General features: G+C 42.0%; 1 protein-coding gene across 2 annotated transcripts; it reads right to left on the reverse strand.

The window, feature by feature from the left end:
* Positions 1-16228: 16228 nt before the first annotated feature.
* On the reverse strand, positions 16229-58616 carry LOC145342235 (uncharacterized). 2 transcript variants are annotated; one of them, XM_080187617.1, is made up of 8 exons: positions 58270-58616; positions 57839-58056; positions 46067-46241; positions 36896-37039; positions 29834-29959; positions 26444-26689; positions 23830-23955; positions 16229-20225 (listed from the first exon to the last, which is right to left on the reverse strand). In XM_080187617.1, the coding sequence occupies exons 2-8, from the start codon at positions 57970-57972 to the stop codon at positions 19971-19973; spliced, it is 1206 nt and encodes a 401-aa protein (XP_080043743.1). In that variant the 5' UTR covers positions 57973-58056; positions 58270-58616; the 3' UTR covers positions 16229-19970. The 2 variants fall into 2 exon arrangements, with proteins under 2 accessions (XP_080043743.1, XP_080043742.1); XM_080187616.1 differs by having other exon boundaries at positions 57839-58616.
* Between the last annotated feature and the right edge of the window lie 13473 nt (positions 58617-72089).

Raw genomic sequence — 72089 nt, forward strand, 5'->3', positions numbered from 1 at the left:
TCTAATGTTGGCACTGGGGAAGTTGCTAGAGCTATTATCAAGGATTTCATAACTTGGCATTTGGAAGGCAATGGTATTTTCAGACAAAGTCAGCATGGATTTACAAAAGGAAAATCATGCTTGACAAATCTATTGGAATTTTTTGAGGACGTAACTAGTACAGTTGATTGAGGAGAACCTGGATGTGGTTGATTGAGAATTTCAGAAAGCTTTCAACAAGGTCTCACATAACAGACTACTATGTAAAGTTAAAGCACGTGGGATTGCAGGTAATGTCTTGAGGTGGATAGAAAGCTGGTTAGCAGATAGGTAGCAAAGGGTCATTTTCTGGCTGGCAGTCAGCAACTAGTGGGATTCCAGAGGAATCTGTGCTAGGATTCCAATTGTTCACATTATATATTAATTATTTGGAAGAGGGAACTGAATATATTATCTCCAAATTTGTAGATGATATAAAGTTGGGTGAGAGGGTGAGCTGTGAGGAGGATGCAGAGATGCTTCAGCGTGATCGTGACAGGCTGAGTGTGTGGGCATATTCATGAAAGATGCAGTATAGTATGGATAAGTGTGAGGTTATCCACTTTGGTAGCAATAATAGGAAGACAGATTAAAAGATGGGGTGTAAATTGAGAGAGTGAATACTTACCAAGATCTTGAAGTCCTCATGCATCAGTCACTGAAAGTAAGTACATGGGCGCAGTAAGCAGTAAAGAAGGTAAATGGAATGTTGGCTTTCATAGCCAGAGGATTTGAGTATAGTGTTAGGGATGTTTTGCTCAATGGAGAATTGTATGCAGTTTTGGTATCCTTCTCTGGAGAAGGATGTACTTACTATAAAGGGAGTACAGCAAAGGTTTAGCAGGCTAATTCCTGTGATGGCAAGTTTGTGAGGGGAGACTAGGTTGGTTAGGATTATATTCACAGGAGTTTAGAAGAGTGAGAGGGGATCTCATCGAAGGTTTACGAATTCTAACAGAGTTTGACAGGATAAATTCAGGAAGAATGTCCCCAGTGATGGGGACATTAGGGGTTTGAGTTTTAGGATAAGGGGTAAAAATTTTAGCACTGAGCTGAGGAGAAATTTCTTTGCCCAGAGGTTGGCAAATGTGCAGAAAGTAGTTGAGGCCAAGAAGAGATTAGATATAGCTCTTGGGGCTAAAGGAATCAAGAGACATGGGGAGAAGGGGGGGTCACAATATTGAATTTGATGATCAGCCATGATCAAAATGAATGGCAGAGCAGGCTCGCAGGGCCAAATGGTCTACTCCTGTTTCAAGTTTCTATGTAATTGATGGATTTTGGGAGCATTGAGAAGGAAAGCGGTGACTAGGACTGAGAACATTGAGGTGGAAAATTGATTTTGGGAACACTGAAGGGCAACTGAGAACCCTGGGGCTATTGACCAGTGCAAGGGTGAAAGTCTGGAAGCTGTCTAAGACACAGAATGAATCCTAATAATGAAATTAAAGTCATCAGAATATCTCTTGAGGGGTAGGGGGATGAGGGGGAGGAAAGATTAATGTGATCATTGATCAAACCGAACCAGAAAGTTCAATGCTGCAGTGGAAGTTTCAGCCAAGGAGAAAACATAATCTCATTTCACAGACAAAAGGATTTCAGTGGAACTTCGATAGAGTTATTGGTGCATTTAGTTTTCATTGCAAGTTAGTTCTTTGATGTGCAATGGTAATAGATTGCATTTTGTTTTATATATTTGATTAGCTGAGGAAGTGACAGGTCTGCTGCCAATAATAGGCTCTAAATTAGATAAAGTCTACTCAGTAGACTGAGCTTTGAGTTTATGTGAGCCTTCTCAATATTGCACTGGCAACAAAATGTGCCTTTAAATTAACCTGGGTGGTAGTCAGATTGACAGTACCACCTAACTTGTGATGTAACTAGTATTTTCTTCAATTTCCCCATGTTCTTTTTTATTATTTCTTGGAATATGGGTGTCACTGGCTGGGCCAGCATTTATTGCCCATCCTTGATCACCCTTGAACTGAGTGGCTTGAGAGGCCATTTCAGAAGGGACTTAACAGTCAATCATGTTGCATGTAGGCTAGACCAGGAAAGGGCGGCAGATTTCCTTCTCGAAAGGAGAGTACTTTGTGTATATTGAATCTGAGCAATGAAAAATGGTGTACATATTATAAAATAGCGCAACAAAGTGAAGACTTTTATTTTTATTAAATGCACAGACATACTACACATAAACCTTCAGTGTATCAGAGCACATTCAATTCACTTCCATATTGCAAGTTTCTTGATGCATGTCAAATATTTAAGTACAAACTCATTCTGCATAAATAACGTGGTACCTAATGTCCTTTTACTGAATATCATTTAAGGGGCGACATCTGCTCAGCAATTCCTGAGTTATGCGTTGAGTTCAATAACCCACAAAATGATTAGCTTTCTAGTGAGAGCAGAAAAATTCCAGAAGTATCCAATCTTCTGCTGAGTGTTGTGCATTTGCTCAGCATTAAATTAGCCAAATTTTATAGAGTTCCAAGTTTTAGGTAGCATTTTGCTGTAAACTAAACGGGAGACACGCCTTGGGGCTTATAACAACCAAAACATAAATGTTCACCTTAATCACAGAATGAAAAGTAGGTCTCCAGAATAAAGGATGTGTTGTATTAAGCAGTCTAGATTTTGTATAAAAAGAAAACAAACACCCTTAAACAAATCAGTAACCTTTCTTTAAGCATCTTATTCACCTTCTTGTTCCTATTACGTTCCTTCTCTTCCCTCAGTCTTTCCAGTCTTCTTCGAATGGCACTGACTTTAATTTCTAAAGCTGATGCTAAACACCATGGATTGTTTCTGCTACAGACAATTCTCTTTCCAACATCACTATTACGTCCAAACCTAACCCCCATCTCCTGCAGCTCTTTTCCCAACTTTTACTCTGTATCTCTGTATTGTGGCATGGCGGCACAGTGGTTAGCATTGCTGCCTCACAGCACTGGGGAGCCGGGTTCAGTTTCCAACTTGGGTCACTGTCTTTGTGGAGTCTGCATGCTTTCCCCATGTCTGCATGGGTTTCCTCCGGTTCCAGTGTCCACCCCCCATCCAAGGATTTGCAGATTAGGTGGATTGGCCAGGCTAAATTGTCCCTTAGTGTTAAGGGGAGGGCTAGCTAGGGTAAATGCATGGGGTTATAGAGGTGGAGACTGGATGGAATTGTGGCCAGTGTAGACTCGATGGGCTGAATGGCCCCCTCCTGCATTGTGGGATTCTATGATCTTCCTTCATGAAGCACTCTGAATTTAATCACAAAAATGTAATGTGTATATATATATATATATATATTTCCACATTTGCTGCTATTATAATCTGCTATTAGACTCCTTTCTGAATTCAGCTGCTAATCTAACATTCAAAGATGGGCAGCACAGTGGCACAGTTGTTAGTACTGCTTTCTCACAGCGTCAGGGACCCGGATTCAATTTCCACCTCGGGTGACTGTGGAGTTTGCATGTTCTGTGTGAGTTTCCTCTCACACTCCAAACATGTGCAGGTCAGGTGGATTGGCCGTGCTAAATTGTCCCTTAGTGTTCAAAGATATATAGGTTAGGTGGATTAGCCGTGGTAATTTTGGGAAGTTCTGAATACTAATCTAGTTTGTAGCATAGGATTGTAACAGGTTCATAAAGTAAAAGGTTTGGATCTCTCTTATTTTTGAATACGCCACTGAATTAAGTGCTCACATCTGCCAGTATTGACAAACACAATTTCCAGAAATTGTTGTGTTGTGAACCTGTATTGTGCATCAGTAATTTCGCTAATGTAGAAAATGTATTGTTCTGCACAACATGACCTCAAGTCAGCAAATTAAATATTTTTGCAAATAGGCAAGACAAAATGTAGAGTTGTCAGCATAAACTCACTTCGGTTATGGTGGAAATCTGCCACAATTATCCTGCATGTTGGAACCTTTATTGTAGGAGAATTTTATGGAGTAATTATTTTGATCTCTCTGTAGGCTTTCAATTTTCCCACAAACTTATTTTGCGCATCCGTAAAGCCCATCACTGTGATCCAAATGTTAGTCAATGTTCCTTTTGTCACCTCTTTTGGATTTGTCTGTAGTCATAGAACCATAGAATCCTTACAGTCCAGAACGAGGCCATTTGGCCCATCAAGTCTGCACTGACCACAATCCCACCCAGGCACTATCCCCATAACCCCGTGCATTTACCCTAGTTAAGCTCCCTGATACCAAGGAGCAATCTGGCATAGCCAATCAACCTAAACCACACATCTTTAGACTGTGGAAGGAAACCAGAGCACCGGAGGAAACCCACACAGACACAAGGAGAATGTGCAAACTCCACACAGACAATGACCCAAGCCAGGAATCGAACCCAGGTCCCTGACGCCTTGAGGCAGTAGTGCTAACCGCTGTGCTGCACCCTGTGAAGTTTTCTGTGTCCTGAGAAGCATCTTAACATTTTACCTTGTTCATGGTACTGTATGAATGCAAATGATCATTTTATGTGTGGATCAAGAGAAACCTGAGTGCACTTGTGGAAGATTGGTGCACCACAAGACAAAAGAGATACAGTGGGATTATGTTGCACAATACTTCATGAATTTTTGACTTGCTTTGTCCTTGATCAATATTGAATAGCCTGGTAGGGGGTACAGTTTGAATTTCCTCAAAGTAATTTAAGCTGCTGTTATGTTAATGAGAAAAGGATTTATACGCTTCTGGCCCTAAGCAGCTATTTACACAGATGTCCGGGTTAAACTGATTTGTATATAAATTAGAGTAATTATTAGTGTAAATCTTGTGTAAAGCAGATTAAGGAAGGGCACAGAAATTGGAGTGCAGTTTTTCAAAAGGCAGTTCACAAGGCCAAGAAAGGGACAGGTCTGGACCTCATTCACTTTGATACATGCCTCATCGATTGTTCCAGCGTACTTTTCAAGAATTATATTCCTGTCAGGAATACATTCACTAAATAGCTGGGAGAGGCAGCAGGACTAGATTTGATTTGATTTATTATCGTCATATGTATTAGCAGACAGTGAAAAGTATTGTTATTTGTGCATTATACAGACAAAGCATACAATTCATAGAGAAGGAAATGAGAGAGTGCAGAATGTGGTGTTACAATTATAGCTAGGGTGTAGAGAAAGATCAACTTAATGCAAGGTAGGTCCATTCAAAGGTTTGATGGCAGCAGGAAAGAAGCTATTCTTGAGTCAATTGGTACGTGACCTCAGACTTTTGTATCTTTTTCCTAATGGAAGACGGTGGAAGAGAGAATGTCCAGGGTGTATGGGGTCCTTAATTATGCTGGCTGCTTTGTTGAGGTAGCAGGAGGTGCAGACAGAGTTAATGAATGGGAGGGTGATGGATTAGGCTGCGTTCATGACCTTTTGTACTTTCTTATGGTCTTGTGCAGAGCAGGAGCCGTACAAGCTGTGATATAGCCAGAAAGAATGCTTCCTGTGATGCACCTGTAAAAATTGGTGACAGTCGTAGCTGACATGCCAGATTTCCTTAGTCTTCTGAGAAAGTAGAGCCATTGATGGGCTATCTTAACTGTAGTGTCAGCACTGGGGGACCAGGACAGGTTGTTGGTGCTCTGGACACCCTAAAACTTGAAGCTCTCTACCCTTTCTACTTCATCCACATTGATATAGACAAAGGCATGTTCTCCTTTATGCTTCCTGAAGTGAAAGGAAAAGAATTTTACAACTGTTTTCCAAGCCCTCCAGGAGGAATCAAAGCATCCTGGTGTTTGTTAGCATCACTTGTGCTGTGTAGCAAGAGCTGGTGCTTAGTGCCAACTTCTTCACCTCCAGAATGTGAAACAGTGCTGAAAGAAGGTCAACAATAGTATCAGGGCTGGCGAGTTAACACACTGAACATTCTTTTCCTCTTTGTCCATTTGGACACGAATACACACTTCATTCTTCTAAAACACAACTCTAACAACCAGTTGTTCACAGTGTATCCTGGCTAATGGGAGCTTTAACTTGGCATTCTGTTCTATAGCTAACAGCACGCCCGATAACAATTGTTTATGTGCACAACTCTAAAATCCATTTCCCCCACTTTAACTAACTCTTAATCATTATCATTGCATCTCTTTATTTGGCTTTCCCATGTACATGCTCCTTAACTGTCAGCCATCAACTGAGGGAGAATGCCTAACAGACACTGCCCACCAGAGGGGGCATTTTCACTTTCATGAACAAAGAAGAGCCATTCTGACAACAAATGGTGAAGTCACTGACATGATGTTCGAGCTATGTCTGTGATTGAAGACCTCAGCATCACACTCAGTACCTTTAGCTTCCTTGCCCTGGCTCCTTAACATTAGGGAGTTGGAGTTCACCCATTCTTAGCCTCTGTCCTCCTCATAAGAACATAAGAACATAAGAAATAGGAGCAGGAGTAGGCCATCTAGCCCTTCGAGCCTGCCCCGCCATTCAATAAGATCATGGCTGATCTGTCGTGGCTCAGTTCCACATTCCCGCCCTCTCCCCATAACCCTACCAATAATGGAGGAACAGAGGATGAGACAGAAGAAGCAGCAGAAAAGACATTACTATTTTGTTAACTATAACATTGATAAGATTGGTAATGAAGATGATTACTAGGACACAATGAGAGGTGGTTTGGTAAATCACCTTGGCCAGTACATCTCTCTGCCAAAACCTTCATGAACCCTTTGGCACTGAGTGCTGCATACGTTCATTACTGCTTCATGCTTCATTGGAACCCAATTGGGCCGATGAATTTCCAAAGTGAAAGAATTAAAGGAGGCTGATTTTAGGGATCAGATTGTTAAATGGGTGTTGTTTAGGAATAATTATTTTTGTAGATGATTTAATCTAATTTAATTTAATCAAATGTAACATGTTAAGAGGCATCTCAATGGGTACATGAATAGGGAGGGAATAGAGAGATATGGACTGAGTAAGGGCAGAAGGGTCCTTTTTACTTAGGGCATCATGATTGGCACAGTCTTGGAGAGCCAATGAGCCTTGTCCTGTGTTGTACTTTTCTTTGTTCTTTGTGTACCTTGGCAGCAGATCAGATCATTCGGGTATCACTGGACATTGTTGGTGAGTGGATAGCATTTACAGAGCTTGAGATATGATAAGGATTAAAAGGTGAGTGAAGGTATGTCACCTTCCCAGCAGAGGCTGAAAAACAGGCGTCTGCAGTTTTGGAATTGGGTGATACAGAACCTATTGGTACTCACCTGACAAAAAGGATGTTGAAGGAAAGTTATATCTATCTACATGCTCTAAGGTCCAACTTTAAGGATGCACAGCATACAAGTGTGGTTCTTGCAAAAACATCTCAAAAGCATTATTTTTGTTGCAAGAGTCAACAGAGTGAATGCCAGTTGAGATGAAATGCTTGGCAGATGTCCTGCTGAGAAGAAATAGAAGAGTGAATGAAGAGCAGCCTGCAATAACAGCCTGCATGGTGTCCATGATGCATGCTATTGTCTTTCAAAGGTTCTCATGATCTGTTCACAGATGAACTATTCCATTACTAACAGGGGCCATAGATCCTGGAGCTGGTGGAATGCCAATGACTTTTGTCGACTAGCCTGAAACAGGTAACTCTCCTTACAGTAGCACATGATGGGCATGTCCCCAGAGGTCACCACAACAATGGAACATGCGAGGCCATATCAGGATGTCAAGACCAAGGCCCAGACCTGCAGGCAGCAATGGCTGCCTGAGGTGCTGACCGCTATGAGACAAGGCCCACATGAGAAACCAAGCATTTTGCACAATCCTGGTCCTCACGATTTGTCAAAATGAAGCAGTAAAATCAGTGAAAATAGGCATGTGTGGGCAACCTAGGGGAATTCTGGGGTTAAGAGAAAGCAGGTCGTGTTGTGATCCCTTTGCAATTATTGTATTGTCATTGATTCATGGAGTTTAATTGCCAAGTTTCTTGCCTTTTCAGCAGACTTTAATTCAGATTCCATACTAACTCAGATTTACTTTCTCTATACTGTCTGCTACAACCTTATATACTTTTATGAGCTTACCTCATACGCAATTCTTCAAAGTGAGAGCACCTTAATTTCCATGATAGACAATGAGTCAAATCTTGCTGGGGTATTAACATTGAGTTCACAATGCATTCATTTAATAACACACTTAATACTTTCTTCAGAAGAGTCTCCTTGTTCTTATTTCTAGATAGGTTCATAATTTTTTTTAATGAGAAAAGTTTATTATTCACAAGTAAAGTTTACTGTGAAATTCCCCTGGTCGGCACACCTGATAATTGTTACCAAAATGACAATTAATCTCCCCAGCCCAGAAAGGCACTAATTTAATCTGAGAAAAGTTTATTAATCCCAAGTAAAGTTTACTGTGAAATTCCCCTACGCGGCACGCCTGATAATTGTAAATTCTTACTGATTTTAAAATTACATTTTTTTATTTTTAATTTTCCTGATCATCTCTCGTTTCCGTCTCCCACAGTCTCTTAATCCAATCTTCCTGTTAGCTGCTTTGATTCTAATTCACTTTCCTTCTCCACTGTTCCTCTAGTTCTTTCCCGTTGATTAAGGAGATTGTTGAATCTGTCATTCATTAGGTTTCCATTGCCTTTGCTAATGTGCCATTTTTAACTTGCAAACTAAGCTGTCAAAATATTTGGATGCAGGAGAAACAGTACTAACACCAGGCATTGTGAGAAGCCCCACTGCGAGAAGATTTAACTCAACATTTGCTACTATACTTAATTAAGTATGAAGTCTCACACAACACCAGGCTAAAGTCATAAAGTCGTAGAGTCATAGAGGTTTACAACATGAAACAAGCCCTTCAGCCCAACTTGTCCATGCCACTCTTTTTTTTAAAACCCCTAAGCTAGCCCCAATTTCCTGCATTTGGCCCATATTCCTTTATACCCATTTTACCCATCTAACTGCCTTTTTTTGTCTTTTTTAAAAGACAAAATTGTACCCATCTCTACCAGTACCTCTGGCAGCTTATTCCAGACACTTACTACCCTCTCTGGACCCTTTTGTATCTCTCCCCTCTCATCTTAAACCTATGCCCTTCAGTTTTAGACTCCCCTACCTTTGGGAAAATATATTGGCCATCTAGCTGATCTATGCCCCTCATTATTTTATAGACCTCCATAAGATCATCCCTCAGCTTCCTACACTCCAGAGAAAAAAGTTCCAGACTATCCAGTCTCTCCTTATAACTCAAACCATCAAATCCCGGTAGCATCATAATAAATCTATTCTGCACTCTTTCTAGTTTAATAATATCCTTTCTATAATAGGTTGACTAGAACTGTACACAGTATTCCAAATGTGGCCTTACCAATGTCTTGTACAACTTCCCACCTCCTATACTCAATGTTCTGACCAATGAATGTTGAATGCTTTCTTCGCCACTCTGTCCACGCGTGATTCCATTTTCAAGGAGCTATGAACCTATAGCCCTAGATCTCTTTGTTCTGTAACTCTCCCTAATACCCACCATTAATTGAGTATGTCCTGCCGTGGTTCAATCTACCAGAAAGCATCATCTCGCATTTATCTAAATTAAACCCTCCCTGCCATTCTTCAGCACACTGGCAAAATTGCTCAAAGTCCCACTGCAAACCGAGATAGCCTTCTTCACTGTCCAGTATGCCACCAATCTTGATGTCATCTGCAAACTTACTAACCATGCCTCCTAAATTCTCATCCAAATCATTAATATAAATGACAAATAACAGTGGACCCAGCACTGATCGCTGAGGCACACTGCTGGTCATAGGTCTCCAGTTTGAAAAACAACCCTCTACAACCACCCTCTAGCTTCTGTCATCAAGCCAATTTTGTATCCGTTTAGCTACTTCATCCTGGATCCCATGAGATTTAACCTTATGCAATGACTTGGATCAGCAGTGCGACCAGGTAGATTGCAGTATGCAGGGATAATGGTGCATGTACCATCACATTAACCACAACATGTAGATAACACATGACCTAGCTGTCAAGAGCCTTGCTAAAGTCCATGTAGACAACACCAACTGCACTGTCCTCATCTACCATCTTGGTTACCTCCTTCAAAAAACCCCTTATAGGAAAATCACCTTGAAGGAGAAGGGCTCTGAAAGCTTGTGATTCCAAATAAATCTGTTGGACTTTAATTTGGTGCTGTGAGACTTCTTACTGTGCCCACCCGAGTCCAATGCCAGCATCTCCACATCATACTTAATTAAACCAAGGGTATTCTGAATGTTTTGTTTCATATATAATGATGCCTTTTTCTTCAATTGGTTTCTGATCTTACTGCCTTCCAGTCACAGAAACAGTAACATCTATTCTCAATCACTATTGTAATGACATTCAGCACCAAGAGGAACCAAAATGGCTTGAATCCATTTCCCACAAATCTGCTTGTCTTTGTTGAGGAATATCATAAAGCATGATATCATTGGCACATCACTCAAGTTTTGTGATGTTTACAGCTCTTAATTTCTCTGCCTTATAATACAAGCTAGGTCATGTGTTATCTATACGTTGTGGTTAATGTGATGGTACATGCACCATTATCCCTGCGTACTGCAATCTACCTGGTCGCACTGCTGATTCAAGTCATTTTCATCATAAAGGTTAAGCACTACAGCTCCATCCTGTGGAGCAAAGAAACACAACCTGAAAGTTAAAAAAGCAAAATTCAAATCCCAAATAGAAGCAGAAATGCTAAAATTACTCAGCACGTCAAACAGTACGTGTGGGAGAAGCAGCGTTCATGGGCTGGATTTTCATGTCGATGGGAAGACTCAGTGGACAAGTGAAAGTGACGGCCAGGATGCAATTCCAGAATTCCTGATTTCATTCTCAGTGTTTCTAATTTTCAGGGGTGCATTTTAAGGGAGACGGTTGGTTTGGATCATGAGCCCACATCCTGTACGTATTCCAAACCTGGCTGGCTCCATTGTAGTGATAGGCATGTTTGAGCCCTCCATAATTTTCACAAAATCAGGCCAGCTTTTCAAAGAGTCACGAGCCATAGCCTAAGGGGCCCTTTGGAAAAGTAAGTTCAAAAGGTCTTTATCATACTTCCTATGCAAAGGAATGACCCCTATCCATCCCATGTAACCTCTCATCCACTCTCTGTGGCTCTTCATGCCCCAGTGTCAAGTTATTGTTAAAGTCCAGACATCCATTAGAATACTGAAACACCTGAACCACAGGGGAAACATTGTTTGATTGACAGTTCTGTCTGTGATTTCTTCTATGCAGTATATAGTGGATGAACGAGCATGAAAGTGCTATAACTCGAAGTGGGGTGGGGGAAGGAAGAACAAAAGAGAAAATCTGTGATAGGCTGGAGGACACAGGAGATTAAGTAACAAAAGATTTCATGGTACAAAAGACAAAAGGGAATGCTAATCACTATAGTAAAAACCAAAACATTCCCAGATGAAGTGTGACTAGCCAGTCACCTCTGATGTGGTAGTCTCATTAATGCTTATCATTGTAGTTCCAATGGGATTAGCATTGTGTCCAGGGGCTGTGCTGGCCTTTTCAACATTGACTTGGGTGAGGAGCAGCAGGGGTCTTGTGCTTCCCCACCTCCCCCCCCTCCCCCACCTCCCCCCCCCCCCCACCCCCCCCACCTCCCCCACCTCCCCCCCACCCCCCACCCCCCCCACCTCCCCCCCACCCCCCCCCCCCCCCGTCCCACTCCACCTGACCCACTCCACCATATATTGGCTTCCTTCTCCACATTAAATGTCCCCTCTCAAGGTTGGGAATGGAATGGGTCCTGCAGTCCCTCCAGCTTCAGAAAGTCATGGATCGAGATTACCTGCTATTGAACAGGAAGCCAAGCTCGTCAATCAGCAATGATTTCCAGTTGAGAAGAAGATGCAGACTCCAAAGTTTAAACGTCATAGCATGTTGGGAAAACCCAGACTGCCAACTCGAAACTTCTCCCAGTCCTGTTAAAATCCAGGCTTTGTTTCTTAAATTTATCCTTCACACGGCCATACCTACGGTCACCTTGCCCCAAGTTATAGAGTTCCTTTTTTAAGCTTCTCCACCTTCCTCTCTTCCTTCAAACCTTCCTTGAAATCCACCTCTTTCACCAAGTTTCATTCACCAATTCTAATATATCTTTCTTCAGCTTGAAATCCAATTTTCTCTGATTCAAAGCTGTGAAGCACCTGGGATGTTCCTCTGTGTTATTGGGGCTTATTTCCTTTACCGACCAAGGTGATCTGTTACATTTAATAATCATTTCACCTCTTCTTGTTTGCATTTACCCCATCTCCTTCTTTCTTTGGGTCTACTAATGTGCTTTTCCAGCTTGTTCTTTTCAGCTGGAAGGAAAGCCAGAAGCCAAGCATATTAAATGTATTCCTCGATCTGCACAGATGTTGACCAGCTTGATATACTTCTCAATTTTTTTTCTTACTTTATTGCCAATATTTCACTCATAAATAATCACAAAATCCTAAATAGGTGGTTGTGTGCAAGAGTCATGTTTCACAGTAAGCAGAATTTCTTATTTATTGATGTGGATTTTTGTTTAATCTATTGTAGATACATTGTGTAACAGAGTGTTGTACAGATAGCATGAGCCAAAAAAGTCTGCAATTACTTAACGGCTTTTAGATTTTATTGTATCAATAATAGGCTTTTCGCTTTGTAAACAAAATAAATCATTTTGGGAGATCTTTAAATGGAGATTGTAATGCAGTCAACAGGAACAATTGTCACTGATTAGTTGTTTCTTTTTAGCAGGTTTATGCATGACTAGTAATTGGAAATAATTAATGACAATAGGGCAGCACAGTAGCGCAGTGGTTAGCACTGCTGCCTCATAGCACCCGGGTTCAATTCCTGGCTTGGATCACTATAAGAAGTCTCACTTGGCTATAGCCAAGTTCCATTCACATGAGAATGGCCTCAATCGGGATCTTGGGTTCACGTCACACTATCTGTAACCCTCACGACTTGCCTGGGCTTGCAAAGTCTCACTATATTCACTCTTGCAATACACACCTCTTTAACTTGTGCTTGGCCCTCTCTCCACTCACATTGTCTGTACTTTTAAGACTTGATTACCTGTAAAGATTCACATTCCAACCATTATCTTATAAATTGAGTTTGTGAACACAAGGCCTCACTCACCTGATGAAGGAGCTGGAGATTCTGAAAACTAGTGCTGCCAAATAAACCTGTTGGACTTTAACCTGGTGTTGTGAGACTTCTTATTGTGCTTACTTCAGTCCAATGCCAGCATCTCCACATCTTGGGTCACTATCTGTGTGAAGTTTACACATTCTACCCATGTCTATGTGAGTTTCCTGCAGCTGCTCCAGTTTCCTCCCACTCTCCAAAGATGTGTGGATTAGCTAGATTGGCCATACTAAGTTGCCACTTAGTGTCATTGGGACTAGCTAGGGTGAATGGGTAGCTAGGATTATGGGGATAGGCCCTTAGTGGGGTGTGGTCGGTGCAGACTCGATGGGCCGAATGGCCTCATTCTGCATTGTAGGATTCTGTCACAAAATGTAAGCAAAACCCTTTATCCATCAACTTCTGAAAACCAATCCGCCTGTTATCAACATTTTTTTGTTTAAAGAAATGTACTGGGACATTGACCTTATAATCAATGAATTTCTTAAAAAATGGTGTGGTGATTTCAGGTACCTATGTCTCCTTTTAACAAAAAATTATACTTGGTGCCGTGCAGGAGGGGAGCCTTTTTCTTTTGGGAACGATTAAGTCAGAGAGGACAAGTTGCAATAAATATAACAAACCCCCATCCACCCCAATTTGGTTGCGTGGACCTCCTCCCAATGGAAATGGTTGGATCATGCTGCTAGATAGTGCAGAAGGCTGTAAGCAATTAAGGAAGTATTATATTTATATAATGTTTTTCATTGCTCAGGATATCCTATAGTGTCTCCCAACTTCTAAATTATTCTGAAGTGTTATCAAAGCCAGAAACCAATTTATACAAGGTTCCATAAAAGAAATCAGTTAACTTGTTCCCCGGTTAATCTGACCTCATAGTCCTAATTGAGGAACAGCTGTTTGGGATAGCAGACCTTCCTTGCTCTTTTCCAAATTATTTCACAGGATCTTTTGTGTCCACCTGAATAGGTGAAAGTTGCAATTTAACCTGCTCGTCATAAGGTGGCATCTTACACTCCCTCACGATTGAGGTTTTGGACTAGATTTTGTGCTCATACCCTGGAGTGAACCTTGAACTACGTGGTTCAACAGTGAGAGCGCTATTACTAAGGTAAACTAACAGCCATGACAATCAAACCAGGTGGAAAGAATGGATTACAAAAAGAGATATTTTTCAGATATTGTGTAACAAGATCAATTCGTGGCACTGGGTGGCATGGTGACACAGTGGTTAGCACTGTTTCCCTCAGTGCCAGGGACCCTGATTCGATTCCCGGCTTGAGTCACTGTCTTTGCACATTCTCCCCCTGTCTGTGGTGGGTTTCCTTAGGGTGAGTCGGTTTCCTTTCACACTCCAAAGATGTGCAGGTTAGGTTGATTGGCCACGCTAAATTGCCTCTTAGTGTCAAGGGGTTAGTAGGGTAATTGGGTAAAGTTATGGTGATAGGGCCTGGGTGGGATTGTGGTTGGTCTAGACTCGATGTGCCGAATGGCCTCCTTCTGCCTTGTAGGGATTCTACGGGTTCTGTGGAAGACTGGTGCAGAATGGACATGGGCTTTTGCCCTTTCAGCCATCTATCCATTATCTGGTGAAGTGTAATAGCATGCAAACCAGGATTATCCGTATTTTTTTTGTCTTTGTTTGATTTATTATTATCACATGTATTAACATACGGTGGAAAGTATTGCTTCTTGCACACAATGTAAACAAAGCATGTCTTTCATAGAGAAGGAAACGAGAGAGTGCAGATCTAGTGCAATCATACCTAGAGTGTAGCGAAAGATCAACTTAATGCAAGTTAAGTCGATTCAAAAGTCTGACAGCAGCAGGGAAGAAGCTCTTACTTGAGTCGGTTGGTACGTGACCACAGACTTTTGTATCTTTTTCCCAATGGAAGAAGGTGGAAGAGAAAATGTCCGGGGTGTGTGGGGTCCTTAATTATGCTGGCTGCTTTGCCAAGGCAGCAGGAATTGTAGGCGGAGTCAATGGATGGGAGGCTGGTTTGCGTGATGGATTGGCTTACATTCACGAACTTTTGAAGTTCCTTGCGGTCTTGGGCACAGCAGCAGCCATACCAAGCTGTGATACAACCAGAAAGAATGCTTTCTATGGTGCATCTGTAAAAGTTGGTGACAGTCGTAGGTGGCATAAATTTCCTTAGCCTTCTGAGAAAGTAGAAGTGGGCTTTCTTAACTATAGTGTTGGCATGGGAGGACCAGGACAGGTTGTTGGTGATCTGGACACTCAAGAGCTCTTGACTCTTTCTACTTCATTCCCGTTGATGCGGACAGGGGCATGTCCTCCTTTATGCTTCCTGAAGTCAATGACAATCTCCTTCATTTTGTTGACATTAGGGGAGAAATTATTGTCGCTGCCCCAGTTCACCAGATTCTCTACCTCATTCCTGTACTCTGTCTCATCATTGTTTGAGATCCGATTCACCACAGTGGTGTCATCAGCAAACTTGAAAATTGAATTGGAGGGGACTATGTTGAGTGAATTGATCTCAGCTGGACCACCATTAAGAATGCTGTACTGGCCTCTGTGCCTATGAGAGGAAAATGTGTCCTGGCTTCTCATAACTCTCTAGTGACTGCCAGTGAAAAATGTGTACTCTTTGATTAAGGAAAGCAGCAGCAGGATCAGCTGTAATATAACTGACAGGCAAGTAGCTTGTTAACATTCAATATTGGCACTCACAGCTGAAGAATAAATTAAACCAGATGTCATTATGCATCAGTGTCTTTAATATAAATAAACAAAAGAAATTGAAAACTCTGACAAATACTTAAAAAATGGGATTAAACATCAAATGACAGATTCTGCGGCCTCCAAGCCGGGTGTTTCCCACTGGTGGGAGGTGGTGTGTTGTTTGCTAGTGGCGAGATTCTCTGTCCTGTCGCTGTCAATGGGAATTCCCATTGTGCTGCACTGCACTGCGGGCAGGATCGGAAAATCCCATAGCGTGAACGGCTGGAAAATTCTGGCCCTAATATTTGCTTTTCCATTTTAAATAAACAGTTCCAAAATCAGTGGCTCATTAAACAATAGCCATTTATTGTAACAAAACAGTAAAATCAGAATAATGACTTTATATTTCAATGGTCGTATTTGTAAGGTATAGAAACACATTAAGGCACAATTATTTTACAGAAAGATAAGGCATGGGACAATTATCCTATTTAACTAAATTGCAGTTCTCCCCACCTCCACTTTGATTGTGCCGAGACTAGGTTAGTGGAAACACACTAACGGTATAATACTTCCATGTCTCCTAACAGATAGTGAAAAGCCTCCTCCCTCATCCAGCAACACATTTTTTTGCACTATACTGAGACAGGAGAATGGGGAAGAATGAAATCAGACAGCCTCTGCCACTCAACAATAAGTACAATACCAGAAGCCAGAATTTTCTGACTGTTCATGCCCTCTCACGGCAATGAACAGATGTTTGGCTTGCTGCCAAATTCTCCGTCTTTGCTGCAGCGGGAGTATGGCTTGAATAGGAGACAAGATCGCGGTCCATAGTTCTTAAAATTTGACATTTTTTTGTAAAATACTATCTTTCAACATGTATGTGGTTTTGCACTGTCTCAGAATCTGTTAATGATCGAGATGCTTTTCGTTTTTATCTTGTCATGAGTGAAGGTGACATCAAGTTTTATGATATTGAACAGTGATATCATTGTCTGACCGCAACATGAACAGATAAGAGTGTAAGTTGATCCAATTGTAGAATTGAAATGAACCAAAGGTGATTTGCCCAAAGTATGTTGTATTCAAGATTTTTTTTCCAATACTTATCAGGTTTCAACATATTCTACTAGCTTATTGGATCCCTGGGGGCAGCTCAGTGACACTGTGATTAGCATTGCAGTCTCACAACGCCAGGGACTTGGGTTGGATTCCCGGCTTGGCTCGCTGTCTGTGTGGAGTTTGCACATTCTCCCTGTTTATGTGAGTTTCCTCTGGGTGCTCCAGTTTCCTCCCACAGTCCAAAGATGTGCAGGTTAGATGAATTGGCCATGCTGAATTCTCCCTCAGTGTACCCAAACAGGAGCCGGAGTGTGGTGACTAAAAGATTTTCACAGTACCTTCATGGCAGTGTGACTAATAAACTTCAAAAATCTTCTGTTCTGTTGCCAATTTAGAATGCCCATTTATCACCATTTACATCACAGGATGTTTGTTACAGCTAATGTTTACTGTGAAATCTTCATGCTGCAGATACACATACCTCAATTAGGGAGCAGAAGTTCAAGATATTTATCTGGAACAACTTACAAATGCCAAGATAGGTTTGCATGCTAAAGGCTGAATTCCTCATAACAGTTTATTTTAAACATGTGGCTGATTCAGCACTTGATATACAAAGCTCTGGTTTCAAAATTCTCTTGTTTGTTTTTCAAAGACAACAGATTAAGACAAAAATCTCAGTTCCTTACATGTGATACAATTTATTCCATAACAAATTAGCAATCATTTAAATTATCTAAAATAAACAATTTTCTTTATTAAATTATCTGGAAGACTTCTACATGGAGTTTTATTACTTACTAAGCTACAAACTTTACTTGGAGGACAACACAGTAACGCAAAAAATATGTTCTACACAACTTTGCCCTCCCTGACTATTAAGAACAATGGATGAGAAATTTTTCAGCACTATTCTCAAAGTTCTCATGCTCCATCTTAACCATCATTGAACTCTTCAGTCTAAAATGATGCACAAAAAGACTACTAAATAAACAAGACTTTATACAAACACAATTTAATTGCTTTACTTTTTAACCTTTCCTTCAAATGCAGATAATTTTAAAATAATCCATATATATGCAAATACATAAATGAAAAGTAAAAGTACACATCAATATTAGCAATGTAAGATATATAGCTTCATTTACACTGGAAAAAAAGCTGGTCACTTCTATACTGTATACCTCGTGCTATCAGGACATCCTAAAGCACTTTGTAACCAATGAAGTCAAGTTTTGTCACTGTCGTAATGTAGGAAACGTGGCATCTATTTGCTTGAAACCAGGTTCCACAAACGACATATGACAATGACCAGATAAGCTGTCCAGTTCATCTCGATATTGTAAGATAAGCATTGGCCCTATCATTTAGCACCTGGGCCATGAATTAGCTTCACAGCTGGCACAACTCTTTGCTAAAGCATTTCAGTCTGCAACTTGTCGGGCGGGACAAGTAAGCCTGAAATACAGAACAAGATTTAGAATATTGAGATGGATGGCAAGTCGTAAACTGGCTGTGTGTATCTCTTTGAAGGCAGATGTCTCGCATTTGATGGTGCGAAAATGTCTGGTGACAACTGTGGGGGAATTAGCTGAAAAGAATGCTCATGTATGCTGCACCCTGTGATTAGGTGAAAATTGCTACTGAACTTTACCTTCAATTGGCTGTACCCGTCCCCTCTCCACCTTATGCATTGGTTATTCTGACATCCTATTATCTGCTGTTTGCCTAGTAAAGCTCAACTCTTACTCATCAATTGTATAGTGACTAAAAAATGATGATCCTCTTCTGTGTCTTTTGGATAAAGTCTGGTGATGGGAGGAGGAACTGAGTGACCCACGATGGTAAACTCTGAAAATCAGATTAGCGAGCCAGGCAGGTCTGAAGTAGTCCAGATTGCTATTTTTATTCATTCATCAGTAGATCTATTAATGGAAGATAAAATCCTGCTCCAGTTAACACTGAAACGGATTATTTTAATAATCTGTTCTGAGAATACTGTTCTGAGCTAGTCAGCTCTGCAGCTTTAGCCAATTCAAATTCACAGTAGCCCAAAGCCCAATTTTTAGCAATCTGGCCAAAACTGGTGAATTCAATCCCATACAATGTCAGGGTGTGAGGGTCAGGCTTGGCACTCAAATTCTACATGTGTGTACAAAGTTACCATGCTGTAGTTCCCACAGGTTACTATTTGGCAGGCATATCATACAACATATTCTGAGAAAAAAAAGGATAAGTGCAATTCGCCAGGAATGATGTTCATTGTGGATGAGATTGTATCCAGACAGTCAGCTACTCAGTTCAGGTGTTGCAATTTTCTTGAATCAAGTCATGGATCTGTTCTCACTGAATTACAACAATTCATTGGGAAAATCTGATCCCAATACTTTTACTCTAAGAATGAATGATATCAGCAGCACTGTGATGCTGGCATTTTGTTGGGGGTGCAAATTAAATCACAAATCTTTTCACTGGTTCGAAATGAAATATGTTAATTTCCCTGTTATATTTATGTATACACAGTACCCATTTGAGAAAGAAAAATGTGTTTTCTTTTCCTTTTGACCTGTAGGGGACATGTGGCTGTATCCTGTACATTCAGAAATAGTTTCTGCTAACCTCTCTTATCCCATAAAAGACAGAACAACAAAATCCAAGTTTAAGTGATGTGTAAAAAAAAATTCACTACTGTTATCATATATTCTGTTTAAAAATACACAATTTTGAAGACATGCATTTTTGGATTGAAATTGCACTGAAGGAAATTAGTAACAAACATACTAATGTGTTCGTGTAACATACTTCTGTCTGCTATTTTAGCGAAAGCATTATATGAACCCATTTATAAAATGAAAGACAATGAAGTTTTAATGCGTTCACGTGTTTAAGTTGCTGCCCTACACTTATAGGGCATGAAATTCACACAAAGGTGTAAATTATACACTTTATGTTATGATCATAGATTTTCTTTATTTGTGAATAAAGATGTAAGTGGTAGGTCTTCCACAGTACTGATAGTGCTCCTGTTAGTGCCTGTCATCTCCCAAATGTTTGCTTTAATGATAATCTATGGAGTATGGTTGTGCCTGAATATCTGCACCTCTGTACCTATGATGATTTGAACACCCAGTATGTCGTTCAACGCAGTGCTTGCCACACTGTACACTCCTGATCTCTGAAGATTTCTGGTGAGTGTTGTTGCACCGATGAACCAGGACTGGCTCCTTATTTTCCGATTTACTCTTTAGGAGACGCTGTAGAATTTCTTTATCAGATCTTTCCCTTTTAAAGTCGTCCTCATAAATCTTGAGCTAAGAAAGCAGTGAAGTGGAGAGTTAGCATTTCAATACAGAGAAAATTCCACATTTTATTTCAGTGCCTGATCCAATTTATCCCCTCTGCCTCTGAAGGATTTGACTCTTACTGAGACAGATTGAAGCGATGCTGGCAGCCTTCCAGCATCCATGATTTTCACATAAGAAACAAACATTTGATCAGAAAAGGTGCCCATTGATATCATGGCCTTGTGTGAAGACAGTTCTCATCAAGTAAATATCCTGGAGCAATGATTAAAAGTATCCTTGACTAACTCTGATCCCTCTCCCCGTTCAGTACTCCATCCACATTGGCCAATTATTACTGACAACAAAGATATCCTTGGAAAATATTTTACTTGGCTGGGCACTACTGTTATTAGGTACTGAACCAAAGAAAAAAATCAAGAATCAAGAGGCAGCCTGTACGAAATACTTCCCAAGATGTAAAATGACTAAGATTGCCCCACCCAGTGTTGGTGTACTGAAGGATTATTTCATGAAGTGTATCTCTATTACTTGTCCCATCGGAAAAAGGAATCATCCATACATTATGTGTTACACAACTTAGAACATACTTTTTTTCTTATTTCATGGTTGCCACAGTTGAAGTCAAAGTCAAATACTGTACAGATGGAGGCCATTTGGCCCATTGAGACTACACCAGCTCTCTGCAGAGCAATCCAGTCATCCCCACTTTCCTGTTTGATCCCCACTGCTTTGCAAACTTATTTCCTTCAAGTGTCTATGCGGGTTTCCTCCGGGTGCTCCGGTTTCCTCCCACATTCTGAAAGACGTGCTGGTTAGGTGCATTGACCCGAACAGGCACTAGACTGTGGCAACTCAGGGAATTTCATAGTAACTTCATTGCAGTAAGCCTTATTTGTGACTAATAAATAAACATTACTTTTACTTTAACAAGCTAATCATTAGCCATCTGGCTATAAATGAGAAAAGGAAATTAACACTGGATCAATACAGGTTACATGAGTCAAAGTCAGAAATTCAATAGAGTTTCTTTATTGTTTCTGGAATAATGGACAACGTCTATCACTTGAGAGGTCTGAAAACAGAGAAATTACAGCAACAAGCCATAACCGTTGGTTCTTTCAAATATTTATGATGGGAATATGTGCTTCCAGAAAGGAAACCGCACATTTCAATAGGTTGCTTGTGATACAATGCTTCCTGTAACTTCTGAAGGAATGGCGATAAATGAATTGTACTTGGATACCGCAAGGGAAAGTCACATTTCTTTATCCTACAGATTTTATGATTCATAGTGACAGGTGTCTCAGTGAAATTTCCCTTCCAGCTTTCCACCCACTTGATGGACATATGATTCTGCAGGAACATGGTCACATCACGGCAAATGTCATTAACATTTGGCTGTGCGCGATGCAGTGAAATTAACGGGAAGCATGTCTACTGCAAAACAAGTTAAGCGTCAACGATACTAGGCCTCTCAAATGGATTCCTTGTGTCATGTCATATTTTACTGCCCTGTTGTAACATTAAATTCATTACTTGTAAACTGGTGCCTATATGTGACTACAAAATACAGGCAAATATAGTTTCATCTTATTTTCTATCCAAAGCCCTGCCTAAATTACAGTTGGGCTGATTCACAAACTTACTGTACTTTGGTTACCATTTTGCACCGTGTATCAGGGTCAATGCTGAAGTAATGCTTTCACTTTGACAGCAATTTTAATGCAGTTTTAGGTTACCCAATATAATTGGTTCAATACAGCAACAATTTGGACTTATATAGTGCCTGGACTGCAAAAAAGGATCCCAAAGCACTTCACAGATGCTTGAGAAGAAATAAAATCCATTAACTGCCTCTCAGCACTTCCAATGAACGGTAAGCAGAAATGCAGAATGGGAGACAAACTCAAATCTTAATGAACTGCCATACCTGAAATGTTCAATTATGTTGCAACTAACTTTAAAATTGCTCTCAACAATTAAGTAGTAATTCATTTTAAAAGTAAACCATAAGTAGCCGTGAGCTGCCTTTGGAAATGTGGATTTATATAGTGCATGGACTGCAATAAAGGATCGTGTGCTGATTAGCAAAGTGTCTGCTGAGTTTGTTCTGCTTTAACACTGTTCTCAAGTTCAGCATTGCTCACAGGCACAGGAGAGTGAACATATTTCAAACGACAGGCTGTGGGCATAAGAAGATAAGAAGACTTCTTTAACAATCATGGCCTAGATAAGGAAAGCTTTCTTGTGCCACAAGTTACTTTTCCCCACAAAAAAAGTTCTATGTTTTCGAGTATTTTTACACACATACAATAAAGGAAGTTCAAGAAGCTGCCAATATTAAAACCTCAGGGGTTAACCTTTTCAGGAAGGAAGTAATTCCACCGTGAACTGGGGGAAAACCTATCCATGATTCATGATAAAACCAGTAAATTCAGGCTGCTGGGTGCAATTTCTCATCAAGTCTCATGATTGTGATCAGATACTGAGTTGCTAAGTCTGTGTTCTCAATCCCATAACAACCTGCTAATATTACACAGTGTTGTGCTCTGTGCATGCTCTAATTCTTTCTGGTGGCCTGTGCATACGCGGAAGGTTTAATTAAACCAAAGGAAGAATCTTACTGAAAAATCTTACGTCTGTGGACTCGTACCAACTAACTTAAAAATAGCCTCTTCCCTGCTGCCATCAGGCTTTTGAGCTGACCTACCTTGCATTAAGTTGATGTTTCTCTACACCCTAGCTATGACTTGTAACACTACATTCTGCACTCTCTCATTTCTTTTTTTATGAACGGTATGCTCTGTCTGAAGAGCGCACAAGAAACAAAACTTTTCACTGTCTACCAATATATGTGACAATAATAAATCAAATCAAAAATCTGGTTATGTTTTACGGCTCTCAAAAAACAAAAAGTAGGAAACTAGTCAAATAGGAATCCAACAATGAACACAAAAGTAAACATTCCTGCTTTGATAATTGATCTGATTGTTCCAATGAAATTATCATCATGGATGCATAATAATTGTTCAATACATTCATGCATAAGTTAAGATTATGGAGGGCAGAGGGCAGACTGTCAGCAAAGAGAACATTGGAGACCAGGGCGGCACAGTAGTTAGTACTGTTGCCTCACAGCTCTGGGGACCAGGGTTCAATTCCAGCCTCGGGTGACTGTCTGTGAAGTTTGCACGTTCTCCCCGTGTCTGCGGGATTTCTTTCTCCAGTTTCCCCCCATGGTCCAAAGATGTGCTGGTGAGGTGGATTGGTCATGTTAAATTGTCTCTTGGTGTCAGGGGGATTAGCAGGGGGGCCAGCAGTGTAAATACCTGGAGTTACGAGGACAGGGCCTGGTTGGGATTGTTGTCAGTGCAGGCTTGATGGGCCAAATGGCCTCCTTCTGCACTGTAGGGATTCTATGACTTGTAAGTCTACAAGTAACAACAACAGGAATTGGGTTTCCAAAAGCAGGTGAGACAGACCGAGGCAAATTCAAATGTTGTTACAGAGGTGGAAGTAGGCAGTCTTGGTGGTGGTACAGATGTGTGGTTAGAAACTCAATTCAAGGTCAATCACGATACCAAGTTTGGAATAATAAAGTATAACTAACCTGTTGCTGAAGAAGGTTCATTTGCAAATGCATTTCATCTGTTTTCTTCTTCAGCTTCTCATTTTCAGCTTGAGTGCGTTGTCGATCTTTGCGTTCCGTCTTATAATCAGATTCATAAAGCTTTGTCTATATATAAGAAAATTATGAATCAAATTTTGGACAAATTCTGGATTAAATCTCATTTATTTCCACTGTAGTTAAGGTTCCAATATGGTGCCATATTGGGAAAAAAGGAGAGTCGATATCCAGGATTTCAGTCCAGATCAGAAAGAGGCATTCGGGCTTCTCATTAGCAAAGAAAAGAACTTATGCTTGTTTGAATCCCCATTACAAGACTGGATTACCCTAAGGAAACTGACTAGTGGCAATAGCTGCTTCTAACAGCAAAAATATATCTTGTTCATAGAATGCTTAGGATCTCTACAGTGCAGAAGGAGGCCATTCGGCCCATCGGCTAATTGAGTCTGCACCAACAACAGTCCCACCCAGGCTCTATTCCCATAACCCCACCTATTTACCCTGCCAATCCATCTAACCTACGTAGCCCTCTGACTCTAAAGGCAATTTAGCATGACCAATCAACCTAACCTGCACATCTTTGGACTGTGGGAAGAAACCAGAGCACCCGGAGGAAACCCACACAGACACGGAGAGAATGTCTATGTGGAGTTTGCACAGTCACCCAAGGCTGGAATTGAACCCGGGTCCCTGGAGCTGTGAGGCAGCAGTGCTAACCACTGTACTGCCTTGCCCCCTGCGTGCTTATCTGCATGTTATCAAGCAGGTAAGTTTTGAAATATCCAAGCTGAATTAATGTGGAAAGTAGCATCATCAGGACGGAGGTGGAGAAACTGGCAGAATGGAATGGGGTCCTTACATGAAGTGGGGAGTCAGGAAATGTAGTCCAGGTAGCTGTGGGAATCTGTGGAAGGCTTACAGTAAATATTCATTGATATCATACCCCTATACCAATACTTCTGATGGGTCTTGCTTTTTCCTCTACTGAGGATTGCCCCATGTTGGTTGACAGGGCCCATAACCCCATCTCTGTTCCATTTCCTGCACTTCTAACTCACCCCTTCTCCTTCCTCCCAGAACCATGCTGGAGTCCCCCTTATCCTTACCTTCCAGCCACAGACCTGGATAGTCAATTGATAATCCACTGCATTTTCAGCACCTCCAGTATGATGGCCACCACTAATGTTTACCTCCCTTCCCATTTTAGTGTTCTTACGGGACTGTTCCCTCTGACCCCCTGGTCACTCTTCAGTCACCCCCGGCATTGTGTCTCCTTCCATGTACGCACAGGAGATGTGACACCTGCCCATTCTCTCCTTCCTTCCCACCATCCAATGGCAGAAAGACCCCTTCTGGTCAAAACAGCAATTTTTTTGTATTGATTTCAGTTTAGTACTGTGTATCTGCTGCTTATGATGTGGTCTGCTCCACACTGGGAAGACCAATTGTAGACTGAGTGATCACTTTGCTGAATAGCACTGTTCAGTCTGTAAGGATCTCAACGAGTTTCTGATTGCCTTTCAATTCTTCACCTTGTTCCCACTCTGACTTTCCCGTCCTCGGCCTCCTGACAAATTTCAGTGAAGTTCAATGTAAACTCAAAGAGCAGCACCTCATCTTTCTGCCTTCTGGACTCTATGTTGAATTCAACAATCTTAGCTTGTAACTTCTGTCCCCATTTCGTTTCTCTTTGCTAGTGCTGATTAAACTCTTTTGTTTTTTCCTCTCGCTTTTGCATCGGACAGCAGCTGTTTGACATTTCATAATTCAAATCTCCTACAGGGATAGCTTTTATTCCTTTATCTCTCCCTTTGGCTTCGCACTACCCACCCTTTTGTGATTTAATCTCACCAGCCTTCCACCATGTCATATATCTGACTTTTCCCACGCACCTCACTTTCACTTGCCTAAAACTGACTACATCAGAACTGGGAAAAGTTAGAAATGTAAAATGATCAAACCAAAACATTGAGTGAATCTTACCAGCTGCATGAAGGTGGCTTTGGTAGTGGGCACAGCCCATGCAGTGGGTGATGACCAACGGGTCTCTGGAAGCAGCCTCCTGACAGCAGGCTCGCAGGCCAGTGAGACCACCTTTATTTACGTGATCCCCTCCCCTCACAGCATGGGCTGCATCTGTGGAGCACGTGCACTCTGACAACCTGCAGCTGTGACCCCAAATAATCTTAAAATATTCCTACATCTTCAGCGGGTGCCTCCGTCTTGAGGTATCCTCACATTTTATTGCCTCTTGCAGCAGTGTCTCCCTCCCCCAGTGGGACTCCAACATGACAGCCCTGCAGGTCCCCCCACAGCCCAGCCAAATACTGTTCTTAATTAGATAGCGCTCCTAGAAGCAACTTTTAATTACTTACCTCCGGTAAGTGCACAACAGACATCCAGGTATCGCTAGCTAGGTTGGGACCCACTTTTGTTCCAAATCTCACAAGAGATTCCACCCACTAGCTCAGTTTCCATGCCCACAGATGCTGGACAGCTTCTTGTTTTAATTTTCCTTCAATCCAGCATTATCATCCCATCACAGATCGATATGGGGAAAAGAAACAAGATCCCGAGGAGAAAGATGACACCTTACCTGACACATGAGAGCGAGCATTTGGTCCCGAAGCTCTTTACACTCTGTTGGCAAGATTCCATTGCCGGCTACATGTCGGACTGCTTCTGGTTTTGACTGTCTGTACTGACTGTGCTCCCTTGGTTTCTCCGAGATCTGTATATGTTTTGGCGATGAGGGTATCATGTCTTTATAATCTGATTGTGATTGGTGATAGATATCATTTGCTTTTTCATCACGTCGAATCTGTCTCCATGGCTCATCTTTCTAAACAAAGATACAACAAACGTGTTTAGATAACACAGACCATACTACATCACAATTCTAACAAAATCAGGCCCAATGTTAATATTAGATGATAACTGAGTGGAAAATTAAAATATATAATACTGAAAAATTACTTGAAGATTTAAATGTAAGTAACTAGTTATTAGTTAACATTATATATGCATATGTGCAGGCACACACACATCCAGCATAACAGAAACTTCATCCATCTTATATACAGTCATGGTTACTTGAATTGATCTGAAGGCAGCATGCCTGGGACTGCAGTGTAGTGAGAATGGAATGATGTTGGAATGCGCAATCAAGATCACCAGGAACACTTGCATTTTCACTGGTGTAGGGATAGATTCGCTTATACAAGAGTGACTTGTGTGTGATTATTGCCTGTTGTCAAAGGATCATGGAATAAAGAGTCAGGAATCGTTGGGGACGGGGCGCGGGGAGCGGGGCTGGCTTTCCTACAGGATCATGGTCTATGCAGGGGGAGAAGCCATTTTCAATCTATTGGGCAGCAAAGGGATTATTCAGATGTCTGTGCTTACTGTGTAGTTTCTCGCTCTGATTGTGGAGACCTTCACAGTAACTTCATTGCAGTGTTAATGTAAGCCTACTTGTGACACTAGTAAATAAACTTTAATTTGGTGTCTGGGAAATTATCTGTAAGGTCTGCTTCTGTGAGTGTGACTAAGTCAGGTTGTTGCTTGTCTAGTCTGTGAGACAGTTTGGATAACCAAACAGGTACTGATTAAAGATAATTTTACTCACAATCCAATATAATTTCTCCTTAATTAACTGTGTCTTTGTCTCAGGACATAGGGAGTCCTGGACCAGGTCAGGACTCTTGGGGCTTGGAGTGACATGGTAGCACAGTAGTTAGTCCTGCTGCTTCACAGCTCCAGGGACTGGGTTCGATTCCCAGCTCAGGTCACTGTCTGTGTGGAGTTTGCGCATTCTCCTCTTGTTTGTGTGGGTGCTCTGGTTTCCTCCCACAATCCAAAGATGTGCAGGTTAGGTCAATTGGCCATGCTAAAAATTGCCCTTAGAGTCCTGAGATGCGTAGGTTAGAAGGATTAGTGGATAAATATGGAGGGATTTGGGGGTGGGGCCTGAGTGGGGTTGTGGTCAGTGCAGACTTGATGGGCCAAATGGCCTCTTTCTGTACTATAGCGTTTCTATGATTTCTATGACTCAACCCACCCTCTTAAAATGGCTAACTGTCCGAGTTAGTAATTCAGTTAAAAGAGAACTTCAGCAAAAATCAAAACAAAACTTTGTCTTTTGTTTCAAAGAAAAGCAACATAGAAAACAAGTTCCTTATTAAAGTGAAGGACCTTATGGACCATCTGGATATTGAGAAAAATAATCAGTTGGATGGCATGCTTCCAACAGTAAGCTTCCTCTTGTACTTCTGTGGTTGCTGACTTTCTAGCCGGATCCAATTACAATGGCTGTAAATACTATGTAACTATGGCAATGTTTGGCTTCCACTGAGCAGCATTCTTAATTGTTTGCTTGTTAATGTTTATTACCATATTCAGTTTCCTATCTAATGTGTTAATTGTGTCACATAGGAAGTATAATCTGAAATGCTCATTGTAGATAGGTTAGCCAAATGGGATGGAAATGATAGATCAAAGAATTCCTCATCCTTCAGCTTATACATTGTTATTTCTTCTTTTGTTAAAGTGTAATTAAGCCTAGAATGTCATTTTCCTCCCCTCAACTAAAGTGTTTCACATGCTGGTTCAAGACTTAATGCAGCATGTCTAATTTCAAGATCGGTGCTTTTTACCCACGGCACTGCAGGGTTTACAGACTGCAAATCCAATCAATAGAAGAGCTTTATATTCCAGTTCCAAACGTTCCACTGTTTCATGAAAAGTACAAGAGGAATTGTACACTGCTTACTCTCTTCACTCCAATTACATTCTGACCAATGCATTTTATTGTTCATTAAGGAGCACCAACAGGAACGTGCTTGCATCAGTAAGAATGTAAAAACAATCAAGAAAAATCGGGGTAGAGGCACTAAGCCAGGCGAACGGTTAATAGAAATGCAGACATCATAGTATCCAGGCTCAGAATATTAAATTTTATAGATGAGATAAACCAGATCATTAATTCACATTGGACCAGATCAGAGCATAGAACATAAGCCTAAATTAGTGAAATATAACTTTATGCTGCCTAGTAATAAATCAGATCACTGCTCAATGTTTGACATTAATAGGACGTGATTTATTACTGTGAATATCTGTTCAAAAATTGCCATTTCCATTGCCTCTGGGATTTCTCTGCAGTGATGCAAATTCTGTTCCGCATGATATAAAAGTGTAGAAATTTGCAGGATAGGACATTGCACCAAATTTTATATTGGGATTAATTTACTTAGAGAGAATTAGAGATGCTTGAAATGCTGTTGCAAGCAATGTTCAATGAGCAAGCAATGATGGACAGAAAGGTCTTTGTCCTTGACTTGGAAGTAAGGATCTTGCAGAGTTCATAGACCATGTCTATGTTTAATGCTTTAGACTGCACAACCTTTTTAGTTTTCTCAAAAACCTTTTATTGATGTTTTGTTTGCACTTCAGCCCCACGCTCTTGATCTACTGACACCCAATGCCAAGATGGGAAGGCAGAGGACCACCTTGTGAGCCTACTCCTGGGCCTGTCAAAACTTACCATTAACAGATCTAGGCAGCGGGCGACCAAGGGGGTCGTCTGATCTGAGAGTCTGGCTGGCCCGACAGTCTGCCCCTCTACCACGGCTATCTTCACACCCAGGTGTCCCTGGAGAGACAGCATGCAATGTCCAAGGCCACCGTGGAGGCTTTCCGTGTCCACTGTGCACCACAGGGGCTAGGTTGCATTACTAACTGCTATAATGACATTTTAATTTGACATTTTCTTCCTACTTAGTCTTTTGATTCAGACGATTTCCCTGCTTTTGGGAGCTGCCCTTTTAATTTGTCCCTTAGTTAATTTGATTTAGTGTAATTGGTTCAGCCAAAAAGACTGACTCAGAGGTAAGGTTCACTGGCCATTCACAATAAAGAGAGAATAAATCTGGCTCAGTGCATAATGGTTAACTCTTCCCAACTTCTTATGGTTCAAAAGACTTACCAAGGGTGCTTGTACTGTCTGTCTCATGTTGTGTAATTTACTTTCCAATTGTCTCACATATTCCTGGAGCTGTTGGTTTTTCTTCATCTCTTGGATTAAGGATTGCTCGTAATACTCCCTTTTGCGCTAATTTCAAAATAAACAGAAGTATTAGATATATTCTATACGTTGATTAAATGGTGGCACCAATATCCAACATTGAGAGTCTGGTCAAATGAACCTTATTTGCATTAATTAACAAACCAAATTTTTGACATACATGGGTTCAAATGGTGACCATGATGTGGACAGGCCAAATGATGAGGCCAGTTATCCTGTACTAACACAAATGAATGGCAGGAGAAACTATTACCACTAGAGACCTAAGTAAGAGATTCTGAAATCCTTAGTTTTCATGTTGGGCGTAAGGTTAAGCATAAACTTTTTGGGAGATGAGAAAATACGTACTTGATTAAAAACACACAATTCAAAACTACTCAACTGACTAAGTTGTTTTACTGACTCATAGCAACAACTAAAACTCCCCAGAGGTTAATTTGGGGAAACTGTACATACCATTGATGCACTCATGGTCAAACTTGGATTTAATTGCAACTAAATTGAAGAAATAAATTAGGAAGCAGACATTCAATGCAGCCCTCAGCATTTTTATTCTGTTCTCTACTTGTCAATACTTACTGACAGAAATAGGAACAGGGGAATTAAACTTCCCATATTACAGCTTAGCACTGCTTTATTCTGACTGGTTTGAATGCTGCTGTAGCTGCTTCTGGTCTTTGTGCAACTGAGGTAGTGCTAGACAGGTGTTCATTTAAAGCTCCAAGCAAGTAACAAGGACATTTCTACATTATCTCAACAGTTCTGTTGCCAGTAGCTCCACACATTATAATAACTGAAACTTACAATGATTTTAAAAGTATTCAAATACTTTAAAAATAATAAAATATAATTATACTGGTAGTCAAATGACACTACCAAACCGTAATTGTTTGGCATTACAAGCAACTGAACAATCAAGGCTGAAGCACTATCATTAATACAATGTTTAATGAGCTTCTGGTTTGTATGGAATCTGTTGCCTCCTCTTATGGCAACTGGAAACACCACACAGTGAGAGAGGGACAGGGATCTGGGTGAGATGGTGAATGCTGAATGGGCCAAATGGCCTCCTTCTGCACCGTAGGGATCTATGGTTCTATGGACTTTGGCAGTTAGAGGTCTGAGGTCGGAGTGCTAACGAGATGGAGGGCTGTGTGGCTGAGACATTGAGGCTTAAAGCTTCAGTGTGTGACTGAGGCAGTGTGACGTTTGGAGGGTCAGTGTGTGACTGAGGCAGTGTGAGGGTTGGAGGGTCAGTGTGTGACTGAGGCAGTGTGAGGGTTGGAGGGTCAGTGTGTAACTGAGGCAGTGTGAGGGTTGGAGGATCAGTGTGTAACTGAGGCAGTGTGAGGGTTGGAGGGTCAGTGTGTAACTGAGGCAGTGTGAGGGTTGGAGGGTCAGTGTGTGACTGAGGCAGTGTGAGGTTTGGAGGATCAGTGTGTGACTGAGGCAGCGTGAGGGTTGGAGGGGGTTGGTATGTGGCTGAGGCGTATGAGGGTTGGAGGGAGGGTTTTTTTGTGTGATTGGAAGGAGTCTGAGGTACAGCGAAAGTATGAGAAGAATATTTGTGAGGTAATGCACTCAAGTGCGGCATGGTGGCACAGTGGTTATCACTGCTGCCTCACAGTACCAGGGACCTGGGTTCGATTCCTGGCTTGGGTCACTGTCCGTGAGGAGTTTGCACATTCTCCCCCCGTCTATGTGGGTTTCCTCTGGGTGCTCCAGTTTCCTCTCACAGTCTGAAAGATGTGCTGCTAAGGTGCACTGGCAGTGTATCCAAACAGGTGCTGGAGCGTGGCAAGAAGGGGAATCTCACAGTAACTTCATTGCAGTATAAAGGCTACTTGTGACTAATAAATAAACTTTAAATTGCGAGTACGTAACCTGAGTAATTTAATAAAACCAAACTCTTTTCCAAAGTCAAAGTCCAGTGAAATCCCCAATCAGCACTCCTGCCCTCCCACCATCCAACCCCCCACCTCTTACCAATAAACTTTTTAACCTTGATAACAATACTGAAAATAGTAGCAAAGCTTCCATAACATTCACGGGTGATAGTTCAGATCCACAACTCTGTGCCACTTGATTTCTCGAACACCAACACCAGAAAGAGTGAATATTCTAGAAGAAGGCACAGGGATAACAGGTGTTTCTATATTTTACTCAGTTTCAGTGAATTTGGGGCACAGGACAGTAATGAAGTCTACATGGAAATCTTTATTTCTGAAGAACAAGGATATTTGACCTTCAAAGGGGTGTGGCATTTACAACTATATTTGTGGGGCTGACTTCCTGATTTCTCCAGTGCTCGAGTTCTGGTTCAGCACAGTGCACCCAAAGGGCTTAACCCAAACTGAATGATGGCACATATGATTCTCGTCACTTGTATCGCCCCAGTGTGCCCCATAATATGGAGCTATGCTTAGATTGCCAGGCATTTGCTGCAGCTTTAGTGGCAGTGAGCTTCATGCTATAGACAGAAATTGGGCTAGAAATGACAAGAATATTCCCACCCACTCATTGACATACTTGCAATTGACATCAGTACAAGTGATTCTGACCTCATTCCCTCCCAGGGAAAGTCCAGAATGTCCTGTAGCAACATGAAGGGCTGGGAGGCATCATCATGGATGTTCTCCAAGGCACAAGCCACAGAAGTAATAACTCCGATCTCTTACGCAAGAGAGTTTGGATTCAGTTTGAGTGTATTTGAATAATTCACAAATCCTGTTTGTGAGGAATCATGTCGGGGCAGGATTTACCAAGCAATCCACCGCATGTTTTGCAGCCTGACCTGCCATTAGCCAGCGGTGCTACTTTCTGACTCTGCCATTATCAGCAGGGTTTCTCATTGAAAGCAACCCTCGCTGCCGGAAAACCCCTAGCATTGGTGCATCAGGACATCCTGCCAGCGTGAACAGCAGGACATTTCCAGCCATTGTCTATCTGTATCAGAATGATACCTAAATGTCTTTGTCAGTCTCCCCCCCAACTTCAGTAACACATGCCAGGTATCAATGTGCCAAGGGATAGCAATTTCTATCCTGTGGTATTTTTTCAGAAATAATTCTGAACTAATGAGTACGTTTAAAATCCTGATTTTCTGTAAATTTCTAACAGCAGCTGGACAATTAGATTAACCATTGTTCGGTACCTGGCATTAATTGGTCACAATGTAAGCACAACTCCAGTTAAACAACACATTATTTCTGGATAATTGTTCATCTGACTTTGTGCTTGGATCTTAATAGTTCATTGAATTCATTCCTAACTGTTCATTGTTGATTAAGACAGACCTGGTTGAACTCTCCAGTCTGTTCACTAATGCCCTTTAGGGAAGGAAATCTGCCATCATAACCTGGTCTGACCTACATATGATTACAGATCCACAACAATGTGGTTGACCCTCTGAAGGCCACTCAGTTCAAGGGGCAATTTGGGGTGGGCAATAAATGCTGGCCCAGATCGGCCCAAATCCCACAAATTTATTTTTAAGTTTAGCATGTCTTGCAAAAAAAAACCTTGCACATAAGAGCATTTCCTATCATTAAGACATCCTGAATCATTTACAGTCAATGGGACACTTTTAAAGTGTAGTTACTCTTGAAATAGAAGGACACACAGTAGATAATACGTAAAGTAAGACATGGACAGAAATATGGTAATTCACCAGCAAAAAAAAACACATTTTATTGGTTTTTGTGGAGGGATACAAGATGGCCCAGACTCCAGGGGTACTTCCCTTCTTCGTTGAATGGGATTGTCATATCATTTAAAGCCATCTGAGAGTTCAGATGGGCCTCAATTTAACCATTTATCTGAATGATGGCACCTCTGACCAAGCAGCATCCTCTCAGAACTGTACTGAAGGATCAACAAGATAATATGCCCAATCCTTTGAAATTCTGCTTAAACTTCCAAGATTCTGACTCAGAGGCAAGACTGACACAGGTTTGGCATGACATAGGTGCCTAAAAGCCAAGTTCCAAGAAGGTATAGTGTGGACCTCACGATTATAATACCCCAAATTCCAAAAGCAATCCATTCAGGGAGAACTGGAAAACGTAGGGGAGAAAGTATGCATAACACTGCTTCTAACATGGTTACAGGCTGATAAGCTGTCCCTCAATGCTATCAATGAAGGACATTGTAAAAGGAGCAGTACCTGGTGCTGCCTGTCCCAAAGGAATCAACAAGAGTCCATCTACACTTCCTGCTAGCTCAGAAAAGCAGGCAGCTTAATCACGGAGTCCCCAGGCATCCTGAATAAACTCTCTCCCAACTTCTTCCATTGGGAAAAAGATACAAAGTTGGAGATGACATACAAACAACTCAAGAACAGCTTCTTCCCTGCTCTTGAGTTGTTTGGTCAGACTTTTGAATGGATCTACCATATATTAAGTTCTTTCTCTAAGTCCTAGCTATAACTCTAACACAACATTTTGCACCCTCTCCTTTCCTTCTCGCTATGTAGTATATAAACAGTATGCTTTGTCTGGTTGGCATGCAAGAACAATACTTTTCACTGTATCCCAATACATGTGACCATAATAATAAATTAAATCAAATTTTTCCCCTTGTGCGTTGGGACAATTATATTTTTCTTTCAAGGTTCTACACAATAATTAGTGTCCTACTTTAAATCAGGAATTGAGATTAATCACTGTAATACTTGTTGCAAAAGAAGAGACAATATAAAGATGAATCTAGCTGGCTACAATGTTTCAATTACAGCTGGCATTCTCTAGAGAATTAGTAATGTGACCTTCATAAACAATGCAATTGAGATAAAGGACCCACCATTGAATTTATTCAAATGATACTTTAAAAACTGTAGATTCTGTACGTCTTCGATCACCAACTTACTGTGGCTGAATTGTTACAAAAAAGTTTCTATGCAGCAATTTATTATTATCTAACAAGAAGTAAAATACATCAGTAGCTTTAATCAATTAGCAGTTTTAAAAGTCATTGTACTCAATTAGCTGCCTTTAAAATGTACTTTCCCTCAGAAGATGTAACTCGTCAGGTTAAGATAACTGCATTCTGAGAGGAAAAAATAATTCCCCTCTCAATGACTGAGGCTAATTATGAGGCTATCAAGGAATCTGCTGAAGATTATGCTTCTGATTTTGCATGTTACAAACTATGTTTATAGCGTAGCCCTGCACTTGGATTCTAATTACAAATTCAGACTTGTGAAATGGGGTCATCAGCAAAGGAACACTATTATTTCTGTGCAGACTCCCAAAATATTCTACAGTAAATAAGAGAAAATGTATTTCTAAGAGGAGCTGGGGCAAAAGGCTAGAATATAATGTGAGGTTTCTAATGGCATCCAAAACAGTGGAGTCACTTTGGTGAGGTTCTTTTAGATGACATGGTTTACTTATTTATATGCTTGTACAAGTACACAATTCTCTATAGTACATGTGGTGGCCTTCTTGCCACTCCTTCTCTCTATCGGGTATCATCATATTTTATGTCCCCATTAATCCTTTACAAGAAAATTCTCACGTTACATATTGAAAAGAAAGTATATTTTCCACCTTTATAACACAAAAACTCTTGATGACATTGTTTTGATTTTTTTTGCAAGCTAAAAAACAGCTGTCAGCAGCTTCAGAAAAGCTGACAGCTCACAAGATGTTAACAACTCAAGAATAGCTTTTTGTGATTTATGGTTAATCTTAAGCAGGCCAAAGTTTCTCAGTTATACCTAGATTCACCCCTAAGTGCCATCCAGCGTTAATATTTGTACAGTACATGACTGTAGCTGGATTTCCATTACTAACCAGGTGGAACCGTGGAGGTTTCCTGACCTGAAGACTTATTTTTTAAAACAAAATGACTTTTTTTAAGGTAATAAATGGAAATCAATGCGACATAGCGTTCCTACCCAAATGTTATGTCAGCTTTTACTAATCCACACACAATCTCCGGCTGTCATTATCTCACATGTAACCTCTACCACCAAGTTCACAAAAATACACAACCTGTTCCAGATTCAATTCACAGAGACACTGAACCCCACTCAGCTCCCCATCCCCATAGGAGGATATTCTCATCTTTAACCTTCCTAACTTAAACTTGCACTATTCTCCCTACTCTTCTTCACCTTGATAATGGATTCATCATTCTTCACCTTTCCTGACCTAATTAATCTGGTACTCCTATCTGTCCACATTACTGGCTTGAACCCATATTCCTGCTTGTTTATGCTGGCAAATTCTCCACACTCCCCTGCAGCAACTGGCGGTATTTTCCTTCTCCCCAGCTCAAAGTGTAACCTTTAGCTTCTCGTTTCTGACTCCCAGCAAAAACCACTGGTCTCTTTCCACTTCATTGTCATTCATTTCATCTTTTCCTTCATTCGTATCCATTTACCACCTTCTTTGCTACCTGTGGCAACCTCTTCACAGTGCTCTTCAATTTTTCCTTCCATCTCCCTCTGATTTCCAGCTATTTACTGCCACTCCCTATCTTTCGCTGCTATCCACACCTCTCCCATTGCCATCCATTCTTCCCTTTCCCTCCGCATCCATTTTCTCTTCATGTCATGCATTCTGTCCTCTTCAAATACTGCCTGTTTTCCATTGGTTTACATCACTCCAAATCTACCTCAAAGCTTACAAACCAGTTTGGTTTCTTTCCTCCTGTCCATGTGATCACAGAACTTTCATTTAGGATTGCCAGATATGAAGGAGTTCTAGTTTTTGAAGAATTTCCTGCTTGCAGTGTATACAGATAGCAATCTGGGCTATTAATTTGTGAAGGAGCATGTATAGTGGAAGAGCCAGCTAGCAGGTTAAACAGCAATCCAATGACACTCATTTCTGCCATACATTGAATAGTCTAAATGCTGAATGTAGAGAAAAACATTAATGTTTGACACGTGAAAAAAGGGATTTTTTTAGAAAACAGTCATTGATTAGTAATTGTGGCTGGTGGTTCTGTTTGTACCTGTTCATTATCCAGTTTCTTGGAAAGCGTATTAGCATGCTGATTGGTATCTGAAACCTCCATCTGCAATGCTGTCACTCTTTGCTGAAGTCCTGTTGTGGTTGCTCGGTAGACCTGGTCCCAGTCTTGGTTCAGTTTCATCAGCTGAAAGAAGGATCATGTGATAAGCATAGAAGCAGATAATCCACAGTAGCTGGTGTTCAGTGTCATCCAGATTCTCCAGTTTTTTTTCCAAGGGGTTACATCTATTTCTAGAGAGAACCTCCTGATCAATTAGTCATTACGTCTTAGGAAGCTAACAGTAATGAGCAATACCTCTTTATCATTTGTTAGAGACATGGATTACGCAGATTGATAGATTATGTCAAGCAAATAGTTTCTCCATCTTTACCATGTCAAACCCTTTTAACATCTTAAATATCTCAATTAGATTACCCTTAATATTCAGCATATACGAGACTACAAATCGAGTTAGTGTGCTTTAACTTAACACTCGAAGTAATGATATCTTTCTGATAAATCTACACTGTACTACTTCCAGGAAATATATAACTTTCCTCATGTATGGGATCTAAAACTGAAAGCAGATAATCTGCTTTCAGATAAATCTGAATTTAGATTTTTTCAGATAACTTCTGGCCAAGACTTCATGCAAGTAAAGTTGAACTTCCTCTCTTTATATTTCAGGCCTTTTCAGATAAAAATAAAATTCAATAACCTTGCTGCTTAACATTTGTAGCCATCTATTAACTTTGAAATGATTTGTGAACCTGGACTCCCAAATCTCTTTACTCCTCCAGAGTCCTAGTTTCTCACCACTTAGAAAATACTCCAATTTATTCATATATTTCTTGGGTTCAACATAGGTAAACTCACTTGTTCACACTTAATTTCATTTGCCAGAGTTTAGTCCATTCACTTCATCTATGTTCCTTTGTAGCTTGCTGCTCCTCACTTAATTCTGTGTCATCCGTCAGCTTGGATACACAACTCTCTATCAATTCATTCAAGTTACGAATGGATATGCTGAACATTTGAAGCTCCTGAGCATATCCCTTTGAAGTTTCATCTATCACATCTCACCAGAGTACCTACCTTTCACTGTCACTCTCTGTACCCACCTCCAAATCAATTTTTGACACAAATTAAAGATTGCCTCCAATTTCAAATGCCCTCTTTTGGATTATTTTCTAGAAGTCCATGTCCATTTTGATTACATCCATGTACAATAAGCTACCTCTTTAGGGCCATCAGAAAAGTTCAGCTAGAGTTATAGAGGTTGACAGCATGGAAACAGGCCCTTTAGCCCAACTTGTCCATGCCACCCATTTGTTAAACACTTGACCTCGGGGTCCTTGTGCATGAGTCGCAAAAACCCAGCTTGCAGGTGCAGCAGGTGGTCAGGAAGGCGAATGGGATGCTGGCCTTCATAGCGAGGGGGATTGAATATAAAAGTAGGGAGGTCTTGCTGCAGCTATATAGGGCATTGGTGAGGCCGCAGCTGGAGTACTGTGTGCAGTTTTGGGCGCCGCACCTGCGCAAGGATATTTTGGCCCTGGAGGGAGTGCAGAGGAGGTTTACTAGGCTGATACCGGAGTTGAGGGGATTGAGCTATGAGGAGAGGCTGAATAAACTAGGCTTGTACTCGTTAGAGTTTAGAAGAATGAGGGGAGATCTCATTGAGACGTATAAGATGATGAATGGGATGGATAGGATAGAGGTGGAGAGACTCTTCCCGCTCAAAAAAGACTAGGGGGCACAGCCTCAAGATAAAGGGGAGGCGGTTTAGAACGGAGTTGAGGAGGAACTTCTTCACTCAAAGGGTGGTGAATCTCTGGAATTCTCTGCCCGTTGAAGTGGTGGAGGCTGCCTCGCTAAATATTTTTAAGAAGCGGGTTGATGGGTTCTTGATAAGAGAGGGGATTAAGGGTTATGGGGAGAGGGCGGGAAAGTGGAACTGAGCCACAACAGATCAGCCATGATCTTATTGAATGGCGGGGCAGGCTCGAAGGGCTAGATGGCCTACTCCTGCTCCTATTTCTTATGTTCTTATGTTCTAAGCCAGTCCCAATCGCCTACATTTGGCCTATATCCTTCTATACCCATCTTACCCATGTAATTGGCTAAATGCTTTTTAAAAGACAAAATTGTACTACCTCCACTACTATTTCTGGCAGCTTGTTCCAGATACACCACCCTACGTGTGAAAAAATTGCCCCTCTGGACCCTTTTGTATCTCTCCCATCTCACCTTAAACCTATGCCCTCTAGCTTTAGACTCCCCTACCTTTGGGAAAAGATGTTGACTATCTAACAGATCTATGCCCCCCATTATTTTATAGTCTTCTATAAGATCATCCCTCAGCTTCCTACGCTCCAGGGAAAAGAAGTCCCAGTCTATACAGCCTCTCCTGAAACTCAAACCATCAAGTCGCAGTAGCATTCTAGTAAATCTTTTCTGCACTGTTTCTAGTTTAATAATATGTTTTCTACAATAGGATGACCAGAACTACACACAGCATTCCAAACATGGCCTTACCAATGTCTTGTACAACTTCAACAACGTGTCCCAGCTGCTGTAGTCAATGTTCTGACCAGTGGACCAAAACATGCCAATGCCTTCTTCATCACTCTGTCCGCCCGTGAGTCCACTTTCAAGGAGCTATGAATCTGTACCCCTAGATCTCTTTATTCCGTAACTCTCCCCAAGACCCTACCATTAACTGAATAAGTCCTGCCCTGATTCGATCTAACAAAATGCATCACCTCGTATTTAACTAATTTAAACTTTATCTACGATTCATCAGCCCAATGGTTTAATCGATCAAGATCCCGTTGCAATCCAAGATAACCTTCTTCACTGCCCATTATGCCACCAACCTTGGTGTCATCTGCAAACATACTAACCATGCCTCTTAAATTTTTAATCATTCTAAAATCATTAATATAAATGACAAATAACAATGGACCCAGCATTGATCCCTGAGGCACACCGCTGGTCACAGATCTGCAGTTTGAAGAACAACCCTGTACAGTTACCCTCTGTCTTCTGTCATCAAGCCAATTTTGTGTCCATTTGGCTACCTCACCCTGGATCCCATGAGATTTAACCTTATGCAACATCCTACCCAACCTACCATGTGGTACCTCGTCAAAGGTCTTGCTGAAGTGCATGTAGACAACATCAGCTGCACTGCCCTCATCTACCTTGTTGGTTACCCCTTCAAAAAACTCAATCAAATCTGTGAGACATGATTTTCATAGAATTCACTGAATCCTACAGTGCAGAAGGAGGCTATTCAGCCCATCGAGCCTGCACTGACAACAATCCCCCCCAGGCTATATCCCCTTAGCCTCATGCATTTACCCTATGCAGTCCCCTGACACTAAAAGGCAATTTATCATGGAGAATCCACCAAACTTGCAAACGTTTGAACTGTGAGAGGAAACTGGAGCACCTGAAGGAAACCTATGCAGACATGGAGAGAATGTTTGTGTGGAGTTTGCACAGTCACCTAAGGCTGGAATTAAACCCGGGTCTCTGGCGCTGTGAGGCAGCAATGCTAACCATTGTGCCACCATGCTGCCTTACTGTGCTCTCCATTCACAAAACCATATTGACTGTTCCTAATCAATCCTTGCCTCTCTACATGCCCATAGATCCTGTCTCACAGATAACCTTCTAACAATTTACCCACTATAGATTTTAGACTCACCAGCCTGTAGTTGCTTGGCTTTTCCTGTAGCCCTTCTTAACAAAGGCACAACATTTGCCACCCTCCAATCTTCAGGCAGTTAGATTATTCACACATTACTCACCTTCAGCAAAGCAACATTAACACTGTTTAACACAACTGTCAAAGTTTAGTTGCTTCAAAAGGTCTCGGGTCTCTTACTCCCACTATTTTTAAATAATGAAATATTAGATCATTCCCAATTTGCACAATTCTCAAACCAAGAAAGCCAAATGCTTATGTAATTCACTCACTAATTGCTTTAATAAAACAAAAATGCTGGAAATGCTCAGCAGGTCAGGCAGTTTCTGTGAAGAAGAGAATTAATGTTTCAGGTTGATAACCTACGACCTGTGTTCTGAAAGATCATTGACCTGAAACATTTAGGGCAGAATTTTATGAAAATAATTCGAAGTGCTGAACGAGCATGAAAATGGGAGAGAATCGCACTGATTTTTTGGGGAAGCTTCTAGTCACAATTAAGTAAACGAAGTGCCAGGATGTGATTCCCGCCATGGGGGGCGGGGGAGGGTAGTGGAGCCTAATATTGCTGGGGAAGCTGGCTGTTAAGCACTTGGGGCACACTTGCACTGCTGTCCTGATCTCCCAGTAAACTGGGAACTCCGTCACCACCCACACCACCACCATCTCCTCCTTCTCACACCACACATCCAAGGACATCAGAACTCGTTGCTGATCACTCCCTGGGCTGGTGTCCCCTCCCCCCCCCACCCCCGCTTACATCATTTCCACCCCACTCCCCTGGACGTTGCCCCCATGCTGCCCCCGTGGCTGCTAATCATCGCCATTACAGAGTTCCATCCTCCAATCACCATCCCCACCAATCAATCCCCCCCACCCCCCACAGAGTTCCTCTCTTTCTTTCCACCACCATGGCTCCACCCCTTCTCAGCCCCCATCCCCTCCGGCCCCATCCCTTTGGCAGTGCCTCTGCCACTGCCAGGGTGGAAGTTGGGAGGATGAGGATGCTAGGCAGGCACAGCCAAAGGGGCACTGCACCCGACCACCCAGGAGGATTCAATGGCCTCCAATCCTACCAGCGAGGCCGTTACATCTAGTTTCAGTTGGTGGGGGCCATACGTGATTCTGGCTGGAGAGGACCTCGATCAGCGATGGGGTAAGCCCAAGGGAACGTGGATGATAGTGTTCAGAATTCACTAATGAAATGCAAATAATAAATCATAAATCAGTGCCAGTAAGGTTGCGAGAGGTGAAAAACCAGGTGTGATCCTGACTTTTTGTCTCTCACCCTCTCTTACCAGCTTGTCTCACCAATCAAACTATTCTGCTGAATATTTCCAGCACTTTCTTTTATTTCAGATTTGCAAAATCCATAGTGCATTACTTCCGTAATTACTTTAACATTCTGGAGTGGGAATCATCATGTCTTAGAGAATTATGTATTTTAAATACCATTATTTCCTCCATTTTGTTAATTATGCTGGATCTGATAAGTTTGCCCCCTAGATTTTGTTTAGCTTCCTTCCTATCATTAGTGTTTTATTCTCCTTTTCTGCTCTGAAAATGTATACAACTTAATAAGCCTGTCCTTGCCTAGTTGTACATCCCATGTCCACCTTGCATGAACACACACCTGTCTTAACTGCTTTCCGTTTACTCAGTCACAGCTGCTTACATCAGTAAATGCTCCTCATCCGGGGATATAACACGCACAGAAAATCACTGTCCCTTGATTTCACCCTACAACCACATTATAATAAATCTAATACAGAGCAGTCACTGCACAATTAATAAAATAAAGCACAACACCTTTAAGCTGGAATTAACCAGTTTGATCATCATTTCTTTGCAAAGGAGCTTTTCATCACATTTGATCATGTGATCATAAACCCTTGCAGCAACCATTACCACAACTGACATCTGCGTTAAGCAGTGCAGACTAATTCATACAGGTACACACTGGCGAACCACTCACAGGCCTTTTCCCCAGTCCATGATTTTGTTCCCTTTTGCTGTGTCATCTAACTCAGAATTACATGGCTGCAAACGACTGCTTTGTATCCTGGCTTTTCTCCCTTCCTTTTGTTGACAAAATGCGGTTTTTTTTTGTATCTTTCCATAGGGAAAAAAAATACACCCAAGCATGCAAAACACATCCAACGATCAAATAAAAGTTGCTCTCCCACAATTTTGAATGTACCACTACGGCTCAAAGCAACAGCATTCTCAATTCAACCTATATTTTTCCAACTCATTTTCAGCAATGCTCAAGTACATTCATGTAAAGTGAAGTTAGTATTTCATTACCCCTCTTTCTGTGCAAGGGTCAGAATTCTGAATGATTCAAACTTAGCAACAAAACAGGAACAAAGAACAGCACAGCACAGAAAACAGGCCCTTCGGCCCCACAAGCCTGTGCCGCCCATTTTAACACACTTATTCAAGTCTTTCATCGCTCATCGATGTTTTTGTCTACCTCTAGTGGAACTCCACAATAAAGGGGGTGGAAATTTAGGGAATTATATGTACGCCAGCTTAAGGGAGATCCAATTCAGGGACAATTTATTGACGCCAATCAGCCTAAAAAGTACGTTTTTGGGATGTGGGAGGAAACCAGAGTACCCAGAGGAAACCCACGCAAGCACGGGGAGAATGTGCAAACTCCCACAGACATTGATCCAAGCCGGAGATCCAACCTGGGTCCCTGTAACTGTACAGCAGACAGTGATAGTCACTGAGCTGACGTGTTGCCCGTCAATTGGTTCAGATTAAGCGTACACTAACGGACATGAAGCACTAGGCAACTCTCGAAGTACATCCAAGAGCAACCCTCGCACGACCCACTACATGTATGCACCTTGTTGGCCAACAAGGCGGACTGAATCGCCTGTGGATGTAAAGGAGACATCAATAAACATAAATAGACATACAACAGGCTATACAGACAGTGATGGAAGATTCCCAATAGCTCCAACGTAAGACAGGTGAGCCTTAAAATTTGTTGGACGACCGATAGGAATCTATTAATTCCCAGGAATGTCCTGAAGCTCTTGATCCTCAACTAGAACATTCTTTTGTATCCCTCCATTTCCAGTCTGCTCATGTGCCTATCTAGGTAAGTCTTAAACAACCCTAGCGCATCTGCCTCCACCACCCTACTAGGCAGTGCATTCCAGGCCCCCACCACCCTCTGTGTGAAAAACATCCCTCTAACATCTGAGTTATACCTCACCCCTCTCACCTTGAGCCCATGACCCCTCGTGATCGTTGCCTCCGACCTGGGAAAATGCTTCCCACTGTTCACCCTATCTATACCCTTCATAATCTTATATACCTCTATTAGGTCTCCCCTCTTTGTCTGTCTTTCCAGGGAAAACAACCCCAGTTTGCCCAATCTCTCCTCATAGCTAAGACCCTCCATACCACGCAGCATCCTGGTAAACCTCCTCTGCGCTCTCTCCAAGGCCTCCACGTCCTTCCGGTAGTGCGGCGATCAGAACAGGACGCAGTTCTGTAAATGTGGTCTAACCAATGTTCTATACAACTGCAACATCAGACTCCAGCTTTTATATTCTATACCCCTTCCTATAAAGACAAGCATATCATATGCCTTCTTCAGCACCTTCTCCACCTTTGCTGCCACCTTCAAGGATTTGTGGACTTGCACACCTAGATCCCTCTGTGTTTCTATACTCTTGATGGTCCTACCATTTATTGTATAACTCCCCCCTATATTAGTTCTTCCAAAATGCATCACCTCACATTTATCTGGATTAAATTCCATCTGCCATCTCTCCGCTCAATTTACCAGCCTATCTATATCATGCTGTATTGTCAGACAATGTTCATCGCTATCAGCAAGTCCAGCCATCTTCATGTCATCCACAAACTTGCTGATCACACCAGTTACTCCTTCTTCCAAATCATTTATATATATCACAAATAGCAGAGGTCCCAGTACGGAGCCCTGCGGAACACCACAAGTCACAGACCTCCAGCTAGAAAAAGACCCTTCCACTGTTACCCTCTGTCTCCTGTGACCAAGCCAGTCCTCAATCCATCTAGCCACCTGTCCTTGCATCCCATGAGCCTTAACCTTCTTCACCAACCTGCCATGAGGGACTTTGTCAAACACCTTACTGAAATCCATATAGACAACATCCACAGCCCTTCCTTCATCAACCGTTTTTGTCACCTCCTCAAAAAATTCCACCAAATTTTTAAGGCACGACCTCCCTCTTACAAAACCATGCTGTCAGTCACTGATGAGACTGTTCCGTTCTAAATGCGCATACATCCTATCTCTAAGAATCCTCTCCAACAACTTCCCTACCAGGGCCGTTTGAAATATGCAAAGAAGTGCAGAGGAATTTTCCCATTTCTCTTGTCTTAAATAATTAACTTATCTAATCATTTATCTCATAGCTGTTTGTGGGACTAGCTCTGTGCAAATTGACTGCTGCATTTCCACATTAAACCAGTGACTGGAGTTCAAAAGTACTTCATTGCCTGCAACAAGCTTTTGGAGATGCTAAAGTCATGAATGATGCAATACATATAATATATACATTGTATAACATTTATATCTTGTATGTAAAGTTTAAAGTGTATTTTTAGTGTCACAAGTAGGATTACATTAACAATGAAGTTATTGTGAAAACCCTCTAGTCGCCTCCCTCCGCACCTGCTTGGGTACAGCGAGGGAGAATTTAGCATGGCCAATGCACCTAACCAGTACACCTTTTGGACTGTGTGAGGAAACTAGAGCACCCAGAGGAAACCATGCAGACACGGGGAGAACGTACAAACTCCACACGGACAGTGACCCAAGCCAGGAACTGAACTCGGGTCCCTGGCACTGTGAGGCAGCAGTACTAACCACTGTGTCAAATTGTCTACATGAACAAGTCCTCTCTTATTTCTAACTAACTGAACGTGAGTCACTTAGGTTTTTTCCAATTCCACTGAGCACCTGTGCCTACAATGTCTTTTCAGAGTTACACCCATTCCATGAGCAGATTTAAAAGAAAATAACTCTGCAAAGCAGATAGAACATCATTTAATTGTGGAATGGAATGGAACACATCTATAGCATAGTCTAAATGTCTTGATGATCAACTTAAGCAATCTCTTCCACAATAACATTTGTGATAATGTGACTCACAGTTTAATTGTATGTGCTGTACGATGTGATACTGACAGACCACTAATATCTCAGGGGCAAGTGTGTAACCGCATACATCAAAGCAAAAATTTCTCAAGGCATTTCAAGAATGACATACTGGACAGATTTTGCTTTGCAAAGAAGGTGACTGAGAATCATAAATGGTTATCGGCTTTGTTCTTGAGTCAGAAGGGAAACTCCAGCAGGGTGTTGCTTAATAGACTTTTATGTAAATTAACTGGTGCACTCAAATTGCTTTAAAAAAAAACCAAAGTGAAAGAGAATGAAATACCTCTTTGTTCATACGTTTGAGTTCAGTGTTCCTGTTCAGCAGCAGCAGTTTCTCCTCATCTGCAGTAGTTACACTCATGCTTTCTGTGATAAAGGTCACATTCTCCTCAGCTCCAAACTCATTCACATTTTGGGCCAGTTGGAATGGTTCATTTGATGTTCTTGCGATAGTGTCTCTAAAAACAAAATGTTATTTAATATCAAAACTCAGCAACCTAGGGCGCTGCATTCAGATGATCGTATAACACAATAAATAAGACCAGTTCCATTTAGATTCTAAGTCTTAGAATGTCTTGTAGGTCATTCTGGTTTAGATGCCAATGTTCATCTTAAGTACAAGATGAGTCAATTAGTTGGCACAAGCAGTGGAGTGTAAGTGCAGAACTTTGCTATTATTGAGAAAAATAGCTTAGCCACTAAATTGGATAGGACCCAAAGACAGGCAACATCCCCATGTCCAGTGCTTCTGATACAGGCAGCGCACAAACTACTGCTTGTTCATTTGTAGCACGTAGCCAACACTGAGCCATCGAATGGCTACATGCCTGAGTAGAAGCTCTGTAGAATCATGAAGTTGATACAAGTTAAAGCTAGTTGTTTAAAGGCAGCCAACATTTACACCGAGGAGACAGAGAAAATAAAAGCTGCCATCTAGCTACAGGGGCCAGAGGTTCAGCAGACTAGTGTTTCAAAAACAATGGGCATCAGCTAGCCAATTCCAAAGTGAAGATAAGGACGCCAACATTGGAAGTTCACTGATCTAATTGGAGTGGTGAAAACTAGTGAGGGTATTTTCAAATGGACCATCTCGAGGGCAACATGACAGCTCAGAGACTATCTCTGTTGCTGTGCGGACACATGGATTTGGGCCTGTGTCTGTGGGAGTTTGCGCGTTCTCCCCGTGGTTGCGTGGGTTTCCTCCGGGTGCTCCGGTTTCCTCCCACATCCCAAAGATGCGCTTTTAGGCTGATTGATTGGGTAACAAATTGTCCCTATATTGGACCTCCCTGATCCTCGCACATTAGGCGTAGACTAAAATCATGAATAGGTCACTGAGACAATGGGACAGCGGCGCGGGCTCGTTGGGCCGAAGGGCCTGTTTCCCGTGCTGTGTTGTTCTTTGTTCTTTATATCCCACCATGTGCAGCACTAGCCTCACATACTGTTTAAGTTTAAGTTTACTTATTACTGTCACAAGTAAACTTACATTAACACTGCAATTAAGTTAAATCCCCTAGTTGCCACACTCAGGCGCCTGTTCGGATACACTGAGGGAGAATTTAGCTTGGCCAATGCTCCTAACCAGCATGTCTTTCAGACAATGGGAGGAAACCAGAGCATCCAGAGGAAACCCTCGCAGACATGGGGAGAACATGCAAATTCTGCACAGTCACCCAATATGGGAACTGAATCTGGGTCCATGGCACTATGAGGCAGCAGTGCTAAACACTCTGCTACGTGCAATGCATAGCTGCAATCCTGATCCCAAAGAGGGGATGGCGTTTATCATCGGAGCACCCCTGGGCTGAGGTCACGGCCAGGAGGTGCAGAAACCAAAGATCATTAGATGCTCATACCCAATCCCCCTTCTCACGCCCAGCTTCCCTTCATCCCACAACCCCTTCTGATTTAGAAGCTGCACATGGCATAAGCACACGGGTCTCTCTTTCCCACCATAGTCCTTTCTCCTGTGTCTTTCTCCTTTCAGATACTAAAGAACTGCCACCTCATCAACCAATGTAAAAACTAACAGCTTCATGATCACATTGCTCTTTATGGAAGTGTGGTGTGTACAAATTGACTGATGTATTACTACAGTGGCTACACTTTAATAGCAGTTTACTGGCTGTAAAACACTTGAGACAGCTGGCGTTCACGAAAGGTACTGTATTTTCCTTGTGTTTGGTCAGCACTGGTGGGATAGGTAGCAGACAATGAAAAGAAACGCCACTGTTTGCTCTCAGACCAGTGGTCACCAGTCAGAAAGTGACATGACACGTACTTTACAGAGGATATAGGATTTGCATGTGGTCAGGCACTGGGTATAGGCAGCCTGAGCCAGAGCAGGGATCAAAGGTAATGTTGGTACCAGCAGTCTGTAGTTCAAGAGATGCACATATCTGCACCCATGTCCTGGGGTGAGTGGTTTGTGCAGAACCTTTGCAATCAACAGAAAATCCTTCAGCATATGCCACATCACTCCTTGTAAACTTCAGCAACTTTAACCAACCTTGGAAACCACTAAACACTTTTACAATCATTGTAACAGCTAGTAAATCAGTCAGCAACTGACGTGAAAATGGCTCATCATCCCTTTATTTTATTTATTAGTCACAAGGAGGCTTACATTAAATGCTGCAATGAAGTTAGTGTGAAAATCCCCTTTAAATAGAGCTGGTGGGGGGACTTCCTTGCTGTTGAATGCATGTTTGCCTGTGCGAGGTGAAGTGGAGTGATCACCTCTGAAGTGGCAGTGCTGGCAGCACATCAGCATTACACCCTAATTGATGTGACAATCTGCATCTTTTCAGCAGCCACTCCCTGTGCATGGTGCCCTTTCCAAAAGGTTGTCTGTCACGATTCACTCCAAAAGAATGTGGATTCCATTTTGGAGGCAGTTTGGGCGGGACACAAAGAAGCTGTGAATTATGACATTCTTCATTATTCAATATTATTCCAAAATCCCCAACTGAGGCATTTTCATTTCAAATTGGATTTCATCCAATCATACTACTTACTGTTGTCATATTATTTCAAAGCAGCATTTCCTCACAGATTCTTTCACAGTTTTGAAGCGCAATGTGTATGGGATGTGAATAACACTCTCAGCCCTGTCCAGACTGAGCCATCAAATCATTCAAGCAAAACTTTCCTCAATAAAAAAAAGAGATTAACTTGTTTGATTTGGGAACAGGGTCTGACTGTCACATCTGTTCACTCATAGTTAGATTGCTATCATCAGGTTAACTTAGTGAGAAGAATAGTTTTTGTTTAATATAGTTCTTGTTTAATAATGTATGTCTTTAAAGTTAATGACATTTCAGAAAATCGGTCATTGCACACAGAGTATATAGATAACAGAAGCCAAACGTCATACCGCTCAATGTCTGATGAAGCCAGTGAGCCAGAAGTTAATAGTTCCACTTTTAGACTAAGATTATAATTGATCTATGTCCTGCAGCATTGTGATGCAAATAGTGACTTTATTGCAGCACGGGGAATGCAGAATGTGGTGTCAATACCAACACGGTTATATGTAAAAACAGGCTACATTGTGCAATGACAGCATGAGCACAGCAATATGAGGTCCTTTGAGGTCGATACATTCGACAATCAGTCTGTGGTAACGTTTCAGACATAAGGTAATTTTTCTTGCAGGTTATTCCTCCTAAAAGCAATTATGTATAAAGCTACTCTACAAGATGGGTGTGTTTACTGAAATGCTATTTCTACTTGAATTCTCTGAGGTTCATTTTTTGGTTTTAGGGACTGGGCATTAATCAGGTGGAACAAGTCACCTACCCTTGAAGAATCTACTGATAGTCATGCTTTTGTAATCCCCTTTACCAGATCAGTGTCCAAGCAGCAGAAGTGAAAATAATAATTCTTATTAATTTCATATCCAACCTTCCAAAAGCTTTTCAAATGCCTTTCCTATACATAAAGATAAGGAATGGCCTCGTTGACAATAAAACACTTTTCCCCAGATTTGCTATAGAACAGGACGTCAGAGAGATTCTGCAATCTAACACTGTTATTAGGGAGAAGTTGTACAGGCAGAAAAATTAGCTTGATTTCTCTCCCTATCTGCCAGACCTGCTGAGGTTTTCCAGCCTTTTCTCTTTTTATTTCAGATTTCCAGCATCTGCAGTCTTTTGCTTTTATTATACTGTCATTAAGGGACTTGTGCTTGTAGAACATACATATGTGTTAATGGCCCCTGATTTAATATTACAATATTCTTCATTCAATGCTGTGGCACAATTAATAGCACTCTTGCCTCTGAGTCAGAAGGTTCCAGGTTCAAGTCCCACTCCAAGATTCATAAATCTGTGATGATGAGTGAGCGGTGTGAGGTATTGAGAGGATATTGCACTGATGAGATGTTAAAGTGAGGCCTCATCTGTCCTGTCTGTTGGACATAAAATATCCTATGCTTGTATTTTAAAAAAAGAGCAGGTGCCCTGGCCAATATTCAATCAACATCACAAAACAGATATTCTGATCACTACATGTGGGATCTTGCTGTATGCAAATTATAGATTAGCGTTAAGCAATATAGCACCCTAGTGCTAGACAAGTGCTTTCAAAAGTTATACTTGTCCTAAGATTTGTTGTTTGTTTTTAATTCTACTTTAAATTTACTAAAGTTGCTTTTAATTTTTTAAAAATTCAGAATGATTTATTTTTCCTCACCAATAATCCATGAATCTGAAATGAAAGAATCAAGCTTTCCTTTTCTGAAACAATCATCTACCCAGGCTGGGCTGATTTGTAACTAGCCTCAAAGGGTTAAGAATAGCACAAAGTACAGAAACAAAAGATTGGGGGGGAGGTAGTGGCAGGGGGCTACTGATGGGAAATGGGAAAAGAATAGATAATGAACACGTTGGTATTACTTGGCACATTCTTTTGTTTCTCAGCCAGAGAAAGGGAGAGAGAGAAGGACCTTACACCTGTGTGTGTGTGTGTGTGTGTGTGTGTGTGTGCTTGAGAGAGAGAGAGAATGTGTGAGAGAGAGAGATATAGAGAGATGTTACAGTCCTGTGTTTTTTAATAACACAATCTTTGTAATGAGGTACATTATGTTCCTCTGATGTCAGCTGACAATGAAAGGTCATCGACACTTGAAACATTGGCTTTATTCTCTCTCCACTGATGCTGAGATTTTCCAGCATTTTTCTGTTTTTGTTTCAGATTCCAGCATCCACAGCATTCTGCATTTATCTGAGGTATATTAAGTAATGAATTAAGATAATGCTGTGTAAAATGATATGAAGCATGGAAAGCCAGTGTTTGGTGATTTTATAATAAGATGTATTTGCTGTGAGCTTTGTGCTTTCTGATATGGCAATGAATCTTTCTGGATACACTAGTCTTGATTTATTAATTGCAGCACTCCCAAGTTATGAAGCAAAGCTAAACATAAAACAACTGTAAATAATCAGCTGATCGTAATCATACCAGACACTAGTATTGTTCAATACCTACTCACATTTACACTGAGGGAAAGGAGGCATTACTAATTAAAGTATTCTGTAAATCTCTCGTGTGTTTCTTAACCCTAATGACCGTGAGTGATGCTTGTTTCATCTCAACAAGGCTTACTTCACTGGTAACAACTCCAGGAAATATTCACCTGCTTTTACTATTTTTTCACTGTCCTCTGCTGCTTGTGGTATTTGCTGCCTCCTGTACAATTCAGGAAATAAATTGTGAACACAAACATTTAAAGCACTGCTGACTCACAGCGTCAGGAACACGGGCTCATTTCCAGCCTTGGATATCTGTGTGGAGTTTGCACGTTCTCCCTGTGTCTGCGTGGGTTTCCTTTGGGTCCTCCAGTTTCCTCCCAGACTCCAAAGATATGCAAATTAGGTGGATTGGCCATGCTAAATTGCCCCTTAGGGGGATTATCAGGATAAATACATAGGGATACAGGGATAGTGCCTGGGTGGGATTGTTGTTGGTACAGGTCTGATGGGTTGAATGGCCTCCTTCTGCACTGTAGGGATTCTATGTAAGTCTCACTATATGTGATTCACGCAAGAGTCGGTCAAAAGGACATCTTTAAACTGAAGGCTACTTTATGCACTGCCAGTACATGAAATCATTCCTTTGCAAAACTGAAGTGCCATCATGTTATCTGCCACAACATGTGTCACATCCCATACTACAACAGTTGCAGCACAAAGTACTTTGTTGTGGTTTTTGCACAGTTATGCTCCTTTAATGTTCAATAAAACAGAAATATTTTAGTGGTTGACACATTAAGTTTATGCAATTACATCGGCGACCAGCTGATTACATGCTCCAAGTTATCCCCAAGTACAATCTTCTGCAGGATATCAATGTTTTGTATTAGCTTTTTGTATTAGCTATATTGTCAGTAATACCTCACTGTCAATTAGTAAATCACCCATACAAAATAAACAGCAAACATCCAGTCACCTTTCCACCATGGACTGGCATATCTAGATTAGAGTCAGAGACTCAGTGCAGTGCACATCAAATTCTAGTAAAATTACTTAAATGTTCATTTGTACAAAGCAAGTAAATATCTTTGGATTGGAATTTCCCTTGAAATCCATTCTCAAAATATCTTTCCCAATTTTCAAAAGATTAAGTAGCAAATCAGCCAATAATTGTAATTTAAGTGCTGTCTGAAGCAGACAACAAATGCTTTCCTTTTGAGGCCAGATCATTCTCTGAGGGGGTGGGGGATTTGAGGTCAAATCATTCTCTAGGGATGGGGGTGGGGTGGGGAGTGAGGCCAGCTCATTCTCTGGGGTGGAGGAGGAGATGGGTGCAGGGGCGGGAGAAGTGAGCCAGATTGTTCTTGGGGGGGGGGGGGGGGGGGGGCAGAGAGACGAGGGACAGAGAGAGGCAAAGAGTGAGGCGGGTAAGATGTATCTCTAGTGCGGGCGGGGGGAGGCCCGATCATTCATTGGCGGGGTTGAGGCAGATGGATCTCTGTTGGGAGTGCAAGGGGGTCCACTGTCACACTGCGGGCGATCGGTGGAGGGGAAGGGGGCAGGGGGTCGTGATTGGTCTGGGTAGTGGGAGGGTGGTGGAATGGGTAAGGGGACAGTAATGTCTGTGGAGGCCACCTTTCCCGCTTTTTGCACTCAGGCCACTTTCTCTGCTTTCATCGGCCCCAGAGCAGTCTGACACAGGCGGACTTTTTCAAAGTTTTTTCTAGCTGCACAGTTCAGTTTAGAACTCCGGTCATTTCAGACGCGCTAAGCCCGCCCACAGCGTGATTCAGACCCACAATTTTTTTTGCAGGCTAACTGCATATGGGGGCGCCTGAAAGCAGATTTCCAATTCAGATCTGAAATGTGCCCAGATTCAGCACTTAAAATGAAAATGATAAAGTTCAGGCCCAAAGTGACCAGAGCAAGTCCTCTTGATGCAAGTTGTGGATGTAATGCTTTTAATAGCAATATTTTCAAATTATTCATGAAATTATCCCGATTCCATTGAATGCAAGAGCTTTTTTCCTAAACAGCCTCAATGAGGCTTACGTTTCTTTAAAACTAAGTTTATTTATTAGTGTCACAAGTAGGCCTACATTAACGCTGCAATGAAGTTCCTAAAAAAATCCCCCAGTCGCCAACCTCTGGCACCTGTTCGGGTACACTGAGAGAGAATTTAGCACGGCCAGTGCACTTAACCAGCACATCTTTTGAATTGTGGGCGGAAACCCACATGGATAAGGAGAGCAAGTGCAGACACAAGCCGTGAATCGAACCCGGGTCCCTGGCACCGTGAGTTAGCAGTGCTAATCACAGTGCCCTCGTGTTGCCTCTACTCAGCCCCACCAAATCATCCACTGGTTAGAGTGCCATTTGACAATAAAAATGCTGACATCGCAATTTACAATGATGAATATTAAGAGAAAAGCATAGCCAGGGTTCATGATAATGGGGCAAGATTTTCCGTAATGATGTGGATTATTTATCTACATAGAACAGTACAGCACTGTACAGACCCTTCGGCCCTCGATGTTGTGCCGAGTTTTTTCCGAAACCAAGATCAAGCTATCCCACTCCCTATTATTCTACTATGCTCCATGTGCCTACCCAATTACCACTTGAAAGTGCCTAAATTGTGCGACTTCACTATCACAGCAGGCAGTACATTCCACACCCCAACCACTTTCTGAGTAAAGAACATACCTCGGACATTCCTCGTATATTATACCTTATGGTTACGCTCATCCACAGCTACATCCACCCGAACCTGCTAATGTTAAGATTCAGTTCACTCACAGCGATGGTTATTCTTTTTCTAGCTATTGTCTGATTGCCAGCTGTACTTTCAGCTCCTTAGGGATAGAAGTTATGCTCTAGCTGTACAAAACCCTAGATAGGTCATCAGTTGTAGGAGCAGAAATAGGCCATTCGCATGTCAAGTCTGCTCTGTCATTTAATGAGATCATGATGACTGATCTGATACAAAAATCTCAATTCCATTTTCCTGCCTTATCCCCAGAATCTTTGATTCCCTTACTGATTAGAAATGTCAATCTTAGCTTTGAACATACTAAAGACCCAACTTCCGCAGCTCTCTACAGTAAAGAATTCCACAGATTCACTCAAGAAATTCCTCATCCCTATTTTAAGTGGCTGAACCCTCACTCTGAGATTATGCTGCTTAGTCTCAGACTCTCCTGCAAGGGGAAGCAACCCCTCAGCAACTACCCTGTCAAGCCCCTGGAGGGCTGTACTCAATTTTGCCCACAATTACTTAGAAGCCTACTCTGGCCTTGGAGGGAGCGTGCAGCATAGATTTACTAGAATGATGCCTGGAACAGCATTTTTCGGGACCCCGACATCATGGTCAAATGTATTAACTGCAGTAACCTAACACTGATTTTAGTTAGATTGGCCAATTTGTGATCAGAGGGTGCTCACACTGTCCAATTAAACACTGTCGGTGGGCTTTCAAAGCTGGACGGTCAATTGGGGCAACATGGTGGCACAGTTGTTAGCACTGCTGTTTCACAGCACCAGGGACCCAGGTTCAAAACCCAGCTTGGATCATTGTCTGTCAGGATTTGCACATTCTCCCCGTGTCTGTGTGGGTTTCCTTCAGGTGCTCCAGTTTCCTCCCACATTCTGAAAAATATGCTGGTTAGGTTCACTGGCCATGCTAAATTCTCCCTCAGTGTATCTGAACAGGTGCCAGAGTATGGTGACTAGGGGAATTTCACATTGCATTGTTAATTAAGCCTACTTGTGACTAATAAATAAACTTTCACTTTAGGAGACACTGCTATGATGACACATCATCAACCTCACTGCCCAATGTGGGAGCTGCCAATGCTCTTTCTGGAGAACAGGCAAATAAAATTAATGTAAAAATGCCACAGTGAAGGGCCAATCGCTCCACTGGACAGCTAATGGTCAGAGCTGTGAACCTTCCACTAGATGGCTAGTGGCCAGAGCTGTGAGCCCTTCATTAGGCAGAAACTAACGTTGTAGGCAGTGAGAAATTGTTCTCTCTGGTTGGGGAGTGTAGGGCTAAGTTATGTGACCCAATGATGGGAGCCAGGGCTTTAAGGAGTGATGTGAGGAACCAATTCTACAAGAAAAAGTTGACAGAAGTTCAGGACTCCCTTTCACAAAAATGGCAACTTAATTCTGAATTTTAATTCCCACTAGCTTCACAATTGGTGTCCAATTCTGCGTCATTACTGAAGTTGAGAGCTCTATGCAATTTTATAATAAGGATGTGAACTCTATTATTTTCAATGGGTTAATTCCTTTGTTATAACAGCAGACATGAATATCATGCGAATAGATAAAAATGTGTTGTTTAATTTAGAGTGCAATTTCAATGCATTGGCTTCAAAACATTGGCGAGGGTTTCAATCCATACATTTGAACTGACTGCCAGAATTCAACAAGATATAAATAGTAACAAAATACATGTTACTTTCCTTTCATATCAACCAAAATTGAACTTTCAATTGAATAAGCTCCAGAATAGATATTGAACAGTTTCCTCACCAACAGTTATTAGTTTATCCTTGTTTTTATTATGTGTTACAATGTGAGGTTCTGATATTCCTTAAGGACCAGCGTTGCTGTGGTTAACTGACACCTAACTATTATTTCAATTATTAGTGCTTTCAAATAGCACACATTCGCCACACAAAAAAAATGAATCCATGATCCATCTACATCAGTCATGAATATCTCAGTATTCAATTAGTTAAAAACAAAGGGCCTTTAATATTAGTTTCCTACCTATGAAAATGTTGTTTCATGCAAATACTATGGTAGCATTCATTAGAGGGCTAGAATACAAGAGCAGAGATGTACTTCTGAGGTTGCTTAGGGCTCTGGTCAGACCCCATTTGCAGTATTGTGAGCAGTTTTGAGCCCCACAGCTAAGGAAGTATACCGGCCTTGGAAAGGATCCAAAGGAGGTTCACAAGAATGATCCCTGGAATGAAGAGCTTGTCGTATGAGGAACGGTTAAGGACTTTGGGTCTGTACTCATCCAATCTACTCATTGGAGTTTAAAAGGATGGGGGGTATCTTATTGAAACGTACAGGACACTGCAAGGCCTGGATAGATTGGATGTGGAGAGGATGTTTCCACGAGTAGGAAAAACTAGAACCAGAGTTCACAACCTCAGGCTAAAGGGATGATTCTTTAAAACAGTAATGAGGAGGAATTTCTTCAGTCAGAGAGTGGTGAATCTGTGGAACTCTTTGCTGCGGAAGGCTGTGGAAGCCATTTCATTGAGTGTCTTTACGACAGAGATAAATAGGTTCTCGATTAATAAGGGGATCAGGGGTTATGGGAAAAAGGCAGGAGAATGGGGATGAGAAAAATATCAGCCACGATAGAATGGTGGAGCAACTCGATGGGCCGAGTGGCCTAATTCTGCTCCTATGTCTTATGGTCTTACCTCCATAAATGGACCAAGAAAGTTGACAAGGGTGAAAGAAGGTTTGGAAAAGACTTTATGGTTAATTATCAAATGAGGAAGAAATTTAAAAATTGACAACATGTACGAGACAAGAAAAATTAAAATTAGATCAGATAATCACGAAGGTAACTGGTTACACATCAACAGTTTTGTAAATAAATTGACAGAGGAATACATTATACATTATTGGAAACTAACATTGTTATTGGTGCATGAATTCAGAAATGCCTGAAATACACGTTTGGCATCTTCACAAACATTGTGAAATGGCAGGCGGTCTTTTCAGCATTGCTTTTTATAGATGTCCCAATTTGCAGGATATCCTGTATCTTAATTTTACTGACCCTCTTGTTTGATTCAGAGAAATGCAGTTGTGTGTGTAGAAATCTGAAGTGTTGTGAAATTGAGGGGACTTGACATAGGTCATGCTATTATTCTACAAAAAGAAATGAACAAAATGGCAAAATAGACACAGAAAATCTTCAGCCTTCTCCAGAACTGAAATACTATGCAGATAAAGTAAAATGCCCAAACTTAGTGTATTTTAATAAAAGCACACAGCAAGATCGATCTTACTGTGCACCATTTCTAACATGGTTTGTCAGTGACGCTCTGAGCTGGGATTCCGAAAGTTACAATAATATTGTTGAATGAGGAGACAATCGTAGTTAAACAATCAAGCAATTAAAACACTCAATGCTATTATGCATAGTGTTTAAGTTTAGAAAATATTTTGCTCATGCCAATTTTTTGTTTGCTGAATTTTTCTTCTCCTATAGGTCCTGACCCCTCATTGGACTTAGGTGACACGAATCTTTAAAACCAACTATTTGGCTATAGGAGGCCTCAGCACCAAACTTGACCCTGTACTTAGCCAAGAGTCACAGAAACTAGAAACAGGAGTAGGCCATTCAGCCCTTTGACTTGCTCCACCATTCATTACGATCATGGTTGATCATCAAATTCAATGTTCTGATCCCCACCTCTCCTCTTACCCTCATATCCCCTGATATCTTTAGCCCCCAAAGAGCTAGATCTAATTTCTTCTTGAAGTCAACACATCATACCCAGATCCTGTAAGGTCTGAAATACAAGTGAACTTACCCAAAGGTAACTTCGGATGTTGTGGTGCCTTTCTTTTCGTCCCCCTGGTGAATCTTGGAAGCTTTGTCGAGTGCTTGTTGCAGCTCAAGGCTGTGAGTGGAGTGGGGCAGCAGGACAGCCTGGCTTTCCATCATTCACTACAGAGTGCAGCCGCAGACTTCAGTCTCCTCTGACTCTCCAGTTAGTTACAAAAAACTTCCAGTCCCCAAGCTTTCAACCTAGTTGTCAAAAAAAGAGGAAGTGGCTTTGATTCACTTTCATGAGGAAATGTACTCAGCATCAGGTGCAATGTTGTGGAGACCAGCTGATAACCCGGGTCCTACAACTTTCCAACTGTTACATTCAAACAGGAGAAACCCGAGCATTTCAAAATAACCAAGAACCCGACCGCATTCAGCTAATAATCGCCGTGAATTGGAAGTCAATCTTACACCAAGTTGTTCAGTTCAATCCCTTTCAGCACACACACACATTTCCAAAACACTCCTGTCTTATCATTCGGACGCATGTGATTAAAAAAAAACTTTCATCACGTGAACACACACACACACATATATACAGACTCCAAAGGTTGGGCGGATGTGATCTCTGTGGTTTCTGAAAAATGCCCCGGGACTTTCCAAAGACGAAGGAAAGCGGAAGAGATTGTCCAACGTGCGGTAGAGCTGATCCTGGGGTTTGATTCATGGACTGCCCAGTGTTGCTGTGGGTTCCGAGTCCAGCCCCCCGGACACTGCCTTCCCAGCTCATGTAGCAATTGTGACTACGTACAATGTTCTTGGCCAACAGCCCACGCCGCCGACCTTGTCTTTCTGGTCGGTTTATTGTGTAAGGATGACTTGCTGCGTCCCCTCCACCCCCCGGAAAAAAGTGTACTTTCCGAGGCATGTGACTATTATTTCAGAGATGTACTTTCCACTTTAAAAAGCCAATCTACTGAAGCGGTGTCAGCAACCGTGAGTCAGGTTCGGTATGATGGAGTGAATTTACCCTAGCTACGTGTACTGTCACATTGAGTCTATAGTATCTATAGTACAGACAAATCACTGGGTCCAACAACCACATACTGCCTTTAATGTGTTACAGGAATCTCCTCCCATACAGCTGTATATTCCTTTCCCCCTTCTGTAGAGACTGAGCTTCTATTTAAGTGCACCAATGCTGTTTACCTTAATGTGGTAATATACTGTAAGAAGTCTCACAGCACCAAGTTAAAGTCCAACAGGTTTATTTGGTAGCAAAAGCCACTAGCTTTCGGAGCACTAGTTGCTCAGGTGAGTGGCAGTTCTGTTCACAACCAGGGCATATGAAGACACAAACTCAATTTACAAAATAATAGTTGGAATGCAATATATTATCACAGTGCTAGTGACCTGGATTCAATGCCAGTCTCGGGTAACTGATTGTGTGGAGTTTGCACATTCTCTCCATGTTTGCATGGGCTTCCTCCGGATACTCTGTACTCCAGTTTCCTCCTACACTCCAAAGATGTGCGGATCAGGTTGATTGCCCATGCTAAATTGACCTTAGTGTCAGGGGAATTAGCAGGGTAAATGTGTGGGGTTACGGGAATAGGGCCTGGCTGGGATGTGGTTGGTACAGACTTGATGGGCCAAATGGCCTCCTTCTGTACTGTAGGGATTCTATGATTTTATGATTCCACATTCTGACCACTCTCGGAATAAAAAAAACTTTATCCTGGATTCCCTGTTGGATTTATTAGTGACTAGCTTTGGATTTGCTTAAAAGTGAAAACACCTCTGCATCTACCACCTTAATGTCAGAATTTTAAAAACTTTATCAGTTCATGCCTAACTGGTGAGGTTGTTCACTTTTTTACTCTTACAATCAGATTTTTTTAAATGTGTGTTCCCTGTAAATATTGATGTTAAAGGAAACTTGCTTGTACAAATGCTTACTGGTACAAAGAAGTTTTGCTAGAGTTGTACAGGGTTTCGTTGAGACCACATCTGGAATACTATCTGCAGTATCTGCAGCCACATATAAGAAAAAATATGTTTGCATTTGAGGTGGTGCCATGAAGGTTCATTAAACTGGTACTTGGGATAAGTTCTTTATGAAAGACTGAGTAAATTAGGTTCTATCGTCTGGAGTTTCGTACAATAAGAAGTCTCACAACACCAGGATAAAGTCCAACGGGTTTATTTGGAATCATGAGCTTTTGGAGCGCAGTTCTTTCATCAGCTGAGTCAGTGGTAATTTAGTAGAATGAGAAGCGTGGGTCTCAGTGAAACTTACAAAATTCAGAAGGTGTTTGATAGGGTAGACACTGAGAGATTGTTTCCAGCTAATGTAAAATACAGGGCACAGTCTCAGGAGAAGGGGCTGATCATTTAGGATTAAAATTAGGAGAAATTGCTTCACCCGAAATGTTGTGAATCTTTGGAATTCTCTCTCCCAGAGGGATGTGGATGCTCCATTGTTGAATATATTTGAGGCTGGTCTCTCAGGGCAATATGGAGAGTGGATAGGAAAATAGAGTAGAAGCCCAAGATTAGCCATGATTGAATCAGAACAGGTTAATAAGCTGTGGGGTCTACTCTTGTTCCTCTTTCATTTTCCTCAAGAAATATGAAAAATAGGGTGGAATTTTCCAGCTGTGCTCACCCCAAAACTGAAAAATCCTGCCCAAGATCAACGGACCCAAACACCCCAAAACTGCAAAATCCTGCCCAAGATCAATGGACCTTAGCATGCTGCGGCCCCCACTCGCTATGATTCCCATGATGGGTGGGATGGGAAAATCCCCCCCCCCCTCCCTCCCAGCCTCATCAGCCTTCCCTAATAAGAATTTTTTTTCCAAAAATGTTTTTCAAAAATAGTGTTGAAACTAACAGGAGTAGGCAGGATAGATGCAGGAAGGGTGTTCCCGATGGTGAGGGTGTCCAGAACCAGGGGGTCACAGTCTGAGGATATAGGGTAGACCATTTAGGACTGAGATGAGGAGACATTTCTTCACTCGAAGAGTGGTGAGCCTGTGGAATACATTACCACAGTGTATGGTGTCGAAATTTGCTGATGACACCAAGATTGGTGGAACGGCAAATTGTGCGGAGGGTGTGGAAAGTCTGCAGAAGGATCTAGATAGGCTGGGCAAATGGGCCAGGAACTGGCAAATGGAATTTAATGTTGGCAAGTGTGAAGTTGTCCACTTTGGTAGGAATAATGGTAGGAAGGACTATTACTTACATGGCGAAAAACTGCAGCATGCAATGGTGCAGAGGGACCTCGGGGTCCTTGTGCATGAGTCGCAAAAACCCAGCCTGCAGGTGCAGCAGGTGGTCAGGAAGGCGAATGGGATGCTGGCCTTCATAGCGAGGGGGATTGAATATAAAAGTAGGGAGGTCTTGCTGCAACTGTACAGGGCACTGGTGAGGCCGCAGCTGGAGTACTGTGTGCAGTTTTGGTCACCGTACTTACGCAAGGATATTTTGGCCTTGGAGGGAGTGCAGAGGAGGTTTACTAGGCTGATACCAGAGTTGAGGGGGTTGAACTATGAGGAGAGGCTGAATAAACTAGGCTTGTACTCGTTAGAGTTTAGAAGAATGAGGGGAGATCTCATTGAGACATATAAGATGATGAATGGGATGGATAGGATAGAGATGGAGAGGCTCTTCCCGCTCAGAAAGGACAGTAGGACTAGAGGGCACAGCCTCAAGATAAAGGGGGGGCGGTTTAGAACGGAGTTGAGGAGGAACTTCTTCACTCAAAGGGTGGTGAATCTCTGGAATTCTCTGCCCATTGAAGTGGTGGAGGCTGCCTCGCTAAATATATTTAAGACGCGGGTTGATGGGTTTTTAATAGGCAAGGGGATTAAGGGTTATGGGGAGAGGGCGGGAAAGTGGAACTGAGCCACAACAGATCAGCCATGATCTTATTGAATGGCGGGGCAGGCTCGAGGGGCTAGATGGCCTACTCCTGCTCCTATTTCTTATGTTCTTATTACTGCAGTCACAGTCCTACCTTTTCCCAAGACGGTGTGGTCCCAGCTCATCTACATAAAATTTGTGAAGCTACATTTCTTAACAGTTCAAAATCAACATTACATAAAGTGCAAACAAGATCAGTTTATTTTAATACAGTATGTGGCATTCTGGGCTGCCTCATTACACTTACAGCCTATATTGACAACATTAATTTCATGCTAAACATACAGCCCAAGCATTTCTACAAAGTTTCCAACTCTTTGGTATCCTGTGGCAAGTGGGCTTTATATACTGACCTTTCCACATGTATCCACAAATTTCTTTTGCTCCTCAAGCCTATTCCAACTCTTATTGTTCAAGCAGTATGTGGTCACCTTACTCTTCCTCGTAAAATACATCACATCCTCTGACTTTAAACATCAATTTGCTTGAAAAATCAGAATAAGCTACATAGAATTCCTATAGTGCAGAAGAGGCCATTCAGCCCATTGAGTCTGCACTGACTCTCAACAGAGCATCTTACCCAGGCCCTAACCCACCTGCCATATCCCCACGACCCCACATATTTCCCATGGCTAATCCACCTAATGGATTGTTTGTTGCTCTAATCCCATTTTCCAGCATCTGTCCCATACCCTCGAACATTATGATATTTTAAGTGCTTATCCAAATATTTTTTAAAGGTGGTAAGGTTTCCGGCCTCCACTACCTTCCCAGACAATGCATTCCAGATTGCCACCATCCTCTGAATGAAAACTACTTTTCTTAAATCTCCTCTGAATCTCCTGCCCCTTACCCTAAAACTGTGATTGACTCCCTTGTGATTGACCCCTCAACTAAGGAGGAAACCTTCTCCCTGCTCTCTCTATCCATACCCCTGATCATCTTATATGTCTCAATCATGCTCATTCTGTGCTTTAAAGAAAACAATCCAGCCTATCCAGTCTCTCCTTATAGCTCAAATGCTCTAATCCTGGCAGCATCCTGGTGAAACTCCTCTGTTTTCTGTCTAGTGCTATCATGACCTTCCTACAGTGAGGTGATCAGAACTGCACATAGTACTTTCGCTGTGGCCTAACCAACTTACTTTTTAAAAATTTACTTGCGTTACAAGTAGGCTTACATTAACACTGCAATGAAGTTACTGTGGAAATTCCCTAATCGCCACACTCTGACACCTGTTTGGGTACACTGAGGGAGAATTTAGCATGGCCAATGCACCTAACCAGCACATCTTTCAAACTGTGGGAGGAAACCGGAGCAACCGGAGGAAACCTATGCAGACACAGGGAGAACATGAGGACTTCACACAGACAGTGACCCAAGTTGGGAATCGAACCTGGATCATTCCTTACTGGTGGAGTGGGTGGTGAAGAGAGCAGAAACGAACAAAATCTTCTATGACGCAAGAAGTTTCACACTGGATTTACCTTTAATTTCATGAGTAATTTCATGAGACATTTAAGCAGCATTACAGTGGGGGATATGCTGGGCTATGAGGTTACAGATTGTGGTTGAGCACAATTCTGCTGCTGCTGATGTCCTCACAGTGCCTCATGGATGCCTAGTTTTGAGTTACTACATCTGTTTGTAGTCTATCCCATTTAGCAGAGTGGTTGTGCCACACCACATGATGGAGGGTATTCTCAGTGTGAAAACCGGACTTTGTCTCCATAAGGACTGTGCAGTGGTCAGTCCTACTGATACTGTCATGGACAGATGCATCTACGGTAGGCAGGTTGAGGATGCATTTCTCTCTTGTTGGGTTCATTACCAACTGCCACAGCCCCAGTCTCGCAGTTATGCCCATTAGGATCCGGCCAACTCAGATGTTGGCAGTACTACCGAACCACCCTTGATGACGGATATTGAAATCCCCCACCCAGAGTACGTTCTGCATCCTTGCCATCCTGAGTGCTTCCTCCAAGTGGAGGAGTACTAATTCATCAGCTAAGGAGGGAAAGTACATTGTATTCAGCAGGGTATTTCCTTGCCCATGTTTGACCTGATGCCATGCGATTTCACAAGAACATAAGCACATAAGAACTAGGAGCAGGAATGGGCCATCTGCCCCTCGAGTCTGCTCTGCCATTCAATAAGCTCATAGCTGATCTTTTTGTGGACTCAGGTCCACTTACCCGCCAGCTCACCATAACCATTAATTCCTTTACTGTTCAAAAAGTTATCTACCCTTGTCTTAAAAACATTCAATGAGGTAGCCTCAACTGCTTCACTGGACAGGAATTCCAAAGGTAAAGAACACTTTGTGTGAAGAAGTTCCTCCTCAACTCTGCCCTAAATCTGCTCCCTCTTTATTTTGAGGCCATGCCCCCTAGTTCTAGTTTCACCTGCCAGTGGAAACAATTTCTCTGCTTCTATCTCATCTATTTCCTTCATAATCTTATATGTTTCTGTAAGATCTTCTCTTATTCTTCTGAATTCCAATAAGTATAGTCCCAGTCTACTCAGTCTCTCCTCATAAGCTACCCTTTCAACTCCGGAATCAACCTTGTGAATCTCCTCTGCACCCACTCCAGTGCCAGTATATCCCTTCTCAAGTAAGGAGACCAAAACTGTACACAGTACTCCAGGTGTGGCCTCACCAACACCGTATACAGCTGCAACATAACTTCACTGTTTTTAAACTCCATCTCTCTAGCAATGAAAGATAAAATACTATTTGCCTTCTTAATTACCTGCAAACCAACTTTTTGCAATTGATGCATAAGGACACCCAGGTGCCTTTGCACAGCAGCATGCTGCAATTTTTTACAATTTAAATAATGGCCCATTTTACTGTTATTCCTACCAAAATGGATGACCTCACATTTACCAACATTGTATTCCATTTGCCAGACCCTTGCCCATTAGCTTAGACTATTTATGTACCTTTGCAGACTCTCAGCATCCTCTGTACACTTTGCTTTACCACTCATTTTAATGTCATCTGTGAATTTTGACACACTATACATGGTCCCCAATTCCAAATCATCTGTATAAATTGTAAACAATTGCAGTCCCAACACTGATCCCTGAGGCACACCATTAGTCACTGATAGCCAACCAGAACAATGCCCATTTACTCCTACTCTTTGCTTTCTGTTAATTAACCAATCCTCTATCCAGGCTAATACATTACCCGTAACACCATGCACCTTTATCTCATGCAGCAGCCTTCGGTCTGGCACTTTGTCAAATGTCTTCTGGAAATCCAGATACACCACATCCACAGGTTCTCCATTGTCCACCGCGCAAGTAATGTCTTCAAATTCCTCCAAATTAATCAACATGACCTGCCCTTCATAAATCCATGCTGTGTCTTTCCAGTGGGAAAATTTCTATCCTGATGTCTCACTATTTCTTCCTTGATGATAGATTCAAGCATTTTCCCTACTACAGAAATTAAACCAACCAGCCTATAGCTACCTGCCGTTTTTCTACCTCCTTTTTTAAACAGTGGCATCACATTTGCTGTTTTCCAATCTACTGGAACCATCCCAGAGTCCAGTGAATTTTGGTAAATTATCACTCGTGCATTTGCTCTTTCCCTACCATCTCTTTTAGTACCCTGGGATGCATCCATCAGGGCCAGGAGATTTGTCTACCTTTAGCCCCATTAACTTGCCCAACACTACCTCTTCCATCACATTGCTGAAGATTGAGAGTAGACTGATGGGGCAGCAATTGGCTGGTCTGGATTTGTCCTGTTCCTTGTGTACAGGACATACCTGGGCAATTTCCCACATTCTCAGGTGGATGCCAATATTGTAACAGTTTGGTTAGGAGTGTGGCAAGTTCTGGAGTATAAGTCTTCAGTAGTATGGAGTCTATATCCACCACATTACCTGGATATGCAGCCCAAATCCTAAAAAATGTTTTTTCTTGTGTCAACTCTGGTTGTTTTCCCAAACACCTTAAATCTGTGCCCTTTGACTATTAAGCCTTTAACTCTTCAGCCACTGAAAGCAGTTCCTCTTTTATTTACCTTAACCATAGTCTTCTCGATCTGAAACACCTCTAGCAGATCTCTACTTAGCCTTCTCTGCTCAAAGGAGAACAACCAAGCCTCTCCAGTTTATCAATGTAACTGAGACCTTTCTAGTAAATCTTTCCTGTATCCTTCAAAACATTCTTCCTAAAATGTGGTTTCTCTCTAACTACTCTTCATTCTCCCTTTTCCTGTATGTCTCTCCCCATCTCTACTCTTCCTATTTCCTATCTGCTGTTCTCTGTAAGAGGAGGACTGGTTAGCTAGCATGTGGTTCAGAATAATGCCAACAGCACAGGTTCTGATTGGGATCGACTTGGGGCTTGCCTTCTTGCTTTGTTTCTGAAAAGGGAAGGCAATTGTGGTTGGCGCTGCTGCCTCACAATGCCAAGGGCCTGGGTTCAATTCTAGCCTCAGGTCACTGTCTGTGTGGAGTTTGCACATTCTCTCCATGTCTGTTTGGGTTTCCTCTGGGTGCTCCAGTTTCTTCCCATAGTCCAAAGATGTGCGGGTTAGGTTGATTGGCCATGCTAAAATTGCATGGCCTTAGTATCAGGGGAGCAGCAGGGTAAATATGTGGGGTTATGATAATATGGCCGGAATGGGATTGTGGTTGGCGCAGACTCAATGGGCCAAATGGCCTCCTTCCGACTGTCGGGGCTCTATGATGCTAAACTGCTTCGAAAATGACTCAGGATGAAGTATCAGCAGACAATTAGTCAAGAACGTGCCTTCAGTGCAGAGTGCATGACATGTTCTCTGCCTGAAACTCTTCCTGCTTTCAGAGTTTCTCTTCAGTTTTCCCATTTCTGTTTGTATGATTCTTCATCTTGACTCTCTTGCTGCTTTGAGAGTTAGTCGCCTTGTGACAGTCTGGGCGTTACCAGAGCTAATGTTCCATGACTGAGAAAGGGAGAGAGCAGTGATCAGGAAAGGTCCACCCTGCATTCCAGCTATTGTCTCAGAGAGGTTAGCCCTGTGATTGGTGAGATTTCTCCTCTGGACTACCTTGAATTAAATTTTTTATTTAATCTCTAGTCTGCGGTACCCCAAAGTTACCGACCTGCCTCAGCAGTGCCCGCCTCTCCTGGTGGTCCTGCTCAGGCTTCTGAGCTGCTGGACCTCAATGCAATCCTCAACTTGAAAATTCTCAATTCGACTTCCTCCATGGTATTGCCCTTTTCTATTTTCTTAATCTCCTCCAGCCTTATAACCTATCCCCGGGCAGCACGATGGCACAGTGGGGGTGGTACGATGGCACAGTGGTTTCCCTTGGGTGCTCCGGTTTCCTCCCACAGTCCAAAAATGTGCGGGTTAGGTAGATTGGCTGTGCCAAATTGCTTCTTATTGCCAGGGGGATTAGCTAATGTGAGGCTATGGGGATGGGACCTGCGTGGGATTGTTGTTGGTGCAGACACGATGGGGCAAATGGTTCCTTTCTGCACTGTAGGGATTCTATGAACCTTCAGAGAAATCTACTCTTCCCCAATTCTGGCATTTTAAGCATCCACAATTTTAGTTGTTTCCCTATTGGTGGCTGTGCCAACAGCTGCCAAAGCTCTAAGCTCTGGAATTCCCTTCCTAAACCTCCCCATCTTTCTACCTTGTTCTTCTTTAAGACATTATTCAAAACCTACCACTTTGATAAGCTGTTGGCCACCCATCCTCATATCTTCTTCTGTGGCACGGTGTCAAATTTTGTTTGAAAACTTGCCTGTGAAGCATATGTTTTATTATATCAGAAGGATTATATAATGCAAGTTTTTGTTGATATTAGTTTGCTTTGAACTATGGTCCCAGATTAAAGTTGCATTGCTAAATTAAATATTTATTAAAATGAGGGCAAGATATCTACAAAATACAAAAATCTATCCGCTCTATAATTTAAGACTGCTTCCTTATTTTCATTCTTAATTGCATTTAGCTAATGTGATTCTGAATCTTCTATCATTTCAATATTATTCTAATTATATATCAGGTTATGAAGAAGCTTTATTTTAGAAATATGATACATTGTATAATTCACTGGGTGAAATCAGGCTACTGAGCAAATTTATTTTCGCTCTTTCCTTTTGTCTCTGTCTCAAGCATTCAGCATTAGACACCGTCCAGTGTTGACAAAATTGATCCACAAGATCAGCCTATAAAAGTTAACAAGGAATTGGCCATGGGGAGTCAGTAGAAGGGCAAAGGTCAGCATAGGGGCATGATGGGCCATGGGACATGGATAAAATGGCATGAGGTGGGAAAGTTGGCATGGATGGAGCTTGGGGAGTGTGGAGCCGGGGTGGGGGGGGGTGCAAAGATTGAGGGATGGAGGGCTGTTTGTTATTTTAATCATTTTTAAATATTAAATTCAACAAAGCTTCAAAGCACAGAGATAGGACTCCACTCAGTCTGCCTGTGCACCCAAGACCATCCATACTCATTTCAGGGACAGCGGACCCAAAATTCTAATTCTGTGCACCTCTCTGCAACAAAAACTGGACATAGGCCACCGCTGTTAACGGTGGGGTTCACAGAGGTAGGAATTCTCACATCTATGCAGATCTGACCCAGGAGTAAAAATCTGGGCCCAAATCACTCTTCAGTTGGGAAAACTGGGCTTGCCATATTGTTTCGGTAAGCTGAAGCACAAAGCTAGTTCCAGACACCTGCAATTGCCACTCTCTCGGGTTTACTATCAGAAACTGGGGGTGAAAGTTCCAGATTTCTCATTTTTGATCCGTTGAAGGAAACATCTGGCTACCATTTGCCCAACTGCAGAGATCATTGCTGAGCTTTCATGCTCACCAAGTGAGGAATTGGCATCCGACATCTTTCTGATACAAGGTGTTGAAACACCACTTTGTTGCACCATCTGCTGTCTCCCTTTCTACAATTGAAGAGAAGAAAAATCAGAAAAATGATTTGACACTGAACAATGACTTAATTGGCTGTCAATTCATGAAGCGCTTTGATAAAAGTATACTGAAGCCATTTCAATGATTAGAATAATCAGACATGTTGATTGGTGTAAAATACATTAAAATTGAATGTTGAAAATCATATTGATCATTTTTTAAACTAAATTTCCTTGGAGATATGGTGTTATTACACAAGCATGTTAAGTAGGCTGGTCACAGGAACGTCTAACCTCAGTGAACATTATTCAGGTGCAATCGTAAGTTGGCTACTTTGAATCTGATGGACATTTTTCTGTCCTCACTAGATGTACAAGTATTTTGGATTGAGGTTTCAGGTTCCCTCCCAAAGGTCAGGAACAGAGGCCCAAAGCTGGATGACCAGCTTGTCAGTTTCAAGATGCCATTCCCTGTTGGGACAATGTAATAACAGTAAGAAGTCTCACAACTCCAGGTTAAAGTCTAGCAGATTTATTTGGTAGCAAAAGCCACTAGCTTTCAGAGCGCTGCTCCTTCGTCAGGTAAGTGGGAGTTCTGTGCACAAACAGGGCATATAAAGACACAAACTCAATTTACAAAATGATGGCTGGAATGCGGGTCATTACAGGTGATCAAGTCTTAAAGGTACAGACAGTGTGAGTGGAAAGGCGGCTAAGCACAGGTTAAAGAGATGTGTATTGTCTCTAGCCAGGACAGTTAGTGAGATTTTGCAAGCCCAGGCAAGTCATGGGGGTTACAGATAGTGTGACATGAACCCGAGATCCTGGTTGAGGCCATCCTCATGTGTGCGGAACTTGGCTATCAGTCTCTATTCAGCAACCCTGCATTGTCATGTGTCCTGAAGGCCGCCTTGACAATGTAAACCAAAGCAGGGAGAGAATAGGACAGGAATCCCCTTCAGCGCACTATTGAGGTCATTTAAAGTTGTTAAAATGCATTTCAGGAACTTGTTGGAGGGCAAGAGTAAAAGTTTGAAGACTCTGTGTAGCTTTCAGGAGTTGTCAGTTTCTGATCAGCTAAAGAGAGAAGGGTGCAGAGGGGTTGGCACTGAGCGGGTAAGAGGACCAATGATAGGGTCACAGGTGCATGACCATCTGACCATTCAGATAGCCGCACACCTATGCACTTATCATTGGCATCTTGCCAGTGGCTGCACATCACTGCAGCTGGTCACTGGTGTCCTCTTTGCCAGAGTCAGTCATAGCTCCCCGAGGGCACCACCCCTTACCCCATAAGAGAGTAAATGGGGCAAGGATGAACTTGCAATTTACAAAGTGGGTGTTTTCAGTGCTACATAGGTAGCAAGCAGAGTGGGCATTCTGCACTCAGACATTGAATACAGTCATCATCCTTGGTGTCAGGAAGATAGAAGAGAAGCGGGGGCAAAGTCACAATAGGGCCTGTAAAGAAAGGCTGCAGCTGGCAATGTGGGCACAATTTTCAGATTCTAGCAGTGTGGAAAAAACCCTCTGCTGGAAGAATAGATTTTCCACACTGATGGTCACATACCTGTGCCCCTATCAGTGGCATGTTGCCAGTGGCTGCATATGACTGCAGCTAATCACTGGTGCCCTCTTTGCCAGAACGTAACACATTTATTTAATGTTAGGCATGGGGATAGTGGGCATTAGGTTTTGTCACCTTCGCTGGATTCCTTCTGGTGCAGAGCATCACCAATGCATCCATATGGTATCATGGCACTCAGTGACTAGCCAGTAAGATCCGTTGTGAGTGGCTGGGATTCCACTCCCTCACCATTCAGATAGTCTGTGACCACAGCAAGAGCTTCCTCCACATTTGTGGTCACTTTCCTAGCATCTGCCATGATTCCTTACTCCTGTACCAGTACAGGCTGTCTTCGATCTTCATTCCAAATCCCATGGTGAATCTATCTGAAGAGGCAATGGAAATCATTTAAAGAGATGGATACTGAGTTCTCTACAGGACTCACAGACAGTGACAGAGATACAACCAATGTTTTCTGTGTAGTAGGACAAACATTGCGCTGGGGTTTCTAAAACTGTGATTCTGATGCCAGTCAGTTGATACCTGCCAATACCCTCATGCAAGGGTCTCAGTCATTGTGGTGGTCTGCTGCACACTCCATAACATGACCTTCCAGAGAGCTATAGGCCATGAGTATCATGAGAGGAGACAATTTGTTTGTGCAGGAGTTGCATCTGAGGTGAGGGAGGAAGAGGAACTGGAGGTGGAGAGAGATGACAGTGAATGGAGAAGTGCCCATAATGTTACCAGGGGTCTAATTCAATGCCGGAATTTATCTAACTTATCTCCATTCCAACCACAGTGGCTCTAATTAGAGAAAGAACCTGTTTCCACAGATTTAAGGGCTCACCTCTGTGAAAATCTTAACTTGAGTCACTTTCCCACTCGAAGCAGGTTTCTGACTCAAACAGACCTGGCCCCACCTTCATATTGAAAATTCAGCTTGTGTTTTCCAGCAGTATTCACATAGTATTCACAAGGCTGTCAGCGGCAGCAGCACTTATTGTTGTTCTGCCCTCCTCTAATCTGGTAAGAAGTCTCACAACACCAGGTTAAAGTCCAACAGGTTTATTTGGTAGCAAGTGCCACTAACGTTTGGGGCTCTGCCCCTTCGTCAGGTGAGTGGGGTGTTCTGATCACAAACAGGGCATATAAAGGCACGCACTCAGTTTACAGAATACTGATTAGAATGCAAGTCTTTACAGCTAATCAAGTTTTAAAGGTGCAGACAATATGAGTGAAGATAGCATTAAGCATAGGTTAAAAAGTATATGGTCTCCAGACAGGACGGAAAGTGAGATGTTACAAGCCCAGGCAAGTCATGGAGGTTACAGATAGTGTGACATGAACCCAAGATCCCAGTTGAGACCATCCTCATGTGTGCAGAACTTGGCTATCAGTCTCTGCTCAGCGACTCTGCACTGTCGTGTGTCGTGAAGGCTGCCTTGGAGAATGCTCCACTTACATCTCACTTACTGTCTTGTCTGGAGACAATAGACATCTCTTTAACCTATGCTTAATGCTTTCTCCACTCACATTGTCTGCACCTTTAAGACTTGATTAGCTGTAAAGACTCACATTCTAATCAGTATTCTGTAAATTGAGTGTGTGCCTTTATATGCCCTGTTTGTGATCAGAATTCCCCACTCACCTGACGAAGGGGCAGAGCCCCGAAAGCTAGTGGCGTTTGCTACCAAATAAACCTGTTGAACTTTAACCTGGTATTCTGAGACTTCTTACTGCGTTTACCCCAGTCAAACGCCGGCATCTCCACATCATGACTCCTCTAACCCAGCAGCTGGATCCCTTCAACAACATCACTCACACTACCTCAACTGAGGAGCAATCAGAAACACAATATGGCTTTGAATTGAAAGCTAAGATCTGTGTTCTCTGCTATAATGAAT

This window comes from Carcharhinus amblyrhynchos, chromosome 4 (assembly GCF_965287045.1).
Source record: "Carcharhinus amblyrhynchos chromosome 4, sCarAmb.v2.hapA, whole genome shotgun sequence".
NCBI classification, from domain to species: domain Eukaryota; kingdom Metazoa; phylum Chordata; class Chondrichthyes; order Carcharhiniformes; family Carcharhinidae; genus Carcharhinus; species Carcharhinus amblyrhynchos.

Bases quoted from the DNA above. Each gene is read 5' to 3' on its own strand.
- LOC145342235 (XM_080187617.1), bottom strand. From the start codon at position 57,972: ATGATGGAAAGCCAGGCTGTCCTGCTGCCCCACTCCACTCACAGCCTT. The intron at 29,960-36,895 runs GTACAAACAGAA...TTTTGAAATTAG, and splicing joins AGAAACTGGATAATGAACAG to CGCAAAAGGGAGTATTACGA. The intron at 23,956-26,443 runs GTAAGGTGTCAT...TCTTATATATAG, and splicing joins TGCTCGCTCTCATGTGTCAG to ACAAAGCTTTATGAATCTGA.